The sequence below is a fragment of the Magnolia sinica genome, chromosome 12 (genome assembly GCF_029962835.1).
Source record: "Magnolia sinica isolate HGM2019 chromosome 12, MsV1, whole genome shotgun sequence".
Taxonomy (NCBI): Eukaryota; Viridiplantae; Streptophyta; class Magnoliopsida; order Magnoliales; family Magnoliaceae; genus Magnolia; species Magnolia sinica.
The window spans coordinates 947,170-1,018,164 of NC_080584.1; the positions used below are offsets into that span (position 1 = coordinate 947,170).

At 41.3% G+C, this 70,995-nt stretch overlaps 1 protein-coding gene, 2 long non-coding RNA genes and 1 other non-coding gene across 4 annotated transcripts in view; 2 read left to right on the forward strand and 2 right to left on the reverse strand.

Moving 5' to 3' along the window:
- Positions 1-15,017, reverse strand: part of LOC131220734 (protein DETOXIFICATION 41-like) — a 17,900-nt gene extending 2,883 nt beyond the window's left edge. Inside the window, exons 1-6 of the mRNA XM_058215547.1 lie at positions 14,691-15,017; positions 8,751-9,295; positions 7,637-7,723; positions 6,673-6,729; positions 4,597-4,835; positions 4,204-4,322 (exon numbers count right to left, since the gene is read on the reverse strand). Of these exons, the coding sequence (XP_058071530.1) occupies positions 4,204-4,322; positions 4,597-4,835; positions 6,673-6,729; positions 7,637-7,723; positions 8,751-9,295; positions 14,691-14,987 (1,344 nt within the window). The 5' untranslated portion in view covers positions 14,988-15,017. The remainder of the gene's footprint in view (positions 1-4,203; positions 4,323-4,596; positions 4,836-6,672; positions 6,730-7,636; positions 7,724-8,750; positions 9,296-14,690) is intronic.
- Positions 15,018-28,513: 13,496 nt separating this feature from the next.
- LOC131220735 (uncharacterized) lies at positions 28,514-54,417 on the forward strand. The gene is made up of 3 exons (XR_009158802.1): positions 28,514-28,664; positions 29,595-29,651; positions 54,077-54,417. It is a non-coding gene; the product is annotated as an uncharacterized LOC131220735 (long non-coding RNA).
- Positions 46,543-46,649, forward strand: LOC131221996 (small nucleolar RNA R71). The gene has a single exon (XR_009159707.1). It is a non-coding gene; the product is annotated as a small nucleolar RNA R71 (small nucleolar RNA).
- A 960-nt stretch (positions 54,418-55,377) lies between the features above and the next one.
- On the reverse strand, positions 55,378-57,712 carry LOC131220736 (uncharacterized). The gene is made up of 4 exons (XR_009158803.1): positions 57,215-57,712; positions 55,825-55,918; positions 55,666-55,719; positions 55,378-55,454 (listed from the first exon to the last, which is right to left on the reverse strand). It is a non-coding gene; the product is annotated as an uncharacterized LOC131220736 (long non-coding RNA).
- Between the last annotated feature and the right edge of the window lie 13,283 nt (positions 57,713-70,995).

Genomic DNA, 70,995 nt, shown 5'->3' on the forward strand with positions numbered 1-70,995 from the left:
TATGCATGGACGTTTGATTATAAAAGTCCAGATGGCGAAGAATCGTATGTTTCCTCTTCATATAAACATAATGCTTGAGAAGTGTTTGTATGGAAAAGTAAAGAATGATTCCTGGATGTGGCATCTTCCCTTTGGCCATCTAAACTTCAATGGCTTGAAACTTTTGTCCTCATCAAGCATGGTGCATGGCTTGCCTACCATTGAAGCTCCAAAACATATGTGTGAGGCGTGTACACTTGGGAAACAACAAAGAAACTCCTTTCCAAGTGGAGTATCCCGAAGAGCAAAAGAACCGTTGCAGTTGGTTCACACTGACATCTGTGGACCATTAGAGCCAATCTCTCTTGGAGGTAATAAATACTTTATTACCTTCATTGATGATTTTAGTAGAAAGTTGTGGGTATATGTAATCAAAGAGAAGTCTGCTACTTTTACTATTTTTAAAAATTTTAAGGCCCTTGTTGAAAAAGAAAGTGGTCTTAAAATAAAAACCCCTAGATCTGACAGAGGTGGGGAGTACACCTCAAATGTTTTTCGAGAATATTGTAGGAAACATGGCATTAAGCAACAACACACTGCAGCGTACACGCCACAACAAAATGGAATTGCGGAATGAAAAAACCGCACCATCCTCGATATGACAAGGACCACACTGAAGGAGAAAAGTCTGCCAAAGAATTTCTGAGCAGAGGCAGTTGCATGTATTGCCTATCTGCGCAATAGGTGTCCAACCAAGAGCGTCAGATTCCAGACACCACAAGAAGCATGGAGTGGATATAAGCCGAGCATGGCACACCTTAAGATCTATGGGTGTGTTGCCTATGCTCAAGTTCCAGAAGCAAGAAGGAAAAGGCTTGATGATCGTGGCGAGAAGTGCATCTTCATCGGCTAAAGCGTAGAGTCAAAGGCATACAAGCTCTACAACCCACTAACCAATAAGCTGGTGGTGAGTAGAGATGTGGTATTTTGTGAGGAAGAAGCATGAAAATGGAACGAGGAAAATTCAGCCAAAGAAAAGCAAGTTGAGGTTGAAGAATATGAAGAAGAGAGACATGAGAAGCAAGAGTAGACACCCACATCACCCCCTTCGGATCACAGAAGTCCAGGAGTACGCTCTATCTCTTCTGGAAGTACTTCATCAAATTAGAATTCATCCAGCACATCTTCATCCGATTCTCCTTCACCCTTGGCTCCCATTAAAATGAAAAGCCTCAACGACATCTATGCAGAAACTGAGGAAGTGAATTTACTCTGCCTGTATGCGGACCACGAGCCTCTCACATTCGAGGAGGCTGTGAATGAAGAATGTTGGAGAAAGGCTATGGAAGAATATATTCATGCCATTGAGAAGAATCGAACATGGGAGTTGACCTCACTCCCCAAAAGTCAGAAGACCATTGGTCTCAAATGGGTGTACAAAATCAAGCGGAATGCCGATGGTAAGATCGAACGATATAAGGCAAGGCTCGTAGCAAAAGACTACAAACAGAAATATGGGGTAGACTATGAAGAAGTTTTCACCCCAGTTGCTCGCCTTGACACTGTAAGAATGATTATCTCCCTTGCAGCTCATCACAGTTGGATGATCTACCAACTGGATGTGAAATCTGCATTCTTAAATGGGGTACTCGAAGAAGAAGTATACGTTGACCAGCCTGAAGGCTTTGTCATGCAAGGGGAGGAACACAAGGTGTATCGGCTGAAGAAAGCCCTGTATGGGTTGAAGCAAGCTCCTCGTGCTTGGAATGCACGGATCGACGGTTATCTTCAAGAGAATGGTTTCGTCAAATGTCCATATGATCATGTCGTCTACACAAAGAAGAATGTTCATGGTGATATGCTTATTGCTTGTTTATATGTTGATGATCCGCTATTCACTGGGAACAGCCAGGTGATGTTTGAAGAATTCAAGCAAGCTATATTTAAAGAATTCGAGATGACTGATGGTGGATTGATGTCCTTTTTCTTGGGCATTGAAGTGAAGCAACAGGTCGACGGCATTTACATATCCCAGAAGAAGTACACAAAGGAACTTCTTGAGAAGTTTCAGATGGTCGACTGTAAAGCCGTAAATACACTTGTTACAACAGGCCTGAAGCTCACGAAAGATGGAGAAGGAAGAAACATCGACTCAACCCTATTCAAGAGCTTAATCGGAAGCTTAAGGTACCTCACAATCACTAGGCCAGATATAGTCTACAGTGTTGGGCTTCTAAGCCGATATATGGAAGCCCCAAAAGAGTCACACTGGCTAGCTGCAAAACGAGTACTGAGGTATATCAAAGGGACTATTGAATTTGGTCTTTTTTATCCGTACAATGATGAGGCAATGCTGTATGGATACTCTGATAGTGATTGGGGTGGTGACCAAGATGAAAGAAAAAGCACCACAGGCTATGTTTTCTATCTTGGGTCGACAGCATTCACATGGAATTCAAAGAAGCAGAGTGTGGTTGCCCTGTCCACATATGAAGCAGAGTACATGGCAGCATCGTCCACCGTCTGTGAAGGAATTTGGTTGAGAAATCAGCTAAAGGAGCTGAAGCATTCGCAGGAAGAATCACAGTCATATATGTGGATAACAAGTCGGCAATCGAGCTAGCTAAAAATCCAGTGCAGTATGGAAGAAGCAAACACATTGATACCCGGTACCATTTTCTGAGAGATCATGTGAAGCAAAAAACGATGAAATTAGAGTATTGTCATACTACGGAACAGGTGGCGGATATTTTCACAAAGGCATTGCCGACAGATGCATTCAAACGACTAAGAACGATGCTCGGAATGAAGCCGGTTTTGGTTTGAAGGGGAGTGTTGGAAGCGGTGATGGATTTGTGCAAATCCAAAACCGTGTGAGCATCGTCTGAGCTAGCTGTGAGATTAGATTTTCTTTCTAAAATTAGATTGCTAGCTGTGAGATTTTTCTAGCTGTTGAGATTTTTTCTAAGTTTACTCTGCTAGCTAAGAGAAGATAAACAGTAGATTTTTCTAGATTTTTTTTCTTTCTCTAGCTGCCCCTGGGATGTATCTGGACAGGGATAGATTAGTCTTTTTACGTAACAAGAAAAGCCTATAACAGCACCGTGTATTCATTTCCGTTTCAATACGATTCTAATATAGCAGCATATCACTGTTTCTTTTAAAAAAGTTTATTTTTCTGTTTTGAGGTGGCTGCAGCCACTCATCAGCAAAAGGATTGGGTTTACAACCCAACAATCTCGAGCCCTCCTTAAGTATATAAAAAATAAAATAAAAAGCATTGCTACATTCCCATTGTTTTTTTTTTAGTTGACTCCACTTGATTTAGATTGGACTTACCTTATGATGACAAAGAAAAAAAAAAAAAAAGTTTGTCTCTGATGTGATATTTTAAGTGAAAAAAAAAATGTAGGAAAATTGAATTTCTCTTAGTTGAATTACAACCCAAACACTTTTAAATGTAAAAGAAAAGCATTTTTCAGGACTTTTATTTAACAAAACAATAAAAATACAGTACTCCTAGCACTGACATTAGTTTCCCATCCACTTATATCACAATTTTGATTTCGTTTGTATTCTTATAGTTTACCCCAATTCGAACTAGAGCCCTGCATCCCATGAAACCCATGATCTAAAACTCTGGGAGGCCATAGCAAAGAGATGCAAATCAGTGGAGGAAACTGTTTTCTTTTTCCATGGCCCACTAAAGTTTTGGATCAAAGTAAAAGTTGGACCCCTGGGTTTCATGGGGTGCTGCATCACGTGGACCATTCAAATTTTGGACACTCGTCACGTATGATGAGTTCTCTGCATGAGTTCAGTGAGAACTGGTGTGAAGCTAAGAGTTCGGTGAGAACTGGTGTACAGCTGAGCATTTGTGTGTGTGTGTGTGTGTGTGTGTGTGTGGGGGACATGTTACGGTGGTTTGTGTACACCCTGATCCATAGCTCAAGTGGTAGTCTGAGTGAAACCTGATCCATAGCTCAAGTGGTAGTCTGAGTGAAAGACACCTTGTTTCAACACCGAGGTCTTGGTATCGATCCCTAGTGGGGGCGGCTAACAGTGAAGTGTGAACTAACAGTGTGGTGTACTAACAAGATAACAAGAGAGAGAGGGGGGGGGGAGGTGTGAACTAACAGGGTGGTGTACTAACAAGATAACAAAGAGAGAGAGAGAGAGAGAGAGAGAGAGAGAGAGAGAGAGAGAGTTGTGTTGAAAGCTCACTGCAACTCCCAGACTTGTTTTGAACCCAAGAACACAGCCAATGGGGAGACCAATAATGTAGTAGGTCCCAAGGTTAACATAGGCCACTAATGCTTGCCACCCACTCCCGATGGCCACACCTGCATTCTCCACCATTTGTATAAATCACCACCAAATATTAGTTCCAACTCACATGTGCCACTTGTACATGGTGATCGGGACTGTTGATTTGCTAGGCCATTCTATGTTACCCCAAAAGAGCAACTCCTTCAAATTTTATCATACAAAGCTCAAATGATCAAACAATCATGGTTGTCTGCACTGGTGGCCCACCGGATCAACAGTCTCTATCACCAACATGTTTTCCACACTCCATGATAGCATTTTGTACTCTTGTTAGGATGTATATATTACCTGAAAGAATGGGTTGAATTCCATTCAAGAAGACAGAGATGGCAAGCAATGGAGTCAGGTTGGAGACTGCCTCAATAACCTCACTATCACTAGTAAAAAGCTTGCTTAATGGGGAATGAAATATCAAAACAATAGCGCTGAAGATTAAGCTGATGATGACGGATGTCCCCACCACGACAAACACGGAAAATCTAGCCACCCTTGGATGTGCGGCCCCAAGCTCATTGCCTACTCGAATGCTACAATCAGAACCACACAAAATCTAAAAATAAATAAATACATGTCAAATAAATATAGTTACATGGTTAAGAGGCTTGATGGACTCGTCGGGTCTCAAGTTGAGTCATGACTCGGTCCATTCCGAAGTGAATTGACCCCACTCGGCCGACCTGGGGCAGACTCCTTGAATAGAACGAGATCAGGTCCAACTAAGTCCGAGTCGAATCAGGACTGTAGCATAGGAGTAAATCAAAGTCTTATCTAATTAAGATTTTAATTTATTTAATTAATCGAGAAGGTATTCAAGCCAACCAGGTGGACCTCATAGGTCATTTGGACCTCATAGGTGGACCTGGTCAAGGGTTAGAGCACCCATAGGTGGTGAAAACCCACCATGGTGTGAGTGTGTGGCGGTGTATGTGTGCGCGTGTTAAAAAAATAAATATAAATATAAAATTTAATAAATAAATAAACAAAAACAAAACAAACATTTTCCACTTTTGGTAGGTCAGGACTTGAAAAACAAGACCAAGTTTGTGGGCCCCACTGCAATATATATAGAGAGAATGCTCACCTCGGCACCTTCTTACATGAGCACCCATGTGCACCTTTGCACATGTGTTATGGTTACATAATTTGAATGGTCCATGTGACGCGCACCCCTTGAAACTCTATGGGCCCAGCCTGATCCAAAACTCTAGTAGGCCATAGCAAAGAGATGCAAATCAAGGGAGGAAATTGTTTCCTTTTGTCATGGCTAGAGTTTTGTATCGGGCTGAAAGTTAGGCTTGTGAGGTTTCAAGGGGTGCCGCAGCACATGGACCGTTCGGATTCTACAGCCATGACACGTGTGCAAAAGTGCGCATGGGTGCTCACGTGAGAAGGCGCATAGGTGAGCATTCCTATTTGGAACATTTAAGGGCATGAGCCCATAAATGATGCAAATCCAAATCACAAGTGGACCACACCACAAGAAGTTGTTTGAATAATGACACCATTGATGAACTATTTATTGTGGTGTGGTCCACTTGAGCTTTGGATATGCCTTATTTACTTTCTCATATCCCGCAATGATCAGGGAAAAATGAACGGACGGTGTGCCTTATATCATAGTGGAGCCCACAGGATTTTGGTAACAAAATAAGGATGAATTCCACCTGATTTTCTAAGTGAAATTCCAACACCTAATATAAATTATTTCTATGCTTTTATCATTTACATGGAATATGCAACCTGTAAATAACATAACAGATGATATTTAGAGAATAAAATTTACTTGTCAGTCATAATCGGCAAGTCACTTAGGCTTGAGGGATAAGTGACTTTTGCACTTACAACTTAAAAACATACAAACATCACAGCATCCAAATGACCATAGGTTACTCCCAACACAATGGATAACTTTCAACCTTTAATATGTGTGTGACATCCAATCTGTCCGTAAATGTTAGCCATATGATTAGGACCACCTTGTGCAAAAATCAGCCACATCCACTGATCAAAATGTCCCACACTTATATTTTACGATTTTTCAAATGGTTAGACATTATTTCTTATATGTGGCCCACCTAATGACTAGATAGGGCTGATTTTTGAAATAGGTAATCATCATGTTGGGGCTAAGATATTGGATGGGTTGGATGTGGCATGCACTTAATAGAATGAAATTTATTTGTGGACCGTAACTTGTGATCTAACCCATTGGACTTAACATCTTCTCTTATTAATCCCATATTTAAGTAGGGAAAGGTACCATGAGGTCCACCTCATGGGAACATTCAATAAGGTCGAGCTCTGTGGGCCCCACCGTGATGTGTGTATGTACATGCATATATGGGCTGTTTGATGATTACATACCTGGCTGCTGTACTGAGGCCCAACATGAACATCATGTCCCACGTCAGATAATTCATACTGAGATGCACCATAACAATGAAAACGGTCATTTTTAAGTATCCAATACGTAGAAATACTAGAGTATTAAATGGCTCCACACAATGAAGAATTATTGGGGATCTGACAACTAGGGCCATGTTTCAATGATCCTGACCATTCATCTGTTGCACCCTACTGTGGATTGATCATGATCCATGAATCTCCCAGATTGAAAGACGAATGGCCATCAATATTGGGCCTGTTTTCAGCCTTCTACGAGCAGCCCATAAATCCAACGGTTAGGAATGCCAAATCAAGGAGATTCCAGTGATGTTGTCCATCCATGGTGTGTTCCAGCAGACTAATGGTCTCGATCAGTGACCATGGCCCCCCACATGTCAGAACCAAAACCCAAGGATACTACACAAAGCCTTGGGTCGATGATCATATAATTCCTGTTGAAATCATATACTATTACCAGAAGTGCTCCTAGGTGCATGAGGACACTTTGGAAAGTACATTGACCGATCAATCCAGACTGTTCATTGCGTTCAGCATAAAATTTAATGGACTATAATGTGGAAATCACACTGATGGGATGATCCAATCCGTCCATAAGTCGACCTTCTCTTTGACAGCCATCTGTTTCCAAACCTATGGATGGCATGTCAGAACTCTCTTAGAAATGTATTTTTTTTTTTAAAGAATCATAAGCAATCCATGGACCCCAAGAAATGGATGGCTCAAATTATTGGTTAGGCCTTCCATAAATGATCTTGACCATATCTGATGGTTTGAACCATCCGATCAGTGTGATTTATATAAACTGTAGCCCATGAATTGTGTTCTGGACATAATGGACGGCCCAGATCGATTGATTGGAGTCCAATGCAGAATCCCAAAATGAAAACGTACTTATATGGAAGGGATTAGAATGTAAAAATACCATATGGAAATGGAATCGAGTGAAATTTCAGGATTGGGGAGGAGGCCTGATATAAGCACTAGCCCTTGGCTGTACCATATCTCCAGGCTGCATCCATCCACACATCAATAAGAAAATACACACACAAACACAAAAGTAACTAAGTTTTCACTTATCAGCATTCATGGAAGATGGACCCCACTTGATAAAATATTATATAAGGAGAGCTTGATATAGGTGAATCTATCACTGTCCGATCAGAGATCAACCGGTCTTAGAAGGTGGACCCCACTCGATCCCACCGGTCATTGATCAGATGGTTGTGCTGGTTGCTTTCCTATGGCACTGATTTTTTTTCCCCTTCATCAAGGTCTGTGTGACCTTGTGAACAGGTTGAATGGTCAATAAACATCATAGTGGCCCTAGGAAGGTTTCAAGCAGTGGGTGTCATTATCCCCACTATTTCCCGTGGTGTGGTCCACTTGAACTTTGGATATGCTTCAATTTTGAGCTCATACACTAAAATGAGCTGGTAAAATGGATCGATAGCGTGGATAAGACATACATCACGGTGGGATCCAAAATTTACTCAAAAGGCTACCTGGAACCCACCATGATGTATCTCTTATCCACGCTGTCCATCTTTTTTACCAGCTCATTTTAGGGTATAAGCCCAAAATTAAAGCATATCCAAAGCTCAAGTAGACCACACCACATGAAAAGTGGGAACTAAACACTTACCTACCATTGAAAACTTCTTAGGGCATAGAAGTTTTGGATCAAGCTGAAATTTTTTCCCTTAATTCCATGCTTGTGTGATCTTAAGAACAGGTAATTGAATAACAAATAAACATCACTATAGCCCCAAGGAATATTTCAATGGTGGGTATCATTATCCCACTATTTCCAATAATGTGGCCCATTTGAGCTTTGGATATTCTTCAATTTTGGGCTCATAAACTAAATTGATCTGATAAAATGAATGGATGGCATGGATAAAACATATACATCATGATGGGCCCCACATAGTACTAATCCCCATCTACCTGTGTTAGGCTTCTTACTTTAACTGGATACCTCGATTGCCACATGAAAAATAGAAGATACACATACCACGAAAGAGCGACGAACGTACCATAACATAAAAGCTGACGAGACGGTTAGCTTAAGATAGGACCACAACCCAAAAAAGGCCTTGGTAGATAACCCAGTCCATGTCTCTTTGCAAGATGGGCTCAGGACTATATAAACCCCAGTCAGGATTGCAAGGAGCCACCAAGAAAAACTGAGTGTAAGAGCAGCTCCAAAAAGTCCATATTTCAAAACAAAAACAGCCAACCATGTGAGAAGCAAATGCAATAAGAAAACACCCACAGCTATATAAGCTAAGGGGTTTACAATGTTCTGAGCCTGAAGAAATCTCTGCATTGGACAGTTGAGTGCAAATGCATAGAGCTGTGGGATCAGACCATGTGCGAATATCTGACCCTGGACTGCTATTTCTGGCGATTGACCTATTGCTCGGAGGACAGGGCCAGAGTACCAATAGAGAAATGAGAGGCCGAACGCAGCTGCTAGGTGTAGGATGATGGCCTTCTGGCAGATTATCCCCATTGCGTTGTATTTCTTGGCCCCGTAGGCTTGGCCACAGACAGTTTGTACTGCACTAGCCATGCCTAGCTGATTACAGAGAAGGAGAGGTGATTTGATTAGTGATATGTAAGAGATTAGGATGGTAATTTGACTTAGAGGGATCAGATTCGTCTACAACATTTGTTGTAGTCTGAGTTCTGTGGGGGACATTGTGTTGTTTGTGTGAAATCTACACCGTCCATCAAATGGATCCCTTCATGTTCATCGTACTTGTGAAATATTAGCTGATTCTGAAAATCAAGTGAGCCACACCACTTGGAACGATGTAATAGAATTATGCACAAAAACTAAGTTATTGCTGTGTGGCCCACCTCCTGATGATTATCACTTGATGAGCGGGTTGGCTGACATATACACCCTAAAGTGGGCCCCACGCATTAGGTGGATGTTTCCTGTGGTGCGGCTCACTTGACTTTTTGATATTCCTCCTGCCAAACGGATGGATAGTTCTCATAAATATCACAGTGGGCCTACCTAGATTTTGTCGCAGTAACTTGTTACGTCACAATCTGGGATGCTGCAACTTTGGTAGTGAAATGACGTGGAGAGATTTGATTGATGGCCCTACACTGTCAGAGATGGGTCCAAGCCTTTTTATATAGAGTCGGGATCCCCTGTTATCAGGTTAACAGAGAATTCCTGTTGCCCTAATGGTTTGGCGTTCGAAGCTGTTTTTTATTATTTTTATTTTTTTAGTGAGTGGTGACGTGGACCAATGAGAATTTGGGTATCAGGAGTTCTCTGTTGACTCTGTTGACTTGGTAACAGAGGATCCGGACTCATATATATATTGTTTTTGGGTGGATTGATTAGGGACCCAACACCACCCCGTCAGCTGGTGGAAAAGCTTGGTGAACCCCACCATGTTGCATATGTGTTTTATACACACCATCCATCGATTTTTCGAGCTAATTTTAGGCAATCAGCCCAAAAATAATTTAGATCCAACGCGCAAGTAGACCACACCAAAACAGTGGGATAATGACACCCACCGTTGAAACGTTCTTAGGGCCCACCATGATGATTATTTGCCATTCAACAGGTTCATTAGGTCATATAGACATGGATGAAGTGAAAACATACATACCAGCATGATCCGAAACTTCTGTGTGGGCATTAAGAAGTTTTCAACTGTAGCCGTTCAATCCCCACTGTTTCCGGTGGGTTTACTTGAGCTTTGGATCTACCTTATTTTTTTATCGCAGTCCCTTAAAATGAGCTGGCAAAATGGATCAACGGTGTTGATAAAACACATGCATCATTGTGGGGGCCATAGAGCTTTTCCACCAGCTAGCTGGGTGGTGTTGGATCACCACCCAATCCGATCCAGCAGCCCACCAATCAAATCTCAACACGTCTTCTCACCAGAAGTAGATTGGGTGGTGACCTAAACACCACCCTAATGATCATGCATTCAATCCAATCCATCAAATTAACGAACCTCCCATCATTAAGCGAAATCCATCAAATGAGAAGTAATGAGCATGCATCTCTTTGTCAGGAAAACATTGAATGGTTGGTTGAAAGTTTCTTTCATGTCAGCATCAATGAATGTTAGCTATTACAGCATGGAGTACTTGTAAAAATCGAGCCATTCATTAGGTGGGTCTCACAGCGGACATGTCATGGTCCTAATCTCTCTCTCTCCCTCTCTCTCTCTCTCTATGAGAGTGACCAACAACCAATATTCAACCGTTACATGTCTGTCAGCTCATGAATGGACACAGGGATGTTGAAGCTGGCCAATGCTGGCAATGGCTTGGATTGGTGCATGCACACATCAACATGAATGGTATGAGAAATTTAAAGATATTTGTAGAAATGGCAATAGAAGAACTATATTTATTTATATTGATGCTCAAAAACTAAGTTGTTGCCGTGTGGCCCACCTGAGTTTTTTGTTATCAGGATAACTTTTGGAGGGTCTGTTAATCCTGATGATTATCACCTGATGAGCAGGTTGGCTGACATATACACCCTAAAGCAGGCCCCACGCATCATGTGGATTTTTCCTGTGGTGCAGCTCACTTGACTTTTTGAGATGCCTCACCTATGGGCTCGTGTCCTACCGTGATATTGGCAAAATGAGCGGACAGGGTGTATTTCTCATAAACATCACAGCGGGCCGAACAGACGCAGGAACTTGGTGTCCCACAATATGGGATGTTGCCTGCTTTGGTGGTGAAATGACAAGGAGAGATTTGAATGATGGCCCCACACTGTTAGAGATTATTCAAGCCTTGTTATTGTTTTTGGGTGGATTGGGTAGTGACCCAACACCACCCAGTTAGCTGATGTAAAAGCTCGGTTGACCCTTCCATAATGTATGTGTTTTATCCACACCATCCATTCATTTTGCCAATTAATTTTAGGCATCAGCCCAAAAATAATTTAGATCCAACGCTCAAGTAGACCACACCAAAACAGTGGGATAATGACACCCACCTTTGAAAGGTTCCTAGGGAGCACCATGATTATTATTTGCCATTCTACATATACATGGATGAAGGGAAAACATTAATACCAGCATCATCCGAAACTTCTGTGTGGGCCCTATGAAGGTTTCAACTGTAGGCTTTTAATCCCCACTATTTCCAGTGGGTTTACTTGAGCTTTAGATTTGCCTTATTTTTTGTTTCATGCCCTAAAATGAGCTAGCAAAATGGATTGGCCGCATGGATAAAACACATACATCATTGTGGGGCCATGTATAGAGCTTTTCCACGTCCAGCTAGCTGGATGGTGTTGGATCACCACCCAATCCGATCCAGCAGCCCACCAATCAAATTTCAACCTGTCTTCTCACCATAAGCCGATTGGGTGGTGACCTAAACACCACCCTGATGATCATGCATTCAATCCAATCCATCAAATTGATGATCTTCCCATCATTAAGCGAAATCCATCTTTTCAGGAAAACATTGAATAGTTGGTTGAAAGTTTCTTTCATGTCAGCATCAATGAATGTTAGCTATTACATGGAAAATGAGAGATGAAACTGCTGAGGGTAGGTGGCACACTTTCTAGCATGGAGTACGTGTAAAAATCTAGCCATTCATTAGGTGGGGCAGTGGACATGTCATGGTCTCTCTCTCTCTCTCTCTCTCTCTCTCTCTCTCTCTCTCTCTCTCTCTCTCTCTCATGGTGACCAACAATCAATATTCAACGGTTACATATCTGTCAGCTCATGAATGGACACAGGGATATTGAAGCTGGCCAATGCTGGCAAGTTGGTGCATTCACACTTCTCATATCAACATGAATGGTATGAGAAATTAAAAGATATTTGTAGAAATGGCAATAGAAGAACTATATTTATTTATATTAGATCAAAAGAAGAGCTTTGGTAAGCCCACACACGTGTACAGAACAGCTATGTACATGCAATAGCTCCGAGGTCCAATCCATCCATCAATAGGTGGGCCCAAATACTGAAATTAGGTGGACAAACTAGAAAATTCAGCCAAGTTATTTGACCCACCTAACCAATAAATCAAATATAAATATTGGGTGAGGGCATATATATATATATATATATATATATATAGTAGGGGTATTCAATAAATAGATTGGATCTCAAACCTACATGCATTAATGCTGGCACATGTGTAACATGTATATGAGCTACTGCACACTCTTGTAAAGTTAGCTAAGCTCATCATAAGAATAATAAAGAAGAAGAGAAATGACCACCTGCAAACAACTGCACCACTCATCAATGTATAGGCCATTTTTGGCTGTTCCATACATTAAATATTTCTTTTTTTGTCTTCCCCTTTTATGCAGTGGCTAAAAAAGTCCTTGTGCCATAAGGAATGGTGCAGTTCCTATGGGTGGTCAATTCAAAACGGATAGACACAATCCACACCGTGGGTCCCATTCTGTGAGTTAGTTGACCTCGAATGGCCTGCTACATAAAGATAGATGGCTTGTATGTCCTGTAATAATGCCCGGATCGAAATTTAAGGCAGATTTATGATTTACACTTCAAACAGTAATTTCTCCTTATTTGAATTGAATTTTTTCAAATTATAAGTACCTTGGGCCTAAATACGCCATACCCTATGTAGGACTAGGCCTGAATCCTTCTACTTCCATTTGGCCTTCTTTTAATCCACCCATGTTAGGAATTAATGTATATATGCTACATCTTACATCAATATCTCATACCTACATGCGATGCTGGAACATGTGTAGCATCTGCATGAGCTATTGTGTGCCCATGTAAACTTAGCAAAGCACATCAAAAGAATAACAAAGAAGAAGAGAAAGGATCACCTAGAGACAGTTGCACCATTCCTTACTGATGTTATGTTTTTAACCGTCAGATACATTAAATATTTAGTTTTTATCTTTCCATTTAATGTAGCTAGAGTTGTACATGAGCTGAGTTAGCTCGGTTAACTCGCTCAACTTGACTTGAAAAAGCTCAATTCAACTCAGTTCAAAACTGAGTGTGAGCCGAGTTCGAGCTTGCCCGAGCTCAACTCAACTCGAATCGACTCAGTGACTCGATTGTTTGATATTGATGTTGCTCACCAAGTTTTTGAAGAAACAACTCAATGAAGTATTGTTTCGGGTGCATACATTCTCTACGAGATTGGCTAGTGGCAAGGAAGGAATGGATACGAAACAAATCACTGAAAAAAAAAAAAAAACTTCACATTATGAAATTGTTGTCAAATCGTGATGTTGATGTTGCTTGCAAGGTATTTGATGAATACATGTATGCTAGTATTATTATTTTGCATTATGTGAAAAATTAAAGATGTGCTCTATGTATTTGAGAAAATGTTGCATAGGCTCAAATTGGCCCAAGTTGATGACTAAACCAAACCGAGCTCACCAGTCAGACTCAAGGACCGAGCCAAGCTGAGTTCGAGCTAGGGTTAGCTACTAGCCAAGCTATGCCAAGCTCAACTCGGTTCAACTCGTGTTTGGCTCTAAATGTAGCCAATGGCTAAAAACACCCTGTCTCACTAGGAATGGTTCAGTTCCTATAGATGGTCAGATCAAAAGAGGGCATAATGTAGTAGTGCTATTTCAATAAATTAATTATATCTCAAACCTATGTGAAATGCTAACACATGTGTAGCATGTACATGAGCTATTGCACACCCATGTAAACTTCAAAAATCTCATCAAAAGAAAATCAATAAAGATAAAGAAACGACCAATGGCTGACAACTGCTGCACCAGCCCTCATGGTAAGGACATTTTCAACCATCAATTTACCTCTTTTATTTTCCCCATTTAATACAGCCAACGGCTAAAATTGACCTATCCTATTTGGATGGTGCAGTTCATAAAGATGGGTGACTCATTTGATCTCCAATCAGATCATGACCCCCCGTTCACATTTTAAAAACTAGAGCACAACACAAGAAAAATGATAAAATAATTTTAAAGAATGCGAAGTTACCATGATTCCATAAGCAAGCCCTTGAATTCCAACATTAGCTATAGATGCCCCAGCCAGCTCTAGAGCCCCTAGATGGCCCACCATCATTTGGGTCGATAAGCTAAGCATGAAATTGAAAATGGACACGATGATCGATGAACCGGATAGGATCCACAGGACCTTTGATTCCCAGACAGTGACCCGTGTCACCCACCCACATGGCAACGGCTCGCTCTCTAGCAGCCCTTCGATTGCGTCAGATGATGCATGGACCACTGACTTGAAGTAAAGCAACGGTTGCAAAGTGCTGTCCCCCATGGCTAGTTTGTGTCAGTCCTTAAATTCTACAAGATGTACTTACACTGTGTCATTGCACCCATATATATTGAACGGCCAGATTCTATCTACCCTTCTTACCAGCACTTAAAAGATTTTTAAAAGAAAAGTAGTTTGGGCTGTCTGTCCTCGTTTCCACCTAACTTTTAAGATTAGGCACGTTCGTACGTGGTACCTGTACCACCACAACTTGTAGGTGTACTGGGTTGTTGGGAGGCCCTTGACAATTTCAAATCTGATCCACACCGTTCATTGTGTTCGTTTCCTCATGTTTACCTTACAAGCTAAAAATATGGATGAATGGATTGGACCACAATGCATGGAACAATGTAAAATCATGGTTCACATATGTAAATTCAGGTGGTGTGGCCCACATGGAGCTAAGTTTTATTTATATCCGTTCATCCTAATCGGGCACATGAGATGAATGGATTGGACAGCATATATATGATATGACACGGTTGGTCTGTAAACTGTGGTGAAGGTTTTATTGGTTGGTGGCGTCTCTTCCTGGCCGTTCCTTGTGGTGTGGATCACGTGAGTTGATAGTTGCATTAAATCGATTTTTGGCTCTACGTACTAATATCCACGGGCGTATCTAATAAATGGGTTGGATTTGTTATATTAATAACGTGGGCCCCACGTAAGCCCCATAGGGACCATCTAATCCTCTTTTTATCTCTTTATAGAGATTTCATGACGTTATCTTTGGGCCTCACCATGATGTATGTGTTTCATCCATGCCGTCCATCTATTTTTCTAGATCATTTTATGATATGAGACCAAAAATGAGGTATATTTCAATCTCAATTGGACCACATTACAGGAAACAGGGTTGAATGAACGGAGACCATTAAAAACTTTTTGTGGGCCATAAAAGTTTTGGATCAACTTGATCTTCGTTTTTTCCCTTCATCTGGGTCTCTATGACCTAATCAACGTATTAGATGTAAATTAAACAGTACAGTAGGTGTTAGAAGGATTTTAATGGTGGATATCCAATCAGTATTGTTTTCGTGTGGTGTGGTCCACCAGAGATTTATATCCCTCTCATTTTTTATATTAAGCCCTAAAATGTTCCGTAAAAATGGATGAATGTAATGTATGAAACACATACACCATGGTGGGGCCCACAGAGCACCGACCACCAGCCACCGGGCTGGTGTCAGGGGGAGTAGCCAATCCGTTTCCGTGGTTTAGGTACTACCCGCCTGTTTCGAGCTCGGGACAGGTGGAGGCTCCGAGGGCCACTGAGGGGCCAGCGTGATGAATGAACTTTATCCACACCGTCCATCCATTTTTTCATATTCTTTTAGAATATTATACCAAAAAGGGAGATGATAAAAATCTCAAATGGGCCACACAGTGGTGATTAAATTTCTACCGTTGAAAATTTCTTAGGGACCGTAAAAGTTTTAGATCAAGATGATATTTGTTTTTTTCACTTCATCCAAGTGTATATGACCATATTAAGTGGGCGTTAGAAAGGTTTCGACAGTGGTCGTCCTTAGCACCGCTGCTTCCTATGGTGTGGTCCGCTTGAATCTTGGATATTCCTTATTTTTTGTCCAGTACTCTATAATGATATTGAAAAAAGGGATGATAGGTGTGGATAAGATTCATACATCACAGCGGACCCTCCAGTGGCCCTCGGAGCCTCTGCATGTCCCGAGCTCGGAACAGGCGGCGGGTCTGGGGAGTGGTACCTATCCCCCCTCCCCCAACGTACGAGTATTAGATGGTGATGGGGAAGCTGATTGGTATACTTTTGGTAGGTAAGATGTGACCCGACATCTGTTGGGGCCACCTTGATTTACGAGTTTTATCTTTGTAGCCCATTTGTTTATGTGGGCTACAAAAGTTTTAGATAAAGCTGATATTTGTATTTTCACTTTATTCAGGTTTGTATAATCTTATTAATAAGTTGGATGTCAAATAAACATTGCATCAGGCCTTGGTAAGTTTTTAGTAGTAGGCGTTCAATCCACATTGTTTCTTGTAATGTGGTCCACTTAAGATTTGGATCTACTTCATTTTATGCTCTTGCCCTAAAATGATCTGAAAAACGGATGGATGACATTGATATGCAACACATATTAACGTGGCCCTACGGTGCCCAACCTGATGACTTCACCGGTGTTATGGCACGGCGGGATTTGATTAAGCCACCATTGTAAAAGATATGGGCGGTAGCCCCAACACTTCCTAACCAGGTGGTGTTAGGCATCGTGGGGCCATTGTGATGTATGTGCTCCATATCAATGCTCTCCATTTGTTTTGACAGCTGATTTTAGACATGAACTAAAAAAATGAAGCACATTCAAAGCTCAAGTAAGCTACATGGCACAAAACAGTGGAGATTATGACACTAACAGTAATTGAAAACTTCCTAAGGCCCACTATGATACTTATTGGCTATCCAACTTGTTGGTAAGGTTACATCAACCTAGATGGGAAAATAAAAACATCCGCTGGAGTCAAAACTTTCATAGCTCCCAAAAAGCTTCTAGTGTTGGGCATTCAATCACCATTGTTTTCTATTGTGTGTGATCTAGTGGCGTTTTTGGTGTGTTTTATTTTTGACTCTTAACTTAAGATAAGATAACAAATTCCGATGGACAATCCAATGAAACACGCATCACGGCAAGCCTTTAGGCACCCAACACAACTTAGGTAGGTGGTGTTGGGGTCACTACACAATCAACTTCCATCAAAGGAGATTTGTGGTTACCTCAATACCACGTAACTTGGTACCATTGAAATATCTAGGATTTGATTGGGTTTAGTGTAACATCCTTAATTTTCACTGTTTTGAATTTTCAAAAATCTATCAATTTTTATTTTTATTTTTATTTTATTTAATTAACCTAAATATTACTTAATGACCATTAGCAGTAAATGTCAGTTTACACAGGGTGTACCAGTGAAGAACCGCATAAGTCCGGTTAATCATGTAACGTCCCATCCAACCAGAACAGTATACTGAGGCGTCCTCGTAGGATTTGCCGCAGGACCGTTCGTTTAAACTACTTATGATTTGGTGCCATAATTAAATTAAGTTAGGATTAGCCCACTAGAGTAGACCAGTCGGGTTGTGATTGGGCCAAGTGCGGGCCGTTAAGTCAAATGGCCATTTACACTTGGCAGCAGCCCGTGCGGGCTATACCCCGACATGGGAAGGTCAGAAAATTATAAAAATTGAGGGGAGCATAGATCTCATTGGGCTTAGGGACCATCGCGGACCACGGACCCAGTGGCACCCAGAAGTGTAATCTGGCACTTGCCAGATGCGCCCCACCAATGTTAAAATTGGAATCTGGCACGTGTAAATAAAAAACTGAAATGTAAGACATTTCAGCCATCAGATTTCTTCATAATTTACGATGAGGGTACAATGTATTTTTCTACACCCGCCCACAAAATATGGGTCCCGATCGTGGCACGGTGACCGTTGATCGCAAATCAGACCCGTGCGACCAAACCCCATATCCGATCATCCCCAAATTTTGCATGGCCCTTCATCGGGCCATGGAGCACCTATCCTATAAGTTTCATGGCCAGAGGACCACCAGAACTGCCTTAGTTATCTAAACAAGCTCTAGACCGCTCGTTGGTGGACCACTAGTTCCAAAACTATAGAATAATGTCCGTCTCATTGGGCTTGACGTCCATCGCGGGAATCGGACCCGGGTACGGTCCAGAACCGGTCAACTTGAGCCGAAGGACGAGTACATGAGGAGTGCAAATACCCTAAAGGAAGGAGTTAGAACTTAAGTGAATTGAGTCGTTCACTCTTATGCAAAGTTGAAGATTTCAGACCGTCGGTTTGCGACCAAACTTCACACATAGAGTGAGGATATTTTCCTACTCATATCCGTATAGCCGCGGCCCTGATCGACCATCGGCGACCGTTGAACAGACTTCTCATCATATCTGTCGATCGGCGCATCCAAATGGCGGGCTGATTATATCCATACATAGATCATCATTAGGGCTAGCTATCCTACGGTGTATATTGACTTGTACACCCCATAGTGGGCCCTAGAGGCTAGAAAGACCCTCTCATAGGTCTAGTATAGTGAAAACTCATCCCTTAGGGCCATTTACACCAAACCTGAGACTATATAAAGGCCTCATTTGGGGCACCCCTCTCCCCATACGAATTTGCCCTAGAGAAAGGAAAGAGAGAAGAGAGAAAAGAGAGAAAGGGAGAAGAGGAAGAGGAGAAAGGAGGAGAAAGAGAGAGGAAGAAGAAAGGAAAAGAGTATGTGGTAGGAGGTGGGGCCCAAGGAAGCTCAAACTTGCAAACTCTCTACCCATTCTCCAAGGAAACCTCCACCAAACTCACTCATGCCAAGAAGAGGAGGTAAGAATGGTATATTTCTCTTCAATAGAGCAACTTAGTGTAGATTTATAGGCATTAATGTTGTCTTCTTGATTTTGATTTAGGAAATGGTGGTTTTACCCAAATCCCCAAACCCTAAGATCTCAAAGAATGAAAATCTCCTCTTAAGGTGAGGACTATTATCCTTAGGTGGCCTAACACCAATTATAGTTGGAGTTTAATGATTTTGTTTGCTTGGTATGTTATATGGAAGAATCTAGAGGAACCTAGGGATGACATATTATTGAAATTGTATGAATGGCATGTTTATTCCTCTTTGATGTTAATCTTGCCTCTCTCATGATTAGTTTATGGATGATTACATGCTCATGTTTGGTTGATTTCGTTTCTCATATGTGTTGCTTCATATTGTGTATGAATCATTTGCTCTATGTATTTGATTCCTTGAGGTGTAGGAAGTGCTTAACTTCCTCACCAACCCACACCACACACATACACCTTATTCATGATATTAATAGTTTGCTTGCTAGAGAAATTTGAGTTGTATGTTGAACAACATGAGAGCATGGTGTTGAATATGTTTAATGTTACATTAGTAGTTGGCATGCTATGAATCACTATTCCTACCCCTGGGTTAGTCAAGAACATGAGGAGAGCGAAGGTGGTTCCGTTGGTAGGACCACCTTGAGGCTAAACCCATGGGTTTGGACGAGTATGTGTGGGCGGCAGTAGTTAGGCTACATGGGTCGCTTATACCCGATGTCGTTCCGCCACATACTTGCCTGAGCTCGTGTGGTTCAGTCCACTGGCTGACCCACCTAGTTTGTTAACCTTGTTTGCTCACACATGTATGGAATCTGGAACACCCCACCACCGTTGTAGCCTATCGATACCGGATAGAATATTGATCCACAGTCTCGTGAGCCGGGCATGGTGGAATAGGACACTATGTCCGAGCTGTCGGCCTACGCTGGGGTGATGCGCCTCCCCGTAGTGATCGCGAGCGACCCCACATTCAGCACCCCCCATGTGCTTGAAGTCGGGGATGGGGGAAACCCGACGGGATCAAGGATCGTGGGGTCTCGGCCTCACACATTGGGGGGGTCTTGGCCTTGCAACTAGTTTAGGGCATTTGATACGTGGGGTATATCAGATTCCCAAATCTGCTGGATGAATGGGCTTAACTAAGAACCCGGTTAACATCATCATTGCATGGCATTAGCTAGGTTGGCGACTCGGCAGTCGAGGTCGCACTGAGGGAGTGTTGGCATTGGTGATCGTTAGATGTTGTCGCACGAGTGAGCGTTGTGGTGAGGGCATACATCATATCATCCTGTATCCATGCACATTAACAAGACTAGATAGATGTTTATGATTGATTGTTTTTCATTAAATTCTTATTATAATTGATGCTTGTTGCGACTTAAGACTAATAGCACCCACTGAGTTGATCACTCACTCCCACTCTGGGACGGTGTTTTAAAGCACCAACCAGACCCGTTCATAGATGCAGGTGATACAGATTTCATGGAGCCTGGCGATGCGAACCTCGAGGAGGAGGACGAGTTCCCTTACTTCCAGTCGATGAGCAGGACCCCGTCGGATCAGTAGATGGGTCGTTGGATCGCTGCGCAGAGGGCTCAGCTTTATTCCTTTTTGACATATTATTCTTTTGTGGTTTTGTTGAGTGACACCATGTGTGACCCTTTATATTTTTCTTGGTCATGTATATGTGTGTGTGTGTATATATATATATATATATATGCTAGTTCTCTTTCATTTCAGTCGGCAAGTGCATTTGTTCTTCATGTTCCAGGAACTCCAGGCTGCGCATTTAAACATAGATTAATCGCATATTAATGAAAACCGATTGCAAGTGACTCTGGAAACTCGGGAGTCGAGCGTACGCACGACCCCCGATTTTCAGAGTGTTACATTTAGGGTTTAAAGTTTAGTATTTGATTGGGTCAGGAGCCGAGCCAAAGATGAATTCCATAAAAGCATTATTTTAAAGTTGTTAGGTAGAATTTTTATATTTGTTGGCAGCATGTGGCTCCCATCAAATCATCAAAATACTTTATTTTGTTTGTCACCTGCAGGTGGCCCCATTAAGTCTCCGAACTTTGGATCTAACTCATTATTTGGACCAGGCACTAATATGATCTCTCCAAATGGATGGACACTGTGGACACAAAACATACATCATGGTGGGGCCCACAGAACTTGGTGACATCACTTCAGTAGCGAGTCTCGCTGCTCAACTCACCAGTAGCTAATCGTGTCCATTCGGGGATCCACCAGGTGGGTGGGACCCCGGGTTGTGAGGCTCATTGTGTTGTATGTATGTGCTTTAAATCCACACCGTCCAACCATTTTGAAATCTCATTTTAAGGCATGATCTCAAAATTGAAGCTAACTCAAATCTTAGGTAGACCACATCACAAAAAACAATCATGATTAAATCCCCATCATTAAAAACTTCATGGATTCCACTGGAGTGTTTATTTACCCTCCACGATCGCATACTGATGCGCTCCTTTCCGGTTGTTGGAACGACACAAACCGGGCCTCAATCCAAAAAGATAAAGGGAAAACCTGTTCATAAGGTCTCAAAAACATAGATATCATTTTGATACAAATTAAGCTTTTATAGCTCAAGATAAGTTTTTAAGTCAATCACCCATATTCCAAAACTATGGTCTATTTCATTCTTTGGATCTTGCCCAAAAATGAGCTTTCAATTAGATATAGTCACATACATCACGGTGGGCCCCACATTCAGGGGTCCCACCCACCTCGGTAGATCCGGGTTCTCATTGGCTTCCTTTCAAAAGGGGGAGTTATTTGATGCTCTGACTGTCATATGATGCATGATATACAGGCATGTAAAAAGGTACACGTGGCATATATTAACTGATATTAAACTGACTAAGCTGCTGAGTTCCAATCTAAAATTAGATTGGTTGAATCATCCCAACCTTTGATTCGTGGGCACTTGTTGTTTGAAATATGACTACTGATTATTTTATATTTTCAACCATCTAATAAATAGTTATTAATTTAATATTCAAATTATCTGATAATACGAATATTATATTCATGATACAACAAAATTGGTGCTCGTAATTTGGACGGTTGGTTTGAATTAATTGTATGCCACGTATGTAATTTCTCAGTGACATGTAACTGCCTGAGTATCATTAATCAGACAACCAGAGTATAAAAGTATTTCTAAATTTTTTTTTTTTAATGTGTTTTTGGAAAGTCCATGGTTTTAAGGGAAGCGGATTGGCTGGTGTACCACACAGCAGCTATATAGCTGCTGTAGGTACGTGTCAGGCGAAGACAAGCACTGACGCTCCTCGAGCTCCAAGTTGTAAGAACGGTTCAAAGGAGATCAAAGTTTTATGGGCCCCACAGTGATGTATTTATTATATCTACACCGTTTCATCTATTTTTAGAGGTCCCTTTATAGCATTATCTAAAAAACGAATCATATCCAAAGATCATATGGACCACACCATAAATAGGAGCGGAGATAATGATTTTCACCGTTAAAAAATTTGTAGGGCCACTTGATAATTATATCTATGTTATTTTTGTCTCAAGCCTTATGAAGAGTTCGCCAAATAGATAGACGGTTTAGATATAACACATACCTCATGATCAGACCGACAGAACTTGCTAATGTCAATACATAAGTTATATAGCGGATGTGAGGTACACCAGCCACCGGAAGATTCGGTAACGTCACATGGAGCGGATTAGGTGAGACTTCTGGATCCACCGAGGTGAGTGGGACCACTGACTGTGGGGCCCAGTGTGATGTATGTGACTACATCCACTCCGTTCATCCGTATTGAAAACACATAATTTAGGGCTGAATCAGTTCCAAATCCCATATAGACTACAGTATATGAAACAATGGTGATTGACCATTAAAAACTTCCTGTGGGCCACCAAAAGCTTTGGATCAAAATGATATTTATGTGGTCTCTTAATCCAGGTGTTTGTGACCGTAACAACAGGTTGGATGGAAAATAAAAAAAAAAATTGCTGGAATTCATAAAGTTTTTAATGGTGGGGATTCAATCTAAGCTGTATCTTGTGGTGTCGTCCACCTAAGATTTAAGTTAGCTTCATTTATGGGATCATGCCTTAAAATTAACTTTCAAAGTAATTGGACGATATGAATTTAAGGCATATACATCACTGCAAGTCCCACAGTCAAAGGGTCCCATCCACCTCAATGCATCCGGAGTCTCACCTAATCCGCACCCACATCGCATCACTAAGACAAAACTATGGGTAGCGTGTCATAATAGGAGAAATAAATCGATGTGGTTCAAAAGTGGTTGATTTTTTCACAACCTTTAGACGCCCGAAGTGCCAATGTGGTGGTAACTCCACTATTTTGGAGCCAACGAGGTGCTAGCTCCATCGTTTGCACAGTTTGGCTCCAACTTTAGCTCGTTTAATCTAATCTGGTCAACTCTTCTTCGGTCTGTCCAACCCTGGGATTAGTACTAAAGCTCGAGCTTGTAGCAATCCAACATTATAATCATACCTTATTTTTTGTTCTCCAAATGTTTATAAAAGAAGAGACGGGTGAGATATCGAGGAAGTTCCTGCAATAACAAAAAAAAGAAGAAAGTGAAAAAGAGACAAAGCTTCTGCCCTTGATCATCCCTACCATTCAAAGACCAGGAGCCAAAAGCTCGGCTTCCCATCTATTCTCCTAATCTTTTTTTATTTTTTCAATCTCTTCTATTTTATTTCACCTTTAAAGCCAACACTACTCTATTTCAACTTCAAAGCCAACATTATATTTAAAGCCGTACACAAGCAGAGTTGGCTCGGTAGCTCACTCAACTCGACTTGGATCGAAATTGAGTTCGAATTGAGTCGAGCTGATTTTTGGAGCTCGAAGCGAGTTCGAGCCGAGTTCAATCTTGCCCTAGCTTGACTCGAATTGACTCGAATACTACTCGAACTCGGCTCGACTCGGTACAGGGTATGTATACTCTTAAAAAAAAAAAAAAAAAACCCTAGACCCAAACCCTCTGTTCTTCCTTCTCTATTAATCCATCTAGAGATCTTAGCCGTATGATTAGTGCACTTGTACCGTTGAAAGTAAACCATTGATTCTGTGTAGTGCGTGCTTTGTACATGATGCTTATACCTTCGGTCAGTAGCCTGTATGGAGGACCATAACACCTTTGAGGCCTAGAATATCACGTGGTACCGAATAGTATGTTGCCTGAAACGTAAAGCCACTCAATTACAGAGATACGTTTGTCATTCTAAAAGAAGACAACTGTAACGTTTCTTATTCACTGCCATGAAAGGGACGGCACGTCACTTCTCCATAAAAATCAAGTCAGTCGAACGGCTTATGTCATCTCCTCCAAGACACTGTCATACATCGGGCGAAGCAATCGAACCCACCGTAATCGAGGTCACCTTTCCTTTTTATCGCTTGCTCCAAATCGAACTCGAAAAAGCTCACCGTCAAGCAAGTGACAACTAAGCTTAAACCGCTTGTCGAGCTTGACTGATTGCACAGTCGATACTGATGATGAAGATTGCGAGATGGGTTCATCGCCAATTAGATTTCAAAGGACTAAAAGTGATTCATCGAACGACATTGATAGGAGAGCGGAGATCTTCATTTCTAACTTCTACCAACGTCTTTGAATGGAACACCATGTCTCGCTCGAACTTCTGTATGCCAAGGGAGACGGCCTGCAATGGACCCGAACGGATTAGCGAAGATGGTCTTGTGTTGAATAAATGGGAGAATTGATTCGACTCGAACTCGGCTCGAACTCTGCTCAAACTCTGCTCGAACTCTGCCGAGCCGAGTACAAGTTGCTGTTCCGAGCTCGAAGGCCGAGCCGAGCAGAGCATGAGCTGGGACTCGAGCAATCCGAGTAGACCATGAGCTAGGCAAAGCTCGGCTCGACTCGACTCATGTACACCTCTAATTGTATTATCGATCTATCCTTTTCCTATATGTATATTCCAATCCCACTACTTTGAACACCTGATGTAATAGACTTTGCTCTAACATCACGTGAAGTATAATCTACAGTTGCCTTTCTTGAGGATCTTCCATATCAGATTACGTGACTTAAATGATTAACTGAAAACTCCGTGTTCATTTCTTTTCCGTACTTCTATCGAAAAATTCATTTTCTACTATTTCCATTTCGTTTTTAGTTTTTTTTTTTTTTTGTAATTTAAACATTTAAATCTTAATAATTCCTTAAATCCCCTTCGAAAGCGTACAACCTGACAAAGTAGAAACTATGTTTCATACTGAAGGTAAAAATGTGTCTAACATTTTCGTTTTCCGTAACTGATGCCCTTACCCAGAATCCACAGCACAGTCGCTCAGGTCGTGAATTCTTCATTTTTCCCAATCTCTAGGCGATTTCACGGATTCAGAGATTTCACGGATTCTAGCCAACCGTAGATTCTGAAGTCTTCATTTTGACTAGTAGCGACTCTTACAGTGCTGACAAGTCATTTTGTCAACCTTGTAAAAGATAATACAAAATCAAACCAAGTCATCCGAGTTCAGCATTCAAAAATACGAGCATTTTGCATGGGGTTTTATGAACAGTATATGTATATATAATTAATAGTTTCTCTTCTCAACCCTTCCGCAAGATTCGAATCTTAGCTATGGGTTCTACTGGATATGGATGAACTTTGGATCGAGGCCTTCATACACCACTATCTGTATCAACCATGCATTTAAAATCATTAACCTCTTCTCAACTCCATATAAAGTTAAGGTATGGAGGTCTTAATTATAAGTTTCAATCGATTTGAATAGTCTCTGGATCGGAGCCTTCATATATTATTACTCGTATCAACTGAGCATACATTATATATACACATGTTGGCCTGTAATTTGAACGGTAGTGATAGCGAGTACCGGGCCTTTTGTAAACTATTGCCGATTCAAACAAAAGATTTGGAAAATATAAATAAAAATTAAAAATTGAAAAAAAAATAATTGCAAAAGCTACTTCCATATTTGCTAAAAGAAAATAAAGAACACTCTTTGCAGAAAATTCATGATGGGACCAAAGATCCACACCGTAGATCTCAACTAACTACAAAAATCTAAGGATCAACGCTAAAGCTGCTTTCAAGGACTAGCATTCTAAATCTTTCTATTCCCATTAGGGATGTACATCGGGCCAAATCGAGTCAAACTGGGCTCAACCCGACCCGGTCACCAGCCGAACCCGGCCCAGCCTGGTCATCGGGCCAACATGTCCAGCCCGAACTCGGCCCAGTCAACAATCGGGTGAGTTCGGGCCTAGTTCGGACCTTACAGCAAGTTCATAGGTCGGGCGTCATTCTCACTTCTCTGTCTCAAATTATTAGGACAAGGATTTAGGAATATATATATATATATATATATATATATATATATATATATATATATATATATATATATATATATATATATATATATATATATATAATAGCTAAGATGCACTCGGACCGAGTCGAGCCGAATTGAGACCTGTTCGAACTTAGCCCAAACTCAGTTCCGAGTCGAGCCGAATTGAGACCAAGTTAACAGGGCTAGCCAGGTTCGTGTACAGCCCTAATTCCCATACATGCAAAATGTGGCACACGTGTAGGATCTGAGCCATTTATTAGGTACTCTGAGGGAGTATGTTGGTGATGTGCCGTGGTCGAACAATCTGGCCTGCATGATGACTGGAACAGATTATTTTTTGAGCCATTGCACGCTCATGTGGGGCCCGAAAGATGGACGAGCCGGATATCGCACAAACTTGTTGGGACGTATGGGAAGCATAGGATTCGGATGGATCCTGTGATGAGTATCCATCACGGAGACGTTTATTTGTCATCCAAACTGTTCATAGGGTCACACAGACAAGGATGAATGGAAAACAGGAATATCAGCTTGATCCAAAACTCTTGTGGCCTGCAAAAAGTTTTCAACGGTAGGCATTCAATTCCACCTGTTTCCTGTAGTTTGGTCCATATGAGCTTTGGATATACTTCAATTTTAGGCTCATGCCATAAAATGAGGTGTAAAAATAGATGAACAATGTGGATAAGATACATGCATTATAGTGGGCCCCACAGAATTTACTCAGTATGCTATGTAATCCACATCTGGTTACAATAAACTTCTTTTCACCGAACCATCCTATATATTGGCCCAAGAGAATTTATAAAGTGTGGCCCACCTGATGGACCACTAGGATCTTGCACGTGTTCCATATGCGAAGGTGGAGGATTTGTGTGGGCCACCCTAATTGGGTTAGGGCTGTAAATGGAAACTGATTGGATACTCCCCCTGCCACCGGCCAATGGCTGGTGATCGGTACTCTGTGGGCCCCATATGATGTATTTGTTTCATCCATGCCGTTCATATATTTTTCTAGATAATTTCAGGGTATGAGACCAAAAATTAGGTATATCCCAATCTCTGCTGGACCACATTACAGGAAACAGTGTTGATGAATCTCGACCATTAAAAACTTTTTGGGGGCCATAAAAATTGTGGATCAAGCTGATCTTCGTTTTTTCCCTTCATATAGGTCTGTATTACCTAATCAACAGATTGGATTTCAAATAAACAGTACAGTGGACCTTATGAGGATTTTAATGGTGTATATCCAATCAATATTGTTTTCCTGTGGTGTGGTCTACCTAAGAATTATATCCCTCTCATTTTTGAAATCAAGCCATAAAATGATCTTTAAAAATGTATGAAAGGAATGAATAAAACACATACATAATGGTGGGTCCCACAGATCACCGACCATCAGCCACCGGGCTAGTGACAGGGGGAGTAGCGCTGTGAATAGCCTGGGCTGGCCCATCGGCCTTTAAATCTGGGCTTGGGCTTCTAGACCCAACTTGATCCAGCACGATAATGAAGACCAACAAGCCAGTCCGGCCCATTGGGAGGCTCATGATGTGTGTCTGAGAGAGAGAGAGAGAGAGAGAGCTCACCAAAGCATAAAAGCCGGTGGGATCGAATGGGGTCCACCTTCTATGACCGGTAGATGTCTGACCGGAGAGTGATAGATTCACCTATATCAAGCTCTCCTTATATCATATTTTATCAAGTGGGTCCACCTTCTATGATTGCTGATAATTGAAAACTTAGTTATTTTTGTGTTTGTGTGTGTATTTTCTTATTGATGTGTGGATGGATGCAGCTTGGAGATATGGTGCAGCCAAGGGCTAGTGCTTATATCAGGCCTCCTCCCCAATCCTGAAATTTCACTCGATTCCATTTCTGTATGGTATTTTTACATTCTAATCTCTTCCATATAAGTACTTTTTCATTTTGAGATGTGATCCCTGCTCTCAGATCACTACCTGCAGTGGACTCCAATCAATTGATCTGGGCCGTCCATTATGTCCATAACACAATTCATGGGCTAAATATATATAAGTCACACTGATTGAATGGTTCAAACCATCAGATATGGTCAAGATCATTTATGGAAAAATAGCCTAACCAATAATTTGAGCCATCTATTTCTTGGGGTCCATGGATTGCTTATGATTCTAAAAAAATAATACATTTCTAAGAGAGTTCTGACATGCCATCCATGGGTTTGGAAACAGATGGCCGTCAAAGAGAAGGTCGACTTATGGACGGATTGGATCATCCCATCAGTGTGATTTCCACATCGTGGTCCATTAATTTTATGCTGAACAAAATGAACAGTCTGGATTGATCGATCAATGTACTTTCCAAAGTGTCCTCATGCAACTAGGAGCACTTGTGATAAATAGTATATGATTTCAACAGGAATTATATGATCATCGACCCAAGGCTTTGTGTAGTATCCTTGGGTTTTGGTTCTGACATGTTGGGGCCATGGTCACTGATCGAGACCATTAGTCTGCTGGAACACACCGTGGATGGACAATGTCACCGGAATCTCCTTGATTTGGCATTCCTAACCGTTGGATTTATGGGCTGCTCGTAGAAGGCTGAAAACAGGCCCAATATTGATGGCCATTCGTCTTTCAATCTGGGAGAATCATGGATCATGATCAATCCACAGTAGGGTGCAACAGATGAATGGTCCGGATCATTGAAGCATGGCCCCAGTTGTCAGATCCCCAATAATTCTTCATTGTGTGGAGCCATTTAATACTCTAGTATTTCTACGTATTGGATACTTAAAAATGACCGTTTTCATTGTTATGGTGCATCTCAGTATGAATTATCTGACGTGGGACATGATGTTCATGTTGGGCCTCAGTACAGCAGCCAGGTATGTAATCATCAGTCCGACGGTCCCAAACAGCCCATATATGCATGTACATACACACATCACGGTGGGGCCCACAGAGCTCGACCTCATTGAAAGTTCCCATGAGGTGGACCTCATGGTACCTTTCCCTACTTAAATATGGGATTAATAAGAGAAGATCTTAAGTCCAATGGGTTAGATCACAAGTTACGGTCCACAAATAAATTTCATTAATCTATTAAGTGCATGCCACATCCAACCCATCCAATATGTTAGCCCCACCATGAGGATTACCTATTACAAAAATCAGCCATGTCTAGTCATTAGGCGGGCCACATATAAGAAATAATGTCTAACCATTTGCTAAATCATAAAATATAAGTGTGGGAGATTTTGATGAGTGGATGTGGCTGATTTTTGCACAAGGTGATCCTAATCATATGGCTAACATTTACGGACAGATTGGATGTCACACACATATTAAAGGTTGAAAGTTATCCATTGTGTTGGGAGTAACCTATGGTCATTTGGATGCTTCGATGTTTGTAATTTTTTAAAAGTTGTAACGGCAAAAGTCACTTATCCCTCAAGCCTCATATAGGTGACCTGCCGATCATATATGACTTGCAAGTAAATTTTATTCTCTAAACATCATCCGTTATGTTATTTATAGTTTGCATATTCGACGTAAATGATAAAAGCATAGAAATAATTTATATTGGGTGTTGGAATTTCACTTAGAAAATCAGGTCAAATTCATTCTTATTTTGTTACCAAAACTCTGGGCTCCACTATGATATAAGGCACACCGTCCATTCATTTTTCCCTGATCATTGCAGGATATGAGAAAATAAATAAGGCATATCCAAAGCTCAAGTGGACCACACCACAATAAATAGTTCATCAATGGTGTCATTATTCAAACGACTTCCTGTGGTGTGGTCCACTTGTGATTTGGATTTGCATCATTTATGGGCTCATGCCCTAAAATGTTCTGAATAGGAATGCTCACCTGCGCACCTTCTCACATGAGCACCCGTGCGCACCTTTGCACATGTGTCATGGTCGCAGAATCTAAATGGTCCATGTGATACAGCACCCCTTGAAACCTTGCTAACCCAACTTTCAACCTGATACAAAATTCTGGTCGTCCATGACAAAAGAAAACAATTAATTTCCTCCCTTGATTTGCATTTCTCTTTGCTATGGCCTACTACAGTTTTAGATCAGGTTAGCCACATCACATGGACCATTCAAATTAGATGACCATAACATGTGTGCAAAGGTGCACATGGGTGGTCATGTAAGAAGGTGCGAAGGTGAGCATTCCTATCTCTATATACATTGCAGTGGGGCCCACAAACTTGGTCTTGTTTTTCAAGTCCGGACCTACCAAAAGTGGAAAATGTCAACAACATCTTACATCCGACCCCCTTTTTTGTTTTGTTTTTGTTTTTTTGTTTTTTTATTTTTGTTTTTTAAAAAAATTTGCTATGGTAAGTTATATTAACATCTTACATCCAAATGACCTGTGGGGTCCACCTGGTTGGCTTGAATACCTTCTCGATTAATAAAATAAATTAAAATCTTAATTAGATAACACTTGGATTTACTCCTATGCTACTGTCCTGAATAGACTCGGACTTAGTTGGACCTGATCTCGTTCTATTCAAGGAGTCTTGTCACGCCCCAAACTCGGAAACCGGGCTCACAAAATTCTCGATCTCCGAATCCGGCGCCGACAGCCTCCGTAGAACCCTATTCTCGGCTCCCAGCACACATTCGCCAGATTCCGATCCTGGGATGCTACGAGGAGGATTTTCAACATCAGTTTGATTCATAATAAGCATAACCAAAGGCATAACCCACAAACAACAACCAAAAACTCCATCACATTTCCGCTATGATCAAAAACTTTACAAGTACAATGAGCATAAAGGGAAATACAATGATGATGAACAAAACTCCAAAATAATCTGCCACGTGCTCAAACCTCAGCGCTGCTGCGATCCAACGTCACCTGCACGCAACGGTCGTGCAAAAGCTTATAAAAAGCTTAGAGGGTGGTGAAAGTGTATGCTCAAGGTGGTAATGCAGTTATGCAGTATCAGAGTAATGCGGAACATGCTGATGAAAGCCAAAAATACCATTAGTCGTACCAAGGTCATGCGGTGCAAAGAATGATGTCGACCATACCAAGGCCATGCAATGCGAAATGCAACTCAAGCATACAAATTCTCATCTAAGTCCACATATCGATACAGCTCAAAATCTGAAATATCACCGGGGTGTAGTACACTCCAAGCCAGATTGCCGCCCCATCGCGCGCAATAAGGTGAGTGGAAAAGACTTCACTATCCGCCTGCCAATATCAGTCTCGGCTCGTCAATAGCGGACCCATTCCTCGAGCTGGTCAGACTCAGCCTAGCATTGCCCCCTACTCTCGGGCGGGTAAGGCCGCACCCCCTTCCAACCAACCACGACACAGTGGAAAGCGCAACCGTCTGGTAATCGGCACTCGGCGCTCATGCACCCACTCGGTCTAGACATTGGAGCAACCTCTTGGTACCATAAGGGTTTAAGGACTTTCACCCAGGGATATCTATAGCACCCCATGTAGAACAATATTTTTGGTATCCAATCCAGCCAACCACGATATGTCAGTGGAGGCTATGGCCCTGATCTCGCTAGGGCGTACAGTAACCATATCACACGATGCGAATGCATGAATCATACTATCCAGTCATACAGCAATCCTACGCGTATCATGCGCTCATGTAGGGCAATACCCCCTATCCGGGAGCTCCTAAACAATCTGCCTGAAGGCATATGCTATGATCAGTCACTTCTGATATCAAGCATACATATGATGCGTATGATCATGAGTTATGGAACTATACTACACATGTTATAAAGTAATGCACTATCCTTACAACGCAGATGGCCTAGACAGCCTACACACAACAAGTATGGGCCAAACAATGGGCCCTAGGGAGAGTTGTAATGTGGACATTTAACCAACATTATACTTGCAATGTGGACGTCAAACCAATATTGCTCCCAAGGCACAACAGTCATAAACATCATTACCTAAACCATGTTGGGATCACACATTGCAATGGACCTTAAGTACATCCCATTGGGCCTTAAATACATCAAATGGGCCAAATCACATGGGCCTTATATTCACCAAGTGGGCCACATCAATGAGCCACACCAATGGGCCTTCTGTACATTGCAATGGGCCATAACCCGTGGGCCTTAGAATGCATCAAATGGGCCTAATCTCATGGGTCTTATGTGTATCAAATGGGCCACACCAATTGGGCCTTATATGTACATCAAATGGGCCTCAACCCATAGGCCCCAATACATCTTAATGGGCCTTAACCCATGGGCCATAAATACATCTAATGGGCCTTACAACATGCCAAGGTGGGGTCCACTTGGACTATAGATCTGGCCCATTCTCTAAGCCCATGCCATAAAATAACCTTTTTAAAATGGATGGACAGATTGGATGCAGCACCTGCCTCATGGTGGGGGGTCCACATGAAGGCCAACCATCACATATTTTATATAATATAATATATATTTTATATATAGTATATACAATATTATATATATAATATAATATTATATATATATATATATATATATATACACACACACACACACACCCACACCCACACACACACGCACACGCGCACACACACACTCACACACCCACCGTTCCCTGGACGGTGGGGACAGAACACATATATCATAGTGGGCTCCACCGTCCAGGTAATAAAACACATATATCACTGTGGGCTCCACGTGGGGGTCACCATAATGTTGATACGCCATCCAACCCGTTGATAAGGTCACATAGACCTAGATGAAGGGTAAAAACAAATTTCACCCTGATCCAAAACTTCTGTGGACCCAAAAAGGGTTTCAAGGGCAGACATTTAATCCCACTGTTCCCTACGGTGTGGGCCACCTGAGCTCTAGATCAGGCTGATTTTTGGAGTAGGCCCACTTCAGGAAGTGGCCTACACGATGAACGAAGTGGATATAAAATATACATCATGGTGGGGCCCACGGCAAGGGCCGTGGGTTCCTGCTTTCCGCTCGCCCGCTGGTGCGCAGGCAACGCCTGCTGCCTTCTGACACAGCAGCAGCGCCTGTTACTGCTGTTATATTTTTTATTTTTTTTTTGTTTCCTGATTTTTCTATGGTTTTGCTCATGTGGGGCCCACATTAGGTGAACATACCCCGTCCAATGGCCCTCCACGGCTTAAAACAAGCCCAATATTGGGCCTGTTTCGGTATATAGAAACAACAGGGGGTATTTCAACGGTAAACCCGTTGTTTGCCATGTCATGGTCCACCCGAAAGTCTGATTGGTCCCATCTTTTGACTCAACGCCTAAAACGAGCTTGGAAAAGGAATGGACGGCGTGGATTGATTACATACATCGAGGTGGGGCCTATAAGAGTGGGCCACCCCAAATGCTTGTTAACAAGCTAAAATATGTGTTTTCCCTTTTTTTTTTGTCCAGTGTCCAGGGATGCTGGACGGTTTGGCAGTCCACATGCATTGGGGTGGGCCCTGCTTAGGTGGGCCACCAAATGATGGATGGTGTGGGTACTACACATATAAGGTGGGCCCCACTTATAAATGGTTTGGATAAAATACCTACCTCATGATGGGGTCCAACCTAATGGGCCACAAGACCATATTAACATAAGAAGAGAAAAAAAAAAGAAAAAAGAGAGGGAAAGAGAGAGTGGGACACGCGTGATGGAGGGACCCCGACACTATGGGCCCTCCCTTGCAACCAAACATACATCAAGTGGGTCTCATTACGCATGGGCCCATTAAATCAAAATCCAACAGTGGAGATCCCTTCTCCACTAAAATAGACGGTCTAGATGACCCTAGGTATGCAAGGAAAATAAACATCATGATGGGGTCCATAGAGAATGGCCCCATCATAGAATGATCATGATGATCCAAGTGGGCTATTAGCCACATCTTAGGGTCCAAAGTGAGATCCAAACCATTGATCGGTTGGCCTCACTTGGCCCATCTAAAAAAATATTAAAACTACCCTATCAAAGCACCCACCGCTTGATCTTCTTACTCCCTTGGCTTCCTTAGCTCCTTATGCTTCTCTTTGATGGAGGAAGATGAGAAATAGATGGCTAGGATGGGAGATCTAGGGATGGAAAGGTGGGCCTCACACATGCATTTTTCTCTCCATGGGAGGGCTTGGACGTGAGGCTCTTGGTTGCTTAGGAATGACTTGAGAAATGAGAGAGAGAGTTGTAAGTAAGGAGAGGGATGGGTGATGGATGTGTTGATGTGGTGAGTGATGGGTGTAAGAGCCCTTTTTTAACTTTTGTGGCAAATGTTGTAAGAAAAGTATGGGCTTTGTAAGAACTTTTTCACTTTTGGGGCTTGCTTGGGAATGGGTGAAAGGTGATGTGTACTTGACATGATGGGATTGATGGGTTGATTGATTGATGTGACATCTTGTAGAGATTCTCTCGGAATTCGCACGCGCACCGTTTTCCTTGTACCGAACGCTGGCCCACATCTCCTAACCACGGTATCGCCTTGGTACACGAGTCGCGGCATAAGAACCGCGGCGACGATGCGGTCGCTAAGGTACAAGTCCTGCGTTAAGTCAATTCAGGTTGACGGCATGTGAATCAAGGTCGACGGCATGTGAATCAAGGTCGCGCGCAAATACCGGTTAAGGGTCAAAGGTTGCCGAAATTCGACCGGGAAGACCGCGGAAGTCTATGGAATGGTACGGTCTAGGATACGGGGCTTACAGCTCTCCCCTCCTAATAGAAATTTCGTCCTCAAAATTTACATAATCATCGCAACTAGACATAACTCAAGAGGAAGAAGAAACATAGCATCACTATATAAAATCAGAGATAACACACAACACAATCAATCATTAAAAAAAATAGGGATAACGCTCTCGAATCTCAACCTCGCGCTCCCAAGAAGCCTCCTCGACAGAATGATGACCCCACTGAACCTTCACCAAAGGAATGATCTTAGTCCGAAGGACCTGATCCTTCCGATCAAAGATACGGACTGGCTGCTCAATATAGGAAGCATCCTCCCGAACCTCTAACGGCTACCAGTCAATAACAGGAATGATGTCTGACCCACACTTCCTCAACATGGAGACATGGAAAACGTTGTGGACGCCAGACAACTGAGACGGCAAGGCAAGTCGATAGGCTACGGCGCTAACGCGCCCAGTGATCTCAAAAGGTCCTATGAATCTCGGGGCAAGCTTGCCCTTCGCTCCAAATTAAAATACGCCCTTCATGGGCGAGACCTTGAGATACACATGGTCCCCTACATCAAACTCCAAGGGACGACGCCGACGATCAGCAAAACTCTTCTGCCGGCTCTGAGCTGTGCGCATCCTCTGCCTGATGATATCAATAGCCTCTGACGTCTCCTGCACAAGCTCGGGACCTAGGAGACGATGCTTTCCAACTTCGGTCCAACAACTCGGTGATCTGCATGGTCTGCCATATAATGCCTCAAAAGGAGCCATGTCGATGGTCGCCTGATAGCTATTATTGTATGCGAACTCAGTCAATCGCAGATGCTCATCCCAGCTACCCCCAAAATCAATCGCGCAGGCCCGAAGCATATCCTTAAGGATCTGGTTGACCCTCTAGGTCTGGTCATCGGTCTGCGGATGGTACGCGGTGCTGAGCTGCAAATCAGTCCCCATCGCTCTCTGGAAGCTCCCCCAAAACTAAGACGTGAACCTCGGGTCTCAGTCAGAAATGATCGAAACTGGAACGCCATGCAGTTTCACAATATCCTCGATGAATAATCTCGCAAGCCGGTCTAAAGGCAAAGTCGCACGTATCGCAATAAAATGTGCCAACTTTGTCAGATGATCCACAACAACCCAGATGACATCATGACCGCGCTGAGTCCTCGGCAAACCCATAATGAAATTCGTCGACACGTGCTCCCACTTCTACATCGGGACACTCAACGGCTATAATAGACCAGGGGGTCTTTAATGATCAGCCTTGACACACTGGCATGTGTCACAGTCGGCTACAAAACTGGTGATCTGGCGCTTCATCCCCGCCCAAAAATACTGTCCCCTCATATCGCGGTACATCTTTGTCGAGCCAAGATAGATAGAAAACTGCGATCGATGCGCCTCGGTCATAAGATCTCTGCGTGGCTCAGGAATATCCGGGACACATAATCGGCCTCTGAATCGAAGTCCACCATCTGTACCAATCTGCCAATCAGCCTGACTATCAGATGTTGCCTCTGCTCGATAATCCTGTAACGACTCGTCTGCCTGCTGAGCCTCGATCACCCTTGTGACAAGAGAGGGTTGAATCGACAGGCTCGATAACTGCACAATAGAAGACTGCAAGCCAAACTCAAAGTCGTACTCTGCTATATCCCCGAGCATCCGCCACTCATGAATCATCATATGCGCCACCAGGCCTCGTGGCTGACGGCTGAGGGCATTCGCCACCACGTTCGCCTTACCCGGATGGTACAGGAGATCGAAATTATAGTCCTTTAGGAGCTCCATCCAGCGTCTCTGTCTCATATTCAGCTCAGACTGCGAAAAGAGGTACTTCAAGCTCTTGTGGTCAGAAAAGAGCTCGAACCTAACCCCATAAAGATAGTGTCTCCATACCTTCAGTGCGAAGACGACTGCAGCCAACTCTAAATCATGCGTGGGGTAGTTCAGCTCATGGACCTTGAGCTAACGAGACGCGAAGGCCACTGGTTTCCCGTGCTGCATCAGGATAGCACCCAAACCAATATGCGAGGCATCGGTAAATACAATAAAACCATCACTCCCAAAGGGAAGAGTGAGGACAGGAGTGGACATGAGGCGGTCCTTCAACTCCATAAATGCTCGCTCGCAGGCGTCGCTCCAAATAAACTCTGCGCCCTTCTGAGTCAACCTGCTCAACAGGGCTGCAATACAAGAGAAGTCCTCAATAAAACACCGGTAGTAGCCTGCTAAACCAAGAAAACTGCGGATCTCGGACGCGTTCGTGAGATGGCCCCACTGACGCACTGCCTCAACCTTCGAGGGGTCCACTGCGACACCCTCCCTCGTCACCACGTGACCGAGGAACTTCACCTCCTCCTGCCAAAACTCACACTTCTCCAGCTTCGCATACAGCTGGTGTGCACGGAGGGTCTGCAACGTAACCTCCAAATGCTGCTCGTGCTCCTCACGGGTCCTCGAATAAATCAGAATGTCGTCAATGAAGACTACAACAAACTGATTGAGATAAGGGCGGAAGACCTCGTTCATCAACTGCATGAACACTGCTGGCGCATTGGTCAGTCCGAAGGACATGACCTGAAACTCGAAATGACCATAACGCGTCCTAAATGCTGTCTTCGGAATGTCCTCCTGTCGGACCCGAATCTGATGATAACCGGAACGCAAGTCGATCTTCGAAAAGAACTGTACACCCTGCAGCTAATCGAACAAATCATCAATCCTCGGGAGCGGGTACTTGTTCTTGATCGTGACCTTGTTGAGCTCGCAGTAATCTATGCAGAGCCTCAACGTGCCATCCTTCTTCTTCACAAAGAGTACCGGCGCTCCCCACGGCGAACTGCTGGGACGGATAAAGCCCAACTCGTGCAACTTGTCCAACTGCTTTTGCAATTCCCGCAACTCCAATGGTGCCATATGATACGGGGCCTTCGAAATAGGCACGGTACCGGGCACGAGATCAATCTGAAACTCGGTGAGTCGGCGAGGCGGTAATCCCGGAATCTCCTGGAACACATCAAAAAAATCGCAAACCACAGGCAACTAGTCGATGCTCACCGCTATGGGCTCCTCTATGGCACATGACATCAAACAAGACAACGGCTCTCCTTTGGGCTCAGCAATGAACTGGAATTGCGGCAAGCCAGGTATACAAAACGTGACTGTCCTCGCTGAACAATCCAATATGGCGTGGTACTCAGCAAGTCAATCCATGCCCAGGATGACATCGAATCGGACATCGGCAACGCAAACAGATCGGCAAGCAAAAAGGTATCCCCAACCAGAACGGGGCAAGATGAGCAAAATCGGCCTAACACTGCAGTCTTTTCCAAGGGAGTCGATACTGTCAACCCCTCACGAGCAGACTCCAATGGCAAACCAGTCGATCGGCAAAAACTCTCGGCCACAAAAGAATGAGATGCACCAGAATCAAACAACACACTTGCAATGCATGCAGATACTGGAAGTATACCCTCAACGACTCCTCCAGATGACTGCGGGTCCTTCTGAGCCCATAAAACCTAGCCTGAGCCGGCTGGGGAGGTGCCTGTCCCCTCTGAGCATGCTGCTGCTGCTGGGGTCACTGAGGCGGTCGAAACTGCTGCCTCTGCTGCTGCGGCCTCGGAGGCTGGTGCTGATGCTGCTGCTGAGGTGGCCTCGGTGGTGGGGGCTATTGTCGCTACTACTGTGGGGGTCTGTGCTGCTGCTGCGGTGGTGGAGACTGCTGTGGAGCTCTCTACTACTGCTGCTGGGGGCGAGGACACTCCCACATACGGTGTCCTGCCGCACCGCACCTAAAACAAGTGCCGGTGAACTGCCTTGGAGGTGCTGTTGGAGGTGCTGCTGGCACTCGGAAGGCTGGGCGACCTGTGCGCCTCTACTGTGGTCGACCCTGCTGGGTATCACTGAAAGGAGCCTGCTTCTTCCGGTCTCTCCTCTGACCGCGATCAGACTGAGAACCGTCCCACTCAGTCTCAAAATTTTGGGCCTTCCGTACCACTCCCTCAAAAGTCGGGAGCTCATGCCCAATAACACGCCTCGAAGACCGTAACGCAAGCCGCCCTCAAATCGGCGAGCTCTCCGCTCCTCATCATCCACCAGGTATTGTGCAAATCTGGACAGTGTTACAAAACGAGCGGCATACTGAGCCACTGTCATATCGCCTTGCACCAAGGCCTCAAACTCCAACGCTCACTGTCGTCGGATGTGATCAGAAAATACTGTCGGTCAAACCGATCCACAAAATCCTCCCAAGTCCATACAAAATCAGCGCCTACTGCTCGGGAGACTGACGCCCACCAGTGCTCAACCTCACCATGGAGGAGAAATACGGCTAATCGGACTCTCCGCTCAGTCGTGCATCCCATCGTCTCAAATATCTTCTCCACATCAGCGCGCCATCTCTCAGCTACTGTCGGGTCTGGCTCACCCTGAAAATGCGGGGGATCGAGCCGACGGAACTCTCGAAGGAGGGCACTCACGCACTCCTGCTCTGCCTGAGCTGGTGAAACAATAGGGTGTCTGCTCTACCCCTGAAGTGCGGCCGTCACAGCCTACAGCATCTGCTGTAACTGGGAAGCACTCACGGATACGGTCGGATCCGCACCGGTCTCTGCTGGAGGAGCTGCATCCATAGGCTGGGCAGTAAGAATCTCTGGTGGTGGAGCAGGGATTGTAGGTGGTAGTGCGGGAGCCGCAGGTGGTGGAGCCGGAGTCTCAGGTGGTGGTGCGGGAGTCGATCGGGTCACTCTTACGCGGCATGTCCTACAGGAAAGGGCAAAGGTGCCTATCAACTTAAAGGCTCACGAAGGCACGCACGTTAAGGGTCTGTAATAAAAAATAGCTAGGCTAACCGAACTTAGGACTTAAATCATTCATAGCAGACATGTAATGTTGTTCTTGGTTATTCCTGAGTTATGCTCTGATACCAACTTCTATCACGCCCCAAACTCGGAAACCGGGCTCACAAAATTCTCGATCGCCGAATCCGGCGCCGACAGCCTCCGTAGAACCCCATTCTCGGCTTCCAGCGCCCATTCGCCAGATTGCGATCCTAGGATGCTACGAAGAGGATTTTCAACATCAGTTTGATTCATAATAAGTATAATCAAAGGCATAACCCACAAACAATAACCAAAAACTCCATCACATTTCCATTATGATCAAAAACTTTACAAGTACAATGAGCATAAAGGGAAATACAATGATGATGAATAAAATTCCAAAATAATCTGCCACGTGCTCAAGCCTCAGCGCTGCTGTGATCCAACGTCACCTGCACCAAAAACTTGATGTTTTATTTAAACCAACACGATTTAAATGATTTTTAAACTCGCAAGTATACGAATCAGATGCAGATACGGTACGTATTACGAGATCGTTCCCACGAGGACTGGTCGTCACAATTCAAATCTATGATTCTCCTTAACTAATCCAACAAATAATGGAATGAATTACTAAGCACAACTTTATGAAAAACAATTAATTAAGAACAGGGAAGAAAATTCAATCAGAGAGAGAGCACTAGGACTTTCGAATCCACCCCTAATTATCCTAACCCTTGTTTTGTCTGTTGATTCACCTTGATCTAGATTGATACCACTTATACAGAGAAAGCACAATCTGTGTCCTTAATCGGGCATACAAACTGTCTAATTCCTTTAAGCAATGCCATGAATGACATATCCCATATCCTTGGTCGGGTACATGGAATGTACATTCATTAAAGCACCCTGTTTCTTCCTCTATAGGAAACTTGTTCTTGATCCGACATAAGCACCTATAATAAGCATCCAAACAACATCCATATATATACTTTAATCAAGTTCATAGATGGAGAAGTATAGAATTTAAACCCATAAAGCCCACTTAGAGAAAGAAACAAATTAATTGAAATTCAAAGTAAATCAACCAATACAAGAGCTGATCAAATTAAGGGCTTCATCTCAGCCCTAGCTGAGAGATTAGTGACCCATAAAATCCATAAAAAATATTAAATAAAATTCATAAAAAAACATCAAACCAAACAATCTCTCTCTCTCTTCTTTCTTCTCTTTCTTCTCTTTCTTCTCTCCCTTGCTCCAGATCTGGAATCCCCTGGTTCTGAATGCCTTTCCCACGTCCAAAACTCCCCTTTTATAGCTGCTGGATGGCTGGGGTCGGTGGCAGAGTCGTAGAAGGACTCGAAGTGCAATTTTTCGCAGCCGTGATCGGTGGGCCCCACAGAGGCATTTTCTGAAAAATCTACCCCTTCCATTGGATTCAGGACGAAATTTCAGTCAAGAATAGGTGGTTTTGAAGGTCCATTAGTGCGGCCCAGAGAAGAAAATACAAAAAGATAAGTTTTGAACGTCCCGGGGCAGTCTACTTTTGGCCTCTGCACCGCACACGTGTGTACGCATGGGCGAGGAATATCAACATGGTTTTGAAGCTCTCGACGCCCTCTACACGATGGACGGATCAGATCTTCCATCTGATCGAAGATGGTGGGCCACAACCGCCCGGAAGTCAGCTCTTCGCGGACGTGCGTAAGCCTTCGCACGTCCGGCGCTGTGATGCTCGGTGGGCCCCACATAAGCATTTTCGGAGAAATCCACCCCGTCCATTGGATAGAGGACGAGATTTCGTTCAAATATGGATGGTTTTGAATTTGCGTGGACGCAGCCCAGAGAAGAAATCAGAACAAAATCAGTTTTGAACGTCACAAGACGGCCTATTTGTGGCCTCTGTATCACGCACGTGTGCACGCATGGGCACAAGATGAAAACATGGTTTTGTAGTTGTCAAAGCCCTCTACACGATGGACGGCTTGGATCAACCGTACGTACTACCGGTGGGGCCCACAGCGGTCCGTAAAAACGGACTTCCGTTGCGCGCGCTGGAAACGGAATTTTCCGTTTTTGAAAAGGAAAGTCGGGTCAGCGCTGCTGACCGACTTAGGTGCATTCGGTGCTCCGATAGTGCACATGTGCACTATGTACATACATTATACATATGGGTCCACTGTGATGATTTCGAGAAATCCAATCCGTCCATCCTATTGCTCATCTTCTTTAAACCGTCAGGACCAAAATTGATGTATATCCAGATATCCAGCGGACCCCACTTAATGAATTAAGGGGCTGATCTGGCCGTTAGACCACTTCCTGAGATTATCAATGGCTGAAATTTAATATGTACGGTTAATTTACGGCCCTCATCCCATGTATGAAGTTTCGAACTGATTGGATAGCGGGAACCATGTGATCTTGCATTCTGGACCCTTTTCGGGCCCCTTTGGCTTGCTTTCCTCAGATCTCAGGCGTGTAAAATCTTCATTATTGGTTCTCTGGAGTCCATCCCGTGCTTTGGAGACTTTGGATCATGAAATCCATGCCTTTAACATCAATTTTCAATTAACGCTCCTGACTTCATCCTGTAACAAAAAATACAATTAAAATACTCCATTAAGCATTATCATATACGTAAAATCTGGTAATTACTGGGGTCTGATATGCAATATTTGACCCTGATCACAACCCCCAACCAGCATTTTGCTAGTCCCGAGCAAAGTATGCGAAAAATAACTTTAAAAATAAAAGATGATTCCTGTAACTCAAGTAACTTGTGAACAGACAGCTGAGATGTGAAAATTCTAAGATTCATGAATGGTAAGTAGAATTTTCTCCTGAAATCAAGCTCACAGTAAACTTCATAATCAAGTTCAACATATTAATCCATTAATTAGAACATTTCTGAACATCGAGCTCCATGAATATAAAGTGTAATCTCGACTTACAAACATTAAGAGATCCAATTGTCAACCTCATGATATCATTGGTAATTCGTGACAACCAAGCTTGAAACCAACACTTATCTCACAGATTTATTTTTAATTTTACCAACCTTTGATTTTCTTTATGAGCAGTAACGTAAATGAGGGGAATCAAATTCTTACCTATAGGGAGCAAACCTATGGCGAAAACTCGTCGCCTCATTTTTTATAAGTCAACTATGGAGAATCAAATCTATACCTATAGGGAGCAAACCTATGGTGAAGATTATGTGACTTAGCCTTTTAATTCTTCTTTTTACCAAGTTAATCATTCAGTTATCGAACCGAAAGCTTAATGTGTAAGCGAGATGTGATATGTGAAATCATGACTCAATCAATGTTCACAACGTCTAATCATGGATTAACAAATCAAAATGGACTGTGAAATCAAGCAGATGGCCGAATCCAAGAGTCATTAGTTACCAACATCATGTAGCTTATAATGGTAAAATCACAACTATCCTTCAAAATCACTTTGAATTTAATAGAAATTCAGAAAAAATTTAAAATTTTCACAAATTTTGCTCAAGACCAAGAAAATACTGATTAGGTTACCTAATCTCCCCCAACCTAAAATCTACATTGTCCTCAATGTAAAAGAAATAATCATACGATGCACATGGGACAACGAATAATAAAAGAGAAATGAGGGAAAGATAGTACCTGGACGGAGAATCAAGAGGCTTCCCAAAATTATCAATGTAAGAGCAAGTTAGGGCAAGAGAGAAATTAACAGAAGCGAAAATAACAAAAAGAAAAGAAGATCCTACCTATACCACTTTCGCAGGTGCTCTCGATTGCATTTAGCGCATGCAACAAGCCTTTAAACCCCTAGGTTACCCCTAGTGGACGAGTTGTAGTCTCGTGAGGGTTTGCAGTAATGTTACCCACAAACATTGAACTAATGAATGAGAAAAGTGAAATGGAATGAAAATTTGGGTTGCGTCCTAGGAGCGCTAAGTTTAACGTCTTCAACTAGACAAGAATGGACCATGAATTAATCAATCTTGATAACCTGGGTCCGCCAAATAAATTTCCTCAACATCTTTGTTTAACCGATCCCAGACAAGTGATGTGAGTTCCCATGAACTGTGCTATCTGAAATAAGGCAACTGACACTGTCATCAAATAATTTAAGGACTTCTGCTCGAACGACTTCTTCTATGTTAGGATCACGCTTCCTTTGCATGTTATGCGACATTTCCACAGCATGATCCATACATATCGTGGGGCATACTCCCTGTATTTCCACTATCTTCCGTTCAATTGCTGCCTTATATGCTCTAAGAACATTAAGCAGCCTGCTCGCCTTTGTCTTCTCAGAGTCGGAAGCTATGCTGTCAAGAAGGGTCTCAGAGGGATGGAGAGGTTCCACTTTCGCTCTCCATTTTTCAGTCTTCAATATAGGAGTAGAGTCGAGCAATGGATTGACTTCATGGATGGGACTATCAATGTCAAAATCCATGCCCGATTGTGCTAAGCAGGTCTCAAGAGGATCTTCAAAAGATGTATGGAAGGAGTCCTGCACAAGGCTCTCGATCATGTCCACTTCAAATATGTCATCCAATTCTGAGGGTTGTTGTCCGGCATTGAAAACATTGAGTTTAATATTCATGTTACCAAAGGACAATTTCATAACTCCATTCCTGCAATTGATAATAGCATTAGATGTGGCCAAAAATGGACGACCCAAAATGACTGGGATCTGACTATGAAGATTCTGGACAGGCTGAGTATCTATAACTATGAAATCCACTGGAAAATAAAATTTATCAACCTGGATTAACACATCTTCAATAACACCCCGGGGCACCTTGACAGATCTATCGGCTAGTTGTAATGTTACCTTAGTCGGTTTCAACTCACCAAGTCCTAGCTGCTCATAAACCGAATATGGTAACAAATTGACACTCGCCCCTAAATCAAGTAATGCCTTCCCGATCTTATGATCTCCTATGCCGCAAGAAATGGTGGGAGCTCCTGGATCCCTAAATTTAGGAGGGGTGTTATGTTGAATCATGGAGCTGAGCTGCTCTGCAAGGAAGACTTTCTTATGAACATTTTGCTTACGCTTTTGAGTGCATAAATCTTTAAGAAACTTAGCGTAAGCAGAGACTTGCTTGATAGCGTCAAGCAACGGGATGTTGACTTGCACTTTTTGAAACACATCCAAGATTTCATCAAAGTTATTTCTTTTCTTTATTGGTGCCAGACGTTGAGGAAAGGGTGCTTTGGGCACATAAGGTGGCACATTAGTGGCTCTTGGAGAGTCAGAGAGCTTTTGGACTTTGGATGCATTGGTATGGCTCTCTGCTTCATCTTGATCTTTTGTTTTAGAATTTGATTCATCCCCAGGCATCTCTATTCTGTTATCAATCTGCTTGCCTGACCTAAGGGTAGTGATCGATTTGGCCTATTCATGATATTGCCCTTGGTTGGAATTAGAGCCAATCTCATACTGTCCCTTTGGATTAGCCTCAGGTTGGCTAGGGAACTTGCCCTTCTCTCTCTCACTCAATGTGGCAGCTAGTTGACCCATTTGTACTTCCAGCTTGGCAATGGATTGTGCATTTGCATGTAAGCTTTGCTGGTTGGCCAGTAAGGTTTGTTGGGTGTCTTTTTGGAATTGGAGAGAACTCTGCATGAAAAGATGGAGTGTATCCTCAAGAGATAGTTTCCTTGATTGTGTAGGCAGTTGTTGATATTGTGGAAACTGTTGAGGTTGTTGACTGCCAACTTGGGAGTAAGGTTGCATAGGAGGATTTCCAGATGGTCCTCCTTGTTGTGGTCCTTTTGCCCAAGAGAAATTTGGATGTCTAGCCCACCCTGGATTATAGGTGTTTGAGTAAGGATCATTCCCAGATTTTTGAAAAGTGTTCATAGCATGAACTTGTTCAGAGAGAAGTTCTGGGAATGCTGCACCAGATGGACAAGACTGCATAGGATGGGCAGGACTAGAACATGTGGCATATGCCTCGACTTGAGCTGTTTGTGGTGGTCCATTATTTAATACCAGAGCATCAACTTTCTTTGTCAAGTTATCAAGCTTGGCGCTCAGCTCTGGCATGACTCCTATCTCATATATACCACCTCTCTTTTGTGGTTGGGGACTTCTGTCACCTCTATTTGAATAATCCCATTGCTGGGAATTTTCGCACAAGGTTTCAAAGAAGTTTCACGCTTCGACATCACTTTTGGTCATGAATGACCCTCCACTGGTGGCATCAACCATGCGACGGTTCTGTGGTGTCAGACCGTCATAGAAGTATTGAACTTGTTGCCACTTCTCAAAACCATGGTGAGGACATTTAAGAAGCAAGTCCTTCCATCTTTCCCAACATTCATGAAAGTGCTCGCCCTCTTTTTGTGTGAAGTTAGTAATTTCTCTACGGAGGGCATTGGTTTTGTGAACGGGGAAGAACTTGTTTAAGAACTTCTTAGACAGTTGGTCCCATGTAGTGATAGATCCAACTTCTAGAGAATTCAACCATGCTTTCGCCTTATCCTTCAAAGAAAAAGGAAACAGGCGTAGGCGGATCGAATCGTCTGAGAAGTTTTGGAACTTAAAAGTGGAGCAAATGTTTAAGAATTCTTTCACATGATGATATGGGTCCTCCTTGTCCAATCCATAAAAGGATGGCAACAATTGTATGACTCTAGGTTTAAGTTCAAAGTGTGTTGCCGTAGTGGTTGGCAACACTATGCATGAAGGCGCATTAAATTGGACAGGAGCTGAATAATCTTTGAGAGCTTTAACTTCAATCTCATTCGCCATTTCAACAGGATTATTTCTCAATCTTTCACGAATTGTTCTTTCAATCTCAGGATCAAACGGTGCTAGTTCTATATTCAGAGATCTACGTCCTAGCATAAACTATGTTATTGCAATAAGAAAGAAAACTAAACTAAGATGCAACCTAAAATGAATAAAACTAAAGGAAAAAGTTATGAATTCCTAAAACAAGAGAAAGCTATACAAACGAGAATTGGAAAGAAGAACCCGAGAAAAGGAGATGATGAATGTCTGAAGATTTGAGAGCTCCTTCTTTTGAAGACAATGTTATTTAGCAGCTTCCTTCCTTAATTCCTGTAAACAAAAAGAAAACAAAAATAAATTAAATTTACTAAAATAATGCTAGAAAAAAAATCCTAAGCAACGGTTAATTTCTAAAAAAAGAAAGTTTGTAATCTTAGAAATAAAAGCTAAGTTAGTTTCTAAAAAGAGAAAATTTCTAAAAAATAGGAAATTAGAAAATAAGAGAGAAACTTTTTAGAAATAAAAACTAAGTTTTCTAAAAAGGGAAAAAAATTTCTAAAACTAGAAAATAGAAAGTTACTTGAAAGAAGAATCAGAATCTAGAATTAGAAAATAGGAAATTTCTAAAAATAAAATAAAAAATAAAATAAAATAGCCTAGAAATAGAAACTTTCTATAAAAAAAATAAAAAATAATAAAAATAAAACCTTAATTCTAAAAATAGAAATTAGAAAAAAAATAGAAAATTTGGAAAGAGATTACCAAATTAGTAGTTTATGTCAGGTCCCTACAAAACAGGAAATAGGTTAGTTTCAAAAAAATTTAACCTAGAGTTAGTAAAAAACCTAAGACTATGAATTATGATAAGAGAGAATCCTAAATCCAATTGGAACAAAACAGTCCCCGGCAACGGCGCCAAAAACTTGATGTTTTATTTAAACCAACACGATTTAAATGATTTTTAAACTCGCAAGTATACGAATCAGATGCAGATACGGTACGTATTACGAGATCGTTCCCACGAGGACTGGTCGTCACAATTCAAATCTATGATTCTCCTTAACTAATCCAACAAATAATGGAATGAATTACTAAGCACAACTTTATAAAAAACAATTAATTAAGAACAGGGAAGAAAATTCAATCAGAGAGAGAGCACTAGGACTTTCGAATCCACCCCTAATTATCCTAACCCTTGTTTTGTCTGTTGATTCACCTTGATCTAGATTGATACCACTTATACAGAGAAAGCACAATCTGTGTCCTTAATCGGGCATACAAACTGTCTAATTCCTTTAAGCAATGCCATGAATGACATATCCCATATCCTTGGTCGGGTACATGGAATGTACATTCATTAAAGCACCCTGTTTCTTCCTCTATAGGAAACTTGTTCTTGATCCGACATAAGCACCTATAATAAGCATCCAAACAACATCCATATATATACTTTAATCAAGTTCATAGATGGAGAAGTATAGAATTTAAACCCATAAAGCCCACTTAGAGAAAGAAACAAATTAATTGAAATTCAAAGTAAATCAACCAATACAAGAGCTGATCAAATTAAGGGCTTCATCTCAGCCCTAGCTGAGAGATTAGTGACCCATAAAATCCATAAAAAATATTAAATAAAATTCATAAAAAAAACATCAAACCAAACAATCTCTCTCTCTCTCTTCTTTCTTCTCTTTCTTCTCTTTCTTCTCTCCCTTGCTCCAGATCTGGAATCCCCTGGTTCTGAATGCCTTTCCCACGTCCAAAACTCCCCTTTTATAGCTGCTGGATGGCTGGGGTCGGTGGCAGAGTCGTAGAAGGACTCGAAGTGCAATTTTTCGCAGCCGTGATCGGTGGGCCCCACAGAGGCATTTTCTGAAAAATCTACCCCTTCCATTGGATTCAGGACGAAATTTCAGTCAAGAATAGGTGGTTTTGAAGGTCCATTAGTGCGGCCCAGAGAAGAAAATACAAAAAGATAAGTTTTGAACGTCCCGGGGCAGTCTACTTTTGGCCTCTGCACCGCACACGTGTGTACGCATGGGCGAGGAATATCAACATGGTTTTGAAGCTCTCGACGCCCTCTACACGATGGACGGATCAGATCTTCCATCTGATCGAAGATGGTGGGCCACAACCGCCCGGAAGTCAGCTCTTCGCGGACGTGCGTAAGCCTTCGCACGTCCGGCGCTGTGATGCTCGGTGGGCCCCACATAAGCGTTTTCGGAGAAATCCACCCCGTCCATTGGATAGAGGACGAGATTTCGTTCAAATATGGATGGTTTTGAATTTGCGTGGACGCAGCCCAGAGAAGAAATCAGAACAAAATCAGTTTTGAACGTCACAAGACGGCCTGTTTGTGGCCTCTGTATCACGCACGTGTGCACGCATGGGCACAAGATGAAAACATGGTTTTGTAGTTGTCAAAGCCCTCTACACGATGGACGGCTTGGATCAACCGTACGTGCTACCGGTGGGGCCCACGGTCCGTAAAAACGGACTTCCGTTACGCGCGCTGGAAACGGAATTTTCCGTTTTTGAAAAGGAAAGTCGGGTCAGCGCTGCTGACCGACTTAGGTGCATTCGGTGCTCCGATAGTGCACATGTGCACTATGTACATACATTATACATATGGGTCCACTGTGATGATTTCGAGAAATCCAATCCGTCCATCCTATTGCTCATCTTCTTTAAACCGTCAGGACCAAAATTGATGTATATCCAGATATCCAGCGGACCCCACTTAATGAATTAAGGGGCTGATCTGGCCGTTAGACCACTTCCTGAGATTATCAATGGCTGAAATTTAATATGTACGGTTAATTTACGGCCCTCATCCCATGTATGAAGTTTCGAACTGATTGGATAGCGGGAACCATGTGATCTTGCATTCTGGACCCTTTTCGGGCCCCTTTGGCTTGCTTTCCTCAGATCTCAGGCATGATTATTGGTTCTCTGGAGTCCATCCCGTGCTTTGGAGACTCTGGATCATGAAATCCATGCCTTTAACATCAATTTTCAATTAACGCTCCTGACTTCATCCTGTAACAAAAATACAATTAAAATACTCCATTAAGCATTATCATATACGTAAAATCTGGTAATTACTGGGGTCTGATATGCAATATTTGACCCTGATCAGTCGTGCATAAGCTTATAAAAAGCTTAAAGGGTAGTGAAAGTGTATGCACAAGGTGGTAATGCAGTTATGCAGTATCAGAGTAATGCGGAACATGCTAATAAAAGCCAAGAATACCATTAGTCGTACCAAGGCCATGCGGTGCAAAGAATGATGTCAGCCATACCAAGGCCATGCAACGTGAATTGCAACTCAAGCATACAAATCCTCATCTAAGTCCACATATCGATACAGCTCAAAATCTGGAATATCACCGGGGTCTAGTACACTCCAAGCTAGATTGCCGCCCCATCGCGCGCAATAAGGTGAGTGAAAAAGATCTCACTATCCGGCTGCCAATATCGGGCTTGGCTCGTCAATAGCGGACTCATTCCTCGAGCTGGTCAGACTCAACCTAGCATTGCCCCTTACTCTCTGGCGGGTAAGGCCGCACCCCCTTCCAACCGACCACGATACAGTGAAAAGCGCAACCGTCTGGTAATCGGCACTCGGCGCTCATGCACCCAATCTGTTTAGACGTTGGAGCAACCTCTTGGTATCATAAGGGTTTAGGGACTTTCACCCAGGGATATCTATAGCACCTCATGTAAAACAATATTTTCAGTATCCAATCCAGCCAACCACGATATGTCAGTGGAGACTACGGCCTTGATGTCGCTAGGGCGTACAGTAACCATATCACACGATACGAATACATGAATCATACTATCCAGTCATACGGCAATCCTGCGTGTATCATGCGCTCATGTAGGGCAACACCCCCTATCCGGGAGCCCCTAAACAATCTGCCCGAAGGCATATACTATGATCAGTCACTTCTCATATCAAGCATACATATGATGCGTATAATCATGAGTTATGGAGCTATACTACACATGTTATAAAGTAATGTACTATCCTTACAACGCAGATGGCCAAGACGGCCTACACACAACAAGTATGGGCCAAACAATGGGCCCTAGGGAGAGTTGTAATGTGGACATTTAACCAACATTATACTTGCAATGTGGACGTCAAGCCAACATTGCTCCTAAGGCACGACCGTCATAAACATCATTACCTAAACCATGTTGGGATCACACATTGCAATGGACCTTAGGTACATCCCATTGTGCCTTAAATACATCAAATGGGCCAAATCACATGGGCCTTATATTCACCAAGTGGGCCACATCAATGGGCCATACCAATGGGCCTTTTGTACATTGCAATGGGCCATAACCCGTGGGCCTTAGAATGCATCAAATGGGCCTAATCTCATAGGTCTTATGTGTATCAAATGGGTCACACCAATTGGGCCTTATATGTACATCAAATGGGCCTCAACCCATAGGCCCCAATACATCTTAATGGGCCTTAACCCATGGCCATAAATACATCTAATAGGCCTTACAACATGCCAAGGTGGGGTCCACTTGGACTATAGATCTGGCCCATTCTCTAAGCCCATGCCATAAAATAACCTTTTTAAAATGGATAGACAGATTGGATGCAGCACCTGCCTCATGGTGGGGGGTCCACATGAAGCCAACCATCACATATTTTATATAATATAATATATATTTTATATATAGTATATACAATATTATATATATAATATAATATTATATATATATATATATATATATATATATATATATATATATATACACACACACACACACCCACACCCACACACACACGCACACGCGCACACACACACTCACACACCCACCGTTCCCTGGACGGTGGGGACAGAACACATATATCACAGTGGGCTCCACCGTCCAGCTAGACGGTGGTAATAAAACACATATATCACTGTGGGCTCCACGTGGGGCCCACCATAATGTTGATACACCATCCAACCCGTTGATAAGGTCACGTAGACCTAGATGAAGGGTAAAAACAAATTTCACCCTGATCCAAAACTTCTGTGGACCCAAAAAGGGTTTCAAGGGCAGACGTTTAATCCCACTGTTCCCTATGGTGTGGGCCACCTGAGCTCTAAATCAGGCTGATTTTTGGAGTAGGCCCACTTTAGGAAGTGGCCTACACGATGAACGGAGTGATATAAAATATACATCATGGTGGGGCCCACGGCAGGGGCCGTGGGTTCCTGCTTTCCGCCCGCTCGCTGGTGCGCAGGAAGCGCCTGCTGCCTTTTGACACAGCAGCAGCGCCTGCTGCTGCTGTTATAATTTTTTTTATTTATTTTTGTTTCCTAGTTTTTCTACGGTTTTGCTCATGTGGGGCCCACATTAGGTGAATCTACCCCGTCCAATGGCCCTTCACGGCTCAAAACAAGCAAAACAAGCCCAATATTGGGCCTGTTTCGGTGTATAGAAACAACAGGGGGTATTTCAACAGTAAACCCGTTGTTTGCCATGTTATGGCCCGCCTGAAAGCCTGATTGGTCCTATCTTTCGGCTCAACGCATAAAACGAGCTTGGAAAAGGAATGGACGGCGTGGATTGATTACATACATCGAGGTGGGGCCTATAAGAGTGGGCCACCCCAAATGCTTGTTAACAAGCTAAAATATGTTTTCCCTTTTTTTTGTCCAGCGTCCAGGGACGCTAGACGGTTTGGCAGTCCACATGCATTGGGGTGGGCCCTGCTTAGGTGGGCCACTAAATGATGGATGGTGTGGGTACTACACATATAAGGTGGGCCCCACTTATAAATGGTTTGGATAAAATACCTACCTCATGATGGGGTCCAACCTAATGGGCCACAAGACCATATTAACATAAGAAGAGAAAAAAAAAAGAAAAAAGAGAGGGAAAGAGAGAGTGGGACACGCGTGATGGAGGGACCCCGACACTATGGGCCCTCCCTTGCAACCAAATATATATCAAGTGGGTCTCATTACGCATGGGCCCATTAAATCAAAATCCAACGGTGGAGATCCCTTCTCCACTAAAATAGATGGTCCAGATGACCCTAGGTATGCAAGAAAAATAAACATCATGATGGGGTCCATGGAGAATGGCCCCATCATGGAATGATCATGATGATCCAAGTGGGCCATTGGCCACATCTTAGGGTCCAAAGTGAGATCCAAACCATTGATCGGTTGGCCTCACTTGGCCCATCTAAAAAAAGATTAAAACTACCCTATCAAAGCACCCACCGCTTGATCTTCTTACTCCCTTGGATTCCTTAGCTCCTTATGCTTCTCTTTGATGGAGGAAGATGAGAAATGGATGGCTAGGATGGGAGATCTAGGGATGGAAAGGTGGGCCTCACACATGCATTTTTCTCTCCATGGGAGGGCTTGGACGTGAGGCTCTTGGTTGCTTAGGAATGACTTGAGAAATGAGAGAGAGAGTTGTAAGGAGAGGGATGGGTGTAAGAGCCCTTTTTTTACTTTTGTGGCAAATGTTGTAAAAAAAGTATGGGCTTTGTAATAACTTTTTGAATTTTGGGGCTTGCTTGGGAATGGGTGAAAGGTGATGTGTACTTGACATGATGGGATTGATGGGTTGATTGATTGATGTGACATCTTGTAGAGATTCTCTCGAAATTCGCACGCGCGGTACTTTCCTCTCATCGAACGCTAGCCCATATCTCCTAACCACGGTATCGCCTTGGTGCGCGAGTCGCGACATCGGAACCGCGACGACGACGCGGTCGCTAAGGTACAAGTCCTGGGTTGAGTCGATTCAGGTTAACGGCATGTGAATCAGGGTCGCGCGCAAATACCGGTTAAGGGTCGAAGGTTGCCGGAATTCAACCGGGAAGACCGCGGAAGTCTATGGAATGGTACGGTCTAGGATACGGGGCTTACAAGTCTGCCCCAAGACGGCCGAGTGGGGTTAATTCACTTCGGAATGGACCAAGTCATGACTCAACTTGAGACCCGACGAGTCCATCAAGCCTCTTAACCATGTAACTATATTTATTTGACATGTATTTATTTTTAGATTTTGTGTGGTTCTGATTGTAGCATTCGAGTAGGCAATGAGCTTGGGGCCGCACATCCAAGGGTGGCTATATTTTTCGTGTTCGTCGTGGTGGGGACGTTCGTCATCATCAGCCTAATCTTCAGCGCTGTTGTTTTGATATTTCATTCCCCATTAAGCAAGCTTATTATTAGTGATAGTGAGGTTATTGAGGCAGTCTCCAACCTGACTCCATTGCTTGCCATCTCTGTCTTCTTGAATGGAATTCAACCAATTCTTTCAGGTATTATATACATCCTAACAAGACAAAATGCTATCATGGAGTGTGGAAAACATGTTTGGTGAGAGAGACTGTTGATCCGGTGGGCCACTGGTGGAGACATCCATGATTGTTTGATCATTTGAGCTTTGTATGATAAAATTTGAAGCAGTTGCTCTTTTGGGGTAACATAGAATGGCCTAACAAATCAACACGCTACACCAAAATCGTGAATTTACGACGGACCAAATCCGTCGTAAAACCAAATATACGACGGATTTCATCCGTCGCTGTTTACTAGGTCTTTCTTTTTCGATGGATAAGGTCCGTCGCATAGTAGCGACGGATAAGATCCGTCATAAAAAATAAAAATCCGTCGCAAAAATTGAAAGAAACCGTCGTCAGTAAAAATATTAACGACGGATAAGGTCCGTCGCTAATATGAGGAGAACGACGGACCCAAATCCATCGTTGATTTTCAACTTGTTTAGAAATTAGCGACGGATTTGGTCCGTTGCTAAAATATCTGTAAATTAAAATAAATCAATTAAATAAAAATATCGTTAGATTTTTTTTTGGAATCTTACACCTGATATTCATTCAAAAAATAATTCATACAACTGTTTAATAAGAATTCTATTCACAAAATAAATCCTATTCATCAAACTAAAAGGTTCAATCATACTGAAAATAAACTCCCTCCCAAAGCATTATATTATACCTCATGTGAAAAATACAAGCACATAAATGGAATCCACTAAATATGATACCTCATATAACAACATATAACCATTGACTTGCAAAAGGCTGCAACTCCCTAATGAAATCTAATATATACTTGCATACTTCTAGGAGACGGGAGCTTTTGATGGGACGCTTCTTTCTTCTAGCTTGAATCCATAGCTTTGTCTACCATGGGAACATATCCATCAAACTCTGAGAACCCTGCCCTTCCAAATTAGAGAAGCATGTCAAAAACAACTGCTAGACACTGTCACAGTATTTCTAGAAGACGGAACATTAATTAATTAAATACAAATAGAAGAACAGCCTCATTGAGAGTACATGAATCTTTTAAGTGGTTTTTCTATCGATAAAAGACTAGTCCTCCACAGCAACCTAAAACCAGGGCCAGCATTGATGATAAACATTCGGCACAATGTCTGTACAAGAGCAAGTCCAATGTTATACGCAAGCACTATCTAGATGCACATTTCCATTAACAACTCGAATTCCTATTTAATTTCTGGTCTGAACCAAATAATGATTATAAGTGACATCAGGACTCCATACTCAATTAAGACTGCAATTTCTAATACAATTCTGCTTTATAAAACACGTATATGGAAAGATGTTGGGCGAATCAAGACATACAGATTTCTTTTCTTGGCAATATCTGTTGGTGACTTCCTGAAAGCATGCCAAGGCCTACACAAATACAATTCTAGCAAATCAATCATGGTGGGTGTACATATCAATTCCCAAACAAGAATTAGGAACAGAGCACAACAGAGAAAATCAAGATTAGAAAACCTGAAGTCTCATCTGTCTGAGATGTCCGACATCTGAGACTGGAAGTTATTGAAATTTAGACTCCCAAGCCTTGAAGTAGACTCTGATTCTGCAACTAAAATCAATAGAAGATTAAAGAATAAGAGGAAAATTTTGGATGGGATAAAGACAAATAGGAAGAAAAATCAATGAAATCAATGCATACCAGATAAGCTTTTTCTGAAGGATGGTGGGGTAGCTGAAAAGTCAAGGTTCTCTCAAATTCTACTATTATTTCTTACAAGAAAGAAATACTAGATATAAGAGGGAAAGCTTGGAAGAGGATAAAGACACAAACTTCATCCAAAATCACCCCAAGTTTCTTGGGTAGGGTTATCAAATCCAAAAGTTGCTCAGGCTTTAGATACCATGTGTGGGGGACCCACAGTTGGGCGATCCAAACTGTTGATATGATGGGCTGCTCTTTCATCCCCCATCTCCCAAAAAGTCTTCAAGATTGGAAGACCCTATCCACCCAATCTTTGGCTCTCTCTTTTCCATTGAAACTGTTCCTATATTTTTTTCTTAACCGTTCATCTCTAGGCAATCAACTGATTTTTACTATCTTAAAAGGTGGAAGATTTTTGGGAGCATGGTCCATCCACTGCAAGCTCAACATCTCAATGGCCTAGATCACCAGACAATAGGCCCACACACAAGGAATTGAAATCCTCAGTAAAATCCACATTTCCTAAGGCTCAACATTCCATAATTCCTCGCATAAAATGCCGTTCTTACATCCCAAGTTAAAGCTTAAAAGGATATCGAATTACCTTAGTTCAAAAAGCTATCTACAATATTCTCCTTTGTTGTTTTCATTTACAATGGGTAGTTATTTTTCTACTGTGTTGTCTTTTTCTCAGTTCATTTCCTTGAATATGAAGTCTCAGCTAAAAGAAATGGGCTGCAATATATTGATATTGGGACCATCGTGGCAGCATTGACATAGATTTCTCATAAAGATAGTCCGTATGAGTTGAGCAAGTAGTTCTTGTGCCATCTGTTTTGACAAAGAAATTCAGATGTCTATCTTTCATTGAAATACCTTATCCACCACTAAAAATCAATGCAATTTTTAAATTCTCGAATTAATAAATCATTAGGTAAACTTGCCCAAAAAAATTTCGAATGTTGGGTACTGATTTCCTTAGAAAACCAACATGAATTACAGATCTAGCAGAGGGGCATTTGGAAAATTTAGCGCATTCTTGAATTGAAGAGAGAAGGCAGTTTTGCAATCTGCAAGAGAGCTTGGTAATTTCTGCGAAATACGAAATAAGGCATGCAGTAAAAATTTAAAAAAAAAAAAATTGGTAAAAGGATTTAAGAGATTTGGTTGGATTTAAAAGGTAAAGAGATGCTTACTACTTACCGGAAGAATTGAATGAATCTTCGTCGGTTTGGCTTATGGTCCTCTCTTTGGATGAAAATATTCTTGGAAGAAAAGACTGCAAGCATCATGTATAAAAATAATAATTAATTAAAAAAACCAATGTTTCAAAATGAAAATAAAAGAAGCAGACGAGATTCTTCTTCCACCAACCAAGAAATGTTCCAGAAAATTGGATTCTCAGGAATTAGAATCTAAGAAAAACAAAAGCCCTCTGAAATTAGAATCTAACAAACAATAGAGGATATACCTTCTTGAAGGTCATCTCTAAAATCTCTCCTCCTTTCAATGGAGAATGAAAAGACTAAACTTTAAATACAATCAGACACCCCAAAACTTGAAACCTGTTATTCATGCATAAAAGATTCAGAAGAAGAATTTCCAATGAAGAGATGGGAATTGGAGAACACCCAATTTGAACAAGTTACTTTTAACTGGAAAATACGAGAAAAAAGAAAGGGAATCCTTTCAGTGCCTCTCGATTACAAGCTCTGCAACCACAAGGCATTAAGAGGAAAAAAAACCATTGAAAAAGACCAAATAAAATTATAAATGCAATAGATTTCACAGACTTCACAGCATAGACAACAACTCAAACCAATTACATAAAGTAGGAAAATGATGTGTATATACACATTCATGAAAGAAAATCCAGTTCCACCGATCATAAAATGCTCCAAACTGCTTATTTTGAAATGGATAAACAATTTTGGAAGATGTGGTTGGCTGGTTGCAGCTGGATATTTGGTGCAGATTCTGTTTGGTAGTTTATGGAGCAATTACTTTATATAAATAAACTAGTAAAATGCATGTGTTGCACATGTGAGTATATCTTCGTAATTACATGGACTAATGTTGTTGATTAGCTTAATACCGACATTTAAAAAAATCAATTCAATGTAATAATATGTAGAGTACAAATGGGAAGGGGAAGAGCTCGTCCACCGCTCAAGTGGTGTACATGTGCAGAAATTTAGAGCTTATAATTGTTGACTCCATTTTGAATAGAGATTGCATTAACACCAATCAAATAAACTTCAGTCATAGAATTTAGACCTTCACCATTTTAACTTGAACCATTCATTTGACAATGAGCACTAACTGAAAGAAATGATTAAAATTATTCAAACCAAAAATAGAACATAACGAGCCCCATGGGGACATTAAATGGAAAAAGGAAAATTCCATACATGAGCCTGATTTTTCTTCATTTTTCCTCGAGACATCGCAGCACCGACTCTGCAAAGATTTGTTGCCTGAAAATGTGAAACAATAGTGCTATGATATTGCCAATGTTTTTGTATTAGATTGTCATGTTGCTGGTATGCTAAACTCAAGAGTCAAGACCTTCCTTTTCTTCATAAGTTGTATGATAAGATTTATATCTATCAGATTTTCCAAGGCCACAGGCGTGTTTAGGAGAGCCCATCTACAAGCTAGGGACACATGCAAAGACTACACATGGTGAACAACCAAGCTGACCATCTGGTGTGCCCCACTACATAACCACCGTCTCCCAAAAATCAGACCGGTCCACTCATCCAGTAACAGGGTATGAAATGAATAGATAGCTGAAAGAACTTGTTTCAGAAGTCCATTTGTTTTGTACACTGGCCCACCTGATGAATTCACTGGCCTCATTATTGGGCCCTGGGAATCCATGCCATGGGCCTACCTAAGAGACGGGTCAGATCTTGCAGTGTTCCACCATGGGCAGGGCTATACACCACAAACCTCTATATTCAACTAAAATCAGGTAGGCCATGACTGTCCATGCTAGATCCTCTATAGGTTTTTAAGAGAAAAAGATACATCTAACATACTTCTGTTCGGTGTGTTTTGGACCAGGACGAGAGTATTTCAGATATCCATCCCAAGGAACCTTTTTAAGACCAGCTCGAATAGATATTATGTCCCTGACTGCAACAAGAGCCATTTTATCAGACAAAAGGTTATTCCAATTGCAAGAAAGAACCAACATAGACTTTCTTTTAGAGATTAGAACAAAGAGTGACAAATGCCCAGCATCATCTCATAGGAATTGCAAGGCAGTAAAAATTACCTTTCTGCAAATTCTATTGGCGTCTCGCCAGGTTTTAGATTTTGAAGTTCCAAGTAGCAAACATCACAAACAACAGCCCATGATATCATAAGATGGAGCAAATGCATTGTAAATGATTGCCTGCAAGCAAATAGCTCAATGAAAGACAATAAGAACGCAGAATATAGATTTAACATGGACAACCTAAATAACTGCTTGTTCGGCTAATTTCATTGATCCTTGTGTTTTGAAGATCCATACCTATTTGGTTTCGAAAATCAGTTACAGTATAGCCGCATTGGCCATGCCCATTATGTAATGCAGCATTTAACCAGTCCATTTCAAAAACAATGGGCCCATATCAATGCCAACCGGAACCATGGCTCAATGAGAAGAAAAGAGAAAGCAATGACAGATGGAATGGATTTCGGAATAAAAACAGGGATTTTGAGAGAAGCTCACCCACGGCATGCCTGAAATCCTTCAAAGATTCGGAGCTCACCCACCGACGGAAGAAGAAATTGAGAAACCAAGCAGCGCTCGGGCGTCGTTCGAAAGAGGGATTTGGAAATCCCTCTTCTGAAATGAGATATTAGTTTCATATCCGCAAACTGTGAGTTTTCCATAATTTAACACATCAATTACATTAATACCCATACATTTAAGGGACCGTTTACTGAATGATTAAGATATTTTTATATTAAAAAAAGTATAAATATTAACCATTAACAACTAGACCCATTATTTAGATGGTCTAGATAATTCTATAGCATTACCACTATTAATATGAATAAGTCACCATTGTTTTACATCAAACACAAAACTCACATATTGTCTTAGTAAATATGTAACGTCAATTACGCTTTCCATCTGATAGTGCTCTACGGGCCCCACCATGATTTATATGTTTTAATCCATGCCGTCCATCCAATTTTCCATATCATTTTAGGGTTAATCCCAAAAAATGAGATCAATATAAATCTCAAGTGGACCACACCATGGGAAAACAGTTGATATTGAATGTCCACCATTAAAAGCCAGACCTTTGGCTACGTCCACCAAAAAATGAGCTCCATATAAATCTATGTTATATCCACACCGTCCATCCATTTTGAGATATCATTTTAAGTCATGAGCCAAAGAAATAAAAATCTGTAGTGGACCCACCACAGAAAACAGCGGGGAGAGTGATTCCCACCGTTGAAACTATATTAAGGCCCATCATAATGTTTATTTAAAATCCAACCTGTTCAAATGTTTAAAAAAAAAAAAAAAAGACATGAAATAAGGGAAAGCACAAATATTAGCTTCATCTAAAACTTTTGTGGCCTTTAGAAGTTTTTAATGGTGGGCTTCAGTCCCACAGTTTTTCTATGTTGGGGTCCACTGGAGCTTTGGATTTAACTCATTCTTTAGATATTGCCCTAAAATGATCTCTCCAAATGGATGGAAGGTGTGGATACAAAACATACATCATGGTGGGGCCCACGGAACTTGCTGACGTCACTTCTGTAGCTAGTCTCGCTACTCCCCCTGACACCAGCCCCGTGGCTGGTGGTCGGTGCTCTGTGGGCCCCACCATGATGTATGTATTTTATCCATTATGTTCATCCATTTTTAAAGATCATTTTAGGGATTTATTCCAGAAATGAGAGGTATATGAATCTCAGGTGGACCACACCACATAAAAACAATAGTGATTGGATATCCATCATTAAAATCCTCCTAAGGCATACTGTATTGTTTATTTGACATCCAATCCATTTATTAGGTCATATAGGCCTAGATGAAGGGAGAAAACAAAAATCATCTAGATCCAAAACTTTTATGGCCCGCACAAAGTTTTTAATGGTTGACGCTCATTCAACATTGTTTCCTGTAATGTGGTCCATTTCATATTGGGATATACCTCATTTTTTTGTCTCATGTTGTAATATGATCTTTTAAAATAGATGGACGGCATGGATAAAACACATACAACATGGTGGGACCCACAGAGCACCGACCGCCAGCCATTAGCTGGTGTTAGGAGTAGCAGCCAATCTGTTCTCCTTATTTATGGTGTGGTCCATTTAATCTTTGGATATGATTCATTTTTTGGATAATTCTCTAAAATGATCTTGAAAAATTGATGAACAGTGTAGGTTGATCCCAAATTTTCGATAAATCCAAAACTTAAGTGGACCATGCCACACAAAACAGTGTGGAATAATGATTTCCATCGTTATACCAACCTTAGGCCCACAGTAATGTTTATTTTCCATCCAACCTGTTCATAATATCAAAAAGATATGAATGAAGAGAAAATACAAACATCAGCTTGATCTAAAAGTACTTCTATGGCCTCCAAGAATTTTTCAATGGTAGAGGTTCAATCACACTATTTCCTGTGGTGTGGTCCACTTGAGCTTTAGATTTGCTTCCTTTTGGTTCTTTAGATCTCAAATTATCTGTTAACATGGATGAATGGAGTGGATAAAATAAATAAATAATGGTGGACCCCACAGAGTTTACTCAGTATGCTAAGGGTAATTAGTAACTCACCTAAATGGAATAGAGAGGGGTTTCCTTAAAACATTTATAATCATATATTGGGCTCACCTAAATGTGATTCACATATACAACCCATTAATTATGTGTATTCCACTTGGATGAGGGATCAGACCAAGTTTCAGCTGTATCCAAAACTCATGTGGGCCCCACCAAGTGCTTTTATATTTTTTAGGATGTCTTCACATAGTTTTAGATGGTATGGCCCACCTGAGTTTCGTATACGGATGATTTTTGAGATATCTCATAACCTAAAAGGGACACATCAAATGCACGGTGTTGATGTTCAACACACATCATGATGGGCCCCACAAAACTTATTAACATTAATTCTTAGGTTATCGCGAGGTCAATAAGTTGGGTCACAATTTTGACCAGAATATTTGGCCAATTTTATATGTTTGGTCCATTCAATCTATTTTATTGATCAATACCCTCAATTTGACTAGTTACTCACCCTGATCAGGTTACATATTTTTTTCACAGATAAATTTTAATTTTCATTTAAAAATAACATTTTTTTCAAAATGTATATTTTTTATGCTTAATTTTTCTTTGACAACTTTTAACAAAATATCAATTTTATTATAAAATATTAAAAAAATAAAATACAAATTCTGAATTTTTATTTTCAAAATCTCAAAAAAATTCTCAAATTTTATTTTTTTCTCAAAAATTCCATAATGCCGATTTTTTTCCTTCAAAAGCATATCATTTTGTTTCAACTTTTTAATTTTCCTTTTTAAAATGATATTTTTTTTCTTTCAAAATCTCAGTGCTTTTATAAATAACTTTTCCTTTTAATTTCAAATTTTTAACATTTCAATTATTTTTTAAAATCACAAACTTTTTCAACTTCTTTATTTTTTGTTTCAAAATGTTTGTTTTTTGTTAAAGTATCGATTCTTTATTATTGTTTAATTTTAAAATTTTCAATTCTTTCTAACTCCATTTTTTTTAAAAGTATTTATTCTCAAATTTCTCAATTTTATTTTATTTTTCAAAATACAAACTCTCATTTTCTTTTTCAAAATATTTTCATTTTTCAACATTGTCAAATTTTTCACATTTTTTGAAATCTTTTTAATTTTCTTTTTCAAGATATTATTTTTTTCTCGAAATCAAATTCTTTTTTTTTTTCAAAATTATCAACTTTAATCAATATTCTTTTTTTCCCACAAAATAGATTTTTTTTTAAATCACGATTTTTGCTTTTTCAAAATCTCATTTTTTCTTAAACATTGTTAAATTTTTTTAACTTCTCAATATTTTTTTTCTTGTCATATTACAAATCATTTAAATATTAGTTTTAAATTTTAAAAAATTAATGATTTCCACTCATTTGATATAAAAACAATTTTTATTTATTTAATTTTGTTTTTTTTTGCATTCAATCAATTGTTAAAAAATAATATTAGATACAAATATGTACAATTAAACCACTGAATTTGTATTAAAAAACAATTCTTAGACTAGAAAAAACATGATTTTCCATCATATTCTTTAAAAAAAATGTCGAGGCAGAAGTCCTTTTACGACGGACCATGATCCGTCGCAAAAGCAACTGAAAAGCATCGCCGTTTGGTATTTTGGGCAGGTTCGCAAAATCAAAATTTGCGACGGATTTAGTCCGTCACCAACTTACGACGGACCAAAATCCGTCGTAAATACGTCCTAAATCAGATTTTAGCGACGGATTTTAATCCGTCGTGAAATTCCGCGACGTTTGGACTGGATTTTTGAGAAAGACGGGCGAAGCGACGGACTTTTTCCGTTAGTGATGGATTATATCCGTCGTTAAACCAAGCAATTTTTGTGATGGACAAACGTCGCAAATCGACAGTTTTGGCGTAGTGACAGTCCTGATCACCATATACAAGTGGCACATGTGAGGTGGAACTAATATTTGGTGGTGATTTATACAAATGGTGGAGAATGCAGATGTGGCCATCAGGAGGGGGGTGGGAAGCACTAGTGGCGTACGTTAACCTTGGGACCTACTACATTATTGGTCTCCCCATTAGATGTGCTCTTGGCTTCATGACAAGTCCGGGAGTTGCTGTCCTACTACATTATTGGTCTCCCAATTGGATGTGCTCTTGGCTTCATGACAAGTCCACCAGTTAGCGTTCCCCCCCCTCTCTCTCTCTCTCTCTCTCTCTCTCTCTCTCTCTCTCTCTCTCTCTATATATATATATATATATATATATATATATATATATATATATATATATATATATATATATATATATATATATATATATATATATATATATTCTCACTTGTGCATGTGCGCACCTTTGCACACATGTCATGTGCGTCTAAGCTGAACAGTCCATGTGATGCGGCATCCTATGAAACCCATAGGGATCAAATTTCATCCCTAATCTAAAACTTTGGTAGGCCATAGCAAAGAGAGATGCAAATCAAGGGAGAAAATTGTTTCCTTTTTCCATGGCTTACCAAAGCTTTGGATCAAAGTAAAAGTCAGGCCACGGGGTGCTGCATCATATGGACCGTTTAGATTTTAGGCTCATATAATGTATAATGAGTTCTCAAAAAGTTCTCATAAGAACTTGTGAGAACTGGTGCATAGCTGAGCCTTTGGCTATATATATATATTATTGTTAGTTACACATATTCGAATTGGGGTAAACTAGGAAAAAATAAGAGAAATTAAAATTGTGATATAAGTGGATGGTAATTAAACTAATTTCAGTGCTAGTACTGCACTTTTATTATTTTACTAAAAAAAAGTCTGAAAAATGCTTTTCTTTTACATTTAAAAGTTTTTGGGTTGTAATCCAACTAAGAGAGAGTCCATTTCCCTTCAATTTTTTTCATTTAAAATATTACATCAGAGACAAACTTTTTTTCATCATCATAAGGTAAGCCCAATCTAAATGAAGTGGAGTCAACTATAAAAAACAATGTTTTGTCATTTAGGATAAGTGTAGGTAAAAAAGGTTGGTCCAAGATTTCCTAAGGGTTCCAATCATTAAATCAATGATAGACAACCCACATTTCAACTTTGTGGCCTCCAACATGGTTGGAGCAATATGTATGGATATTGGACAATCTTGAACTCTGCTCACGCATATTAAAAAAATAAAAAATAAAAAGAAAAAAACATTGCTACATTTAGATTGGGCTTACCTTATGATGATAACATGTGTGGAAAACATGACAATGCTATCATGGAGTGGAAATTCAACCAATTCTTTCAGGTATAGGAGTGTGTCGCTTTTAGGGAATGCCCCAACATGCTTCAAAATATCGGATTATCAAGATCCATGAGATAAAATAGTTGTGGTGAAAGTTCAATTTCCTCTTTTAGTTTTAAAATTTTGTAATAGCTATTGATGTGTTCTTTAATTTACCAATGATCTTATTTGTGTGTGGGTTTCTAGGGAATTTGGTGGGGGATGATTGTGGGAGTGGGCTTGCAAACTATAACACTCATTATCTTGACAGCCAGAACGAATTTGAATAATGAGGTACTTCACCTTAATATAGCTATTTAATTGCCTTTACCTTTCATGTTTAGTTGAATTTATAAATAACCATAATTAGAGATTTTCTTATGTGTAAGTCGATAAAGCAGTTGATTGCATAAAGGGGTCTGAAGATGAAGATACTCTAATGTTAGTGAATGACATTGCGCGATTTCTCCATGTGCCATAAAAAGTTCAGTTCTCCCATATATGAAGGTCACTATTAGTGGCGATAATGTATTTTTATATGCCATGTTTATTTTTCTGTTGGAAATTTTTACTAGGAATTTGTTTTTAAATTCTTAAAATTTTCAATTTCTAATGGACGTCGGAGTAGATTTGGTATGCATTATTGGAGTTGTGCCCTAAAAAATCAATATTTAACTTGATCTATTGGCGATGTGGATGTGATAGGGTCGATCGTAAGTGTTGATCTTGATGATTATGGGTACTTTTGAATAATATAATATGCCTTGACTGATATTCAGTGTTGCCTTGAACTTACGTAATGTGAGTTATATGAGGAGTGAAACTTATGATCCTTGGAAATTTAAGACATAGTGGTCACTAATCGGAGAGAATTATAGTCCATAGATCTTAGTGCCCTGTTAATTCATGATCGACACAAATGCCAAGGATACATTTGTGCACATCAAGCTTTGAGATGTACAATTATCCTATGTGGGGGGATTGACTTAAGTAAGAATAGAAGGTCTCTACCAATGAGAGCTGATTTGTGGTTGATTTTGTCTTTGCTCTTTAGCCTACTCTGAAATGTAAGTATGTCATGAATACAAGATCTTAGTATTGGACCTTTAAACACTTGTATTGGTGGATCGAAGTTCAAGTCATAGTTTATAAGCCAATTTACCTGAACCATGATTATTAGATCAAGAACTTTATTGTGCATGAAAGGTAATTAATCTTTAAACTTAAGGATGAGTAAGAGTTATGGATCTTGACTAGGTGGTGTTAATTTAGTTTATGAGGTTTTATGAAGGCCATTAAAAGTGGGTTGTGCTGGATATGTCCATCAGAATTAATTAATTCTTACTTGCGCTAACATGCATGATATTTACTAGGTTTACCTAAGGCCTTATTATATCGCTATATCTGATTAAATCAAGAACTCATCAAGTAATTTTTTTACTGAGCTCGGTACTTAAGAAGTTTTAAATGGCTTTTCAAAGGTTTTCAACAATTGTAGTTCTATTTTAACTATGAAAACTATTTTGATTGCACTTGATGATAACTTGATGGTTTAGATTTGATGGTCAATCACTTGGTCAGTATGGGATCTATATCTATGGTGGATAAGCATGATAGTGGAAAGATAAGATTATGATTATATGCATGTATAAGGTAGTTAAACATGCTTTTTTTCAAAATAAGGTACACCGAAGTCCGTATAATAGCTGATCATCTTATCAATGTGTATCCTTAAAGCCCTAATCCCTCCTTAAATAGGTTTCTATATAAATATGAGTTGAGGAAATCCCTCGACGTCCTCCTTAGGAGTCACTTGGAGAGAGAGAAGAGAGAGAGAATATTTCTCACATCTTCCTTCCCTCTTCTCCTTTACATGTGTCGTGTGTGTGGTCCATCTTGTGGATGATGTAAGTCTTCCTTATACCCTACTAGACGTGCAGACGATGGCATCTCTCAACACCTTCTATCTACGATAGATTGGGCAAAGAGCTCTTCTGCTATAAGGGATCAACATGCATGTAACATCTTCATGAAAAAAATTATCATCATGATTTTGATTGCATAAGGTAAAATGTAAATCATCCTTTAAACTTATAATTGTAACCCCATATTATCTTGAAATTAAGATTAATTAATTGAGATTTTCAAAAAATCTTTCATTTTCACTTCTTTTTTTCGAAGTTAAAATCCAACATGTGTTATTAGAGCGATCACCTTTTTTTTGTGATATCTTCAATATTCATTCAATACTTGAATTGTTCATATGGTAACCCTCTAAAGGAGGATCAAATAGAAATAGGTTCGAGCTCAAATTGGCTCCCAAATTTGGAGATTTAGCCATTTCAGCGTCATTATGTCACTGATGATGAAACTAAAAGCTAGTTACTTTTTAGGGTGCGTGGGCTCAATCATGGAGATATGGTCAAAATAGTGCATGGATATTGTATGGTTAGATCCAAGTTACACGTTTGATACTTTGGTTAATTTAGATATAATCTTCCCGATCTTTACATCCATGTTTTGATTAAACATCCACTCTTATGGCATGTGTAGGGCTCACTCATCCTTAGTGGGTAGTGGCGTCTCATTTTTTGCCCTGTGAAGATTTTATGAGGCCCTTATTTCGTAACTGACATGATCTACCATCTCGCCTGATCAATTACATGTCCATTTAATCACACGGTCATAAGCTTGGCCTCACCAAATGACTTAAGAGGATGGTAGTCTAACATTGGATACTACGTGATGTGGGTGCCCAATCGCTTACTTCAATCGCTTGTTTCTTGGCTAACATTACACATCTTTTTTTAAAATAAAAAATAAATCTTATTGTTAAAAAAAGTTGCAATTGTGCATCCCTATTACATTCGAGCAGGCCCATGACACAAAAACCTCGGGGCTCACCTATCATATATCTTGCTAGCTACTCTATACACATATTCCCTACTCTTTCGCTCAAGTTACCTCACCTGGTCAACTCACTTAGTCAACTTACCCGGTCAGCCTACCTAAAACAATAACCTAATCAACTCACCCAGTTCTCACCTAGTTAAGCCCAAAACCAAGCCCAAAACCAAGCTCACTCGGAGAAATGGACGAAACCTCAAAGCAGCAACCCTCACAGCAGAGCCTCCAAATGTTAGATGATTCTGCCTGCTAAAGCAGGGAGTTCAAGTGGGGACTAGCAGCAGCTAGGTTGCTACCGGCTACGTGGTACTCCCTCTCTTTCAGGTAACATCCATCGAGCATGTGGGTTGCTCGTATTTCGTACATCAAGTGTGCGGTTGATGTGCATTTACTTTGATGCACCCATCTCCTTACCTAAAATTACCTTTTTATCACCCCATCCAACCCATGAGATGATGTCATGTGGCAATCTCTAATCCCAACCATTTAACCATATTTTGACCCTAGGATCACGAGTAGGAATTATAAGAAAACTGGGTTGGGAGATTATAAATAGCCCCCTCCCCTTCTCATTTCAAGAGATCGAGAAATCCAAGAAGTCATCCTTCCACCAATGAGAGTGAGAGAGAGAGAGTTTAACCCTCATCTAGCATAGCCTAGCCAGAGTCCAAGCCTCTTGAGCCACCCAAAGCTCAAATTTAAACCACTCAATCTAGCCTTTTGACATTATCGTTCATCTGACAATTTAAGCCTCTATCAGTTTCATCAAATTAGTGCATCATCATCGTGCAACATTCATTCCCTTCTTAACCCCTGCTCCTCATATACATTAGCATCATAGTGCATTTCATCATTTTCTCGCATCTAATTGGTGGGCGTATGCTTTAAGGATTGCCGATATAATCAGATATTGCCCACCAAAAACCTAAACCAGTTAGTCATTATTTTAGAATATACGTTGCATCCCATCATTTTCTCATATATGACTGACAGGCGTATGCTTTGAGACCTGTCGATATAATCGTAGTAGGTCCACCAAAAACCTTGGCCAGTTGGCCATCCTTTTATCATAAGCATCAATAGAGCATCAAGCATCTCATACTTTGCACTCTGCAATTGATCTTTTTGAGCGTATGTTTTGCGGCTTGCCGATATAGTCAGATCCTGCCCATCAGAAATTCGGATCGGTCGATCATTATTTTTACAGGCGAGAACTACCTTTATTCTTTAGAAACTAGTTAGATATTGTGAAGTAAAAAACCATACATCCTACGAACAGAGTGAGTGCCTAACACATTTCCTCTCTGTAACCGTAGTCCATTACTCAAAATCTTTGGAATGTAAACTCACGAGTCATCTTAGGTTTAAAAATCTTCGGGTTCTCAATCTCAAGTGTTTCTAAGGGATCTAACTGACTGTGGAATTGTAATAATTGGTTAGTAGCGACTTAGTCCAATATAAAACTCTTACCTCCATCACCAAAAGCCCTCGAGCGAGGCAACCGATGAGAAGAAGAGAGTAGATCTCCTGTACCCTTGGGGAATCTTCCCTCCAACATTCACAAAATGACAACTTTGCTAGGGAGGAACTAGCCACACTAGTCGCGACCCTATCAAGAAGAGATGATAAAGTATTTCTTCTTCAGGAGAACCTATCTTTTTAGACTGCAACAATTGCATTTTGAAGCCATTTAAATGCCTTTAGCTTGCATTCTCCCATCAACCAAGACCGCTCTCTACAATACTTTCCAGCTAACTAGCGCAATCCTCGGTGGTGACTTCACGTGCCAAACTTACTTTTCCCATGCTTTGCAATCCCCTACACCTCTATAGATGCCTTAAGCAAAATTCACTATGAACTCACTACAAGGGGATATAATCCACGAACACCTGCCTTCTCCCATTGTAGTGCACAACCCCTCATCCCTGATATGGGCAATTACAACTTGCAGGAGAATCGAATTGAGATGAAGGTGGGGTAACATACCTTCCAGTCCCAGAACATCCTTTACTCGAATGCTTTGGAGACTGATTGGGGGCTGCCTTAGCCTCTAAGAGGTCAGCAATCCCAACTCAGTCCAAATCTTATACCAAAAGCCACACTACCCACTTCCTATCAGCCAACGCGAATTAACATCGATCGTAGGGAAGTTCTTCCTTAAACCAATCCAAAAATAGAGAAGAAAGATCTGGGTTGCTCATTGCCTGAAGAGGATAGGTCCCTAAACCCAGAAAGCAACATTGGAAAGTAGTAAAATGGCTACTTTGATACACTCGAGGTACGCGTGATTACGTTTTATCTTTTGAGAAATCAGGGGCTAAGTTAGTTGGATATGTGGATTCTAACTACACGGGCAATATGGATTCTAGAAAGTTGACTTCAGATTACCCGTTTATGCTAACGGGTAGAGCAATCAGTTGGATGTTGAAGCTTCAGTTTGTGGTAGCTCTTTCCGCAACCGAAGCTGAGTATAGAGCAATGACATTGGTATTCAAGGAAGGTGTTTGGTTAATGGGGATGATAGATTAGTTGAGGCTTCATCAAGAAGCCATACTGGTTAATTGTGACAGTAAAAGCATTATCAATTTGGCTAAAAATTTTATTTATCACTCTCTGTGAACGCTGGGAGATCGGCGCCCACACTTTAGGCGATCTATTTTTTGTTTGTTTGTCATGTGGGGGGTGTGACTTTGATTGTAAGTTTAGAGTCGCCACTAGCCACTTAATCTCAAAATTCCGTAGTCGGCTAGAACCTGCAGAATATGTAAGGCTAGAAAAATTCGAAGATTCTCTTGCCTTAGATTGACTCCTATTCTGCGATCTAGGATTCCGAGTAAGGGACCTTGGTTACAAAGAAGGAAGGTGTTAGGCACCATCTTTGCCCGTACAACTGTACGGTCTCTACTTTGTGTGGTAAGAAATCTCAAGGGAAGAATGATATAGCCAGATTATTACTAGGCACACACGGGTTTCTAATGTAGCTAGATCCGTGATTCCGACAAGCCACAGAGCATACGTCCGAGGATGTGTCTAGAAAGGGGAATGTGATAATGCTTATGTAA